Raw genomic sequence first — 71,801 nt, forward strand, 5'->3', positions numbered from 1 at the left:
TTCAAATACTTGGGCGAGAGAAGACAAATCCTAACACAGGCTAACTAATCTACGCATAATCTGGACAGTGGACAACACTTAAGCATTCGTCAACTGCTCAGTTCATCAGTTTGACTGACGAACGGTATTCAAAGAACGCTACCTTGAAGGCTATTTGGTTTCTGTCGCACTTCTGGGCACCCTTAGGATATGCTGTGTGACAGGTGCGGCGCAGGATCGGCTTTATATCGTCCTGGGTTACCTGTCTCCGAAGCTCATTTAACTACGGCCAGCACATTCCAAATATTAGCACAGAGTGGGACAAAACAAATAGAAAACATTAAACAAACTCTAGTAATACCTACCCTTATATCACATTCTATCACAAGCTATTTTGTTATTTTGTTATTCGTGGCGGCTACCACCAGGCTACGATAAACGGTCGCGACCGTTTCGCCATCATGCGAACGTGACTTACCGTCATCAACCTCTACAAGAAAACTTCTCATGTTTATGGATATTCTCTACTTCCGTCGTGCTTCTCGGATTCCACTACACGCTGCGCGATGATGAGCTACCTACTCGTGCCATATAAGACTTCAGCGGTGTGGGACCTGAAGCCAAAGGAGTCCTTTTCTCTTTTTGCCCATCCTCGTTCGGGCCCTTGGCAGAGAAATGATGAAGACTCCTGAAAAGTACTCCCTGAAAAGGAGCAGATTTTTTTGTCGTTAAATTTAGTTTTTTCCTTTGTATTTATAAATTATATCTATACATACATAGGCACTTACGCCGAGCTTCACTTTAGAGTGCGAACGGTGAGGGAAACTCGTAAGGTGATGCATCTGTGCCTGTAAAATATAAAAATTTAAAATTAACACTTGCGCGAACTAAGCTCACATACTTACCTAATTGGAATTATCCATTTAAATCGCCCCTACCACCCCTGAGAGCTCTTTAGGTAGGGTAAGGTATAATTAAGCGATTTAATACAGATCTATATCACCTACCTGTTGCACGACTGATTATCGTTTTTATTGTTTTTATTGTTCCTAAATCGTCGCAACGATTCACAGCAATATTTCATGGCACTTGGTAACTTAAATAATAAAAGGCACTATTTCTGCATTATTTAATATTTGGTATGACCACCCTTATTCTTAATTATTTCAAACATTCGAGTTGATATGGAATCGTAATATTTTTCAATTTCACTCAGTGAAATAGTTGACTAGGCTTTTTTAATCGCTTCAACCAAGGTCGCCGAGTCCACAGCCTTCCACTCCTTGTTCCATGTCATGTAATCCCGCGCGAAGCGAAGTCGCACAAAGTTAGCACTCCGAAGACCTCGTTTTACCGTTGCCAAACTAGCATTTACACCGCATTCATCCCTGATTTTACTGGCAGAGAGATGGGAATTCGAAGCACTTCGAAGGATTAGTAGCCTCTCTGATGCCGTTGTAGCAGAATTTTTTCTTCCTTTCCTTTTTAGGAACAAAGAGAGAAGCATAAATATAAGAAATCAGTATCTTGCTGGAGGGCAAGTTGTTAAGACAAAAAAAAAACAAATAAAAAAAAAAGTGGTTAAGATTAAAAAAAAAAAAGTGACCGACGCGCTCGGATGAGGAATGTGATTCCTCCGACGCCTCCTTAATCTCGGTTGGCTACAACTTCGGTGATATAGCGAATTACACCATGCTCAGTGCCAGTGAATCTGACAACTCACAACTTGACAAACTAAGGACGGCACCCTTGACTGTGCCAGACGCGACTGCTCACGGTGCTACCCGACGACTCTCCAAGGACTCACTTGCTCCAGCCAATCTAAGTCAGGTTGCTGCCCCACCGGCGGCAGCTCCGACTAGTTCAAGCGGTTAGTAAATAGTCTCTCTCCTGTCCCAGTCCGACTCGGACATGTCCACTAAGTCCATCCGCGATCCGATTTCTCATGGACGAGAACATGTTCGATCCCGAGGATGACGCCGTCCTTGCCGAGATTGATGCTCCGCCGAGCCCACTGCAAACGACAGTAATTGAAAACCCAATTTGCCCAAAAATCTGTGAAAAAGATCAAGCAAAGAAAGTGCCGCCAAAACGCGCATTAGACGCCAATAAAACCACAAAAAAAAGGCGCCAATACATATAAAATCATAAAAAAAGCGAAAATCACTAACATAATCAAATGTAAAAGCAACGGCTCTTTTCCCGAAAAAAAAGGGGAAGATAGAGACACAAGAAGAACGACAAGTGCCAACGAAATCAGCACACGCATACAATAGTGTGCAGAACAAATACACACACAGGGCAAAGGAGCTGCTTTACCGACAAGTGCCAACTATTTCGGCACACACATAACGCAGCAAGAACTAAACGCTGCTTTGCAGTCCCCCTCTACCAATACACGCATAAATTCTAAAATAATTGGCACTCAGCAACAACTATTACAGCAACAGCCAATACAGCATCAACAACAAGTTAAACCTTGGAAGCTATTTCTCCAGCAATGGAAAAACAACTCTATCCCTGTGGCAGCAGCAACAGCTACAACAACCAGAAGAAATTTGATGCCATCATTAACAAAATCGCCACCAACACAGACGCTAACGACAACAATAGAAACTACCAGCAATGACAAAGCAACACTGCTACAAAACTGGCTATCAGGTGTGCCACCACTGCTGCCCAGCGAACTACCAAAGCCTCAACTAGCAACGATAAATACCTCCGCCACAACGTGGCGATCACCTCTGAAGAGAAGATGTGTGGATATGGACGAGTCTGACTATGATCCCGCTCTCCAAATACTACCGTTAACGACGCCCATCTTTAAGAGTGGTTTCGCTATCAAGCTTCACCACGAGGCACGCCGCCAACAAATGCTCTAAAGTGAGGCAGAGCAACACGGACATCAGACAGTACAAAGAGGGCAGCAGCCACAGAAATGCCAGCAACTACAACCGCGACAACAACAACAATCGCAACAACATCAGGAAGAGAGTCTGAAGCAGGAATCGAAAGAGAAACAATGGTGCCCGCAATTATCCCACTTCTGGATAAACTGTAAAGCCATCCATGTGTGCGAAAATTCTCGTCAAAGGTAACCTCTGGCAGTGGACTACGTGTCCAATGTGAAGATTCTGACCGCCCTGGCTGAAGAAGGCACTAATCTGCATACGCACCAACTATGCAGCGAAAAGGAATATCGCATAATCTTACGGCATATCCACCACTCCACAACCTGTGAATGGCTAGCGGCCAATCTAGAACAAATGGGCTTTGTCACTCGTTTCATCCGAGTCAAAAAACACCGGTTCACAGGCAGGCCGCTAAATTTGTTTGAAACCGAACTGCAGACCAAAGCGAATGGGAGCCATGAAGGCATCCTCAACCTGAAAGAGCTGGGCAGTCAATCCATCACGGTCGAGCGGCAAGCAAAACCTCGAGATCCAGCGCAGTGCCATCGGTGCCTTTGGTCTTTGGTCACACGAAAAACTATTGCAGGCGGTTCTTCGTCTGCATAAAATGCACAGGCGAGCACATGTCATATATATTTTATTAAATGTCCTTTTGCAATTGCCACTCATTATAAAAACAATAGCACAAATACCAATAATCATGTGTTGTAAAACACAGCTCAACAACAATCAGACAGCAAAACAGTCCAAATGGACTGCTCTATGGAAGCTGCCATCGCCAATGAATCCATCAATTATGTATAGTCATCCACACGGTAGTACCGCCGCTCAATCGACTTTAGCCACTACTTCTTCCGCTGAAAATGTCCGCAGTCCTGCGCCAATCAGTACAGTAAATTCACATCTGACCATCCACAATTGCAGCCAAAATAGCAACCCATTTAAAATTGCTTTCTGGAATGCATGTGGCATAGGCAACAAAATGACGGAACTCGAGCTGTACATGCGACGCGAGTCCATACAAATCATGATGGTCATCGAAACTCGGGTCACGTCCGGCACTAACATACAAAGCGTAGCAGGCTACCACACGTACAGTGTAACCCATGCACGCACGCATTGTAGAGGGGGGGGTCGCTATCTTTGTGCGTAACGATATCAGGCACGCTGCCCTCCAGCCAATTAACGCGAACTTTCTCCAGAGAATGCCTATTGCCCTGTTGCTTGAAAATGAGAATAAAAGGGAAATAATTATAATTGCCCCAATCTATTGCCCACCAGTGTTCAAATGGTCCGTCGAACACTTCACAAAACTATTCAAACATTTTGACAACTTCATCGATCCGGCTCCATCTAACTTTATATTCTGCGGCGATTGGAACGCCCAGCACTCATGGTGGGGCAATCCGCGAGCCTGTCACAGAGGCAAAGCGCTCTTCGAAGCAATTCACACCGGTGGAGCGACGCATTACCCGTACGATAAAAGGAAAAGACCTTCTGCAATTGACCTTGCAGTCCACGGTGGCTTAGATAGCAATCGGCTTCGAATCCACTCCTCAACAGACTTGGACGAAGACCACCTGCCTTAAAGAGTTGATCTGATTACTAACAGAAACCAAAATTTTACAACTCAAACTGATAATCGCAGACTGCTACCTTCTGGGGCCAATACGCATCGATTTCAGGATGTTCTTGACCAGCAAATCCACCTAAACACCGAGATCCGCAGTGGCACGGACATCGACGTTGCAGTGGATATCCTCGTACGCAACATCCAAATAGCTGCAAATGCCGCAGCACACAGGCATCATGGAAACCAACATAGTCACCGGGACCGCCATAGGCACGAACTTGAACTGGACTGAAACAGAGATGCAAACAGATCTTAATGGCGACACGAACTCCAGAGGCAAGACAGCAATACAGGGCTGCACAGCTGAAACACAAGAACATTAATAAAATGCTTGTGGACATTGACACTCATGATCGCTATGCAATGCAAAAGCTATGGCGACTTACCAACAAAATAAAAAAACAGCAGCTGCCAAACTGGTCAATAAAACTGCCACAGGCTAATGCTGGCAACGGAGGCGCGAGGAATGCGTCAAATTCAAACGCAATGTGGAAAAAAACGACTGCCGAAAAAGCGAAGGCCTTCGGCGCTCACCTTGAAGAACGTTTCAGCCCACTTCTCAACTTCTCAAACTCGGATGAGGAGCGTGCAGAAATTCGCGAAGTATGGAGGCAACTGAAGCAGCAGAAGCTTCACCAGCAGCAAACAGACCTGGAGCTACAGCAGACAATCAAGCCAATCACGCTTAACAAGCTTAAGCTGAAAATCAATGCACTAAGCAAACAAAGTCACCTGGAGAAGATAAAATAGATAACAGAATTATCCAACTCTTACCACAAAAAGCACTGTTATACCTACTGCTAATTTACAACTCTAGTCTCGCTAGGGCACTTCCAAAACAAATGGAAACACGCTGGCATAGCTATGATTCCCAAGCCTGGGAAAAACACAGCTGAAGCAACATCTTATCGCCCAATCAGCCTTTTATCGGGCCTATCAAAGATCTTTAAGAAGCTCTTAATGTCAAGGCACTTCGAAGTCCAGGATTTTTCCAAGGCAATGCCCAGCCATCAGTTCGGCTTCAGGCGAGAGCACGGCACTGAGCAGCAACTGGCCAGCGTTATGCAATTTATATTACGCGCATACGAAGAGCGGCAGTTTTGCTCAGCGGTCTATATAGACATCTCAGAAGCCTTTGACCGCGTGTGGCATAACGGCCTACTGAATAAACTGATAAAATTGTTACCATCAAACCTTTATACGATACTCGAAAACTACCTAAATGAGCGCACTATTGTGGTAAACTGCAATGACGGTGTCAAATCCAGAACAGGTCGAATTGCTGCCGGCGTTCCACAGGGCAGTATACTTTGTTGCATTTGACGTTATCGGCAGCACCGAGGGTGTACTTAGTTGGTTGCGTGCGATATTTTCGGCCACGCCGATACTTTTTGTCATATGGTCAGAGTATGCGGAGTGAAGCTGGGCCCACGGTGGAGCCCAAATTTTTGAAGGGTGGCAACGCCAGACTTGCGATCCACGGCGCCAAGAGCGACGATTGCTATTGGCCGCCCGGTTCACTCTTAAAGAGTCATTTGTCATTTGGGCCATTGACCCAAGAAAATGCAGCTGTGCAGATGGGCAGCAACGGTGCCGCCTCGCCAATGTATGCGTGTTCCAAAATTCGGCACCGATGATGTTGCTGCCCAAATGGAGAGGGATTTGATTTGATCAACGGTTAACGGCGGGCGTGCCAGCTCGAAGTGAGCATGAAATTTGTATATTGCATATCGGCTCAAAAGATTCGAATTTATTTTCATCTGGCAAGTTAAGCCAGCGCGTAATAACAAATAACTTAACAGACAAATGAAAATTTTGGTTTTGTTTTTTCTGCAATTTAATAGGTATATGTAAATTAAACCGCTCAAGTCCCAAAATATATATAAAAAATATATATATATAAAATAAAACTTGAAACTTAAGTGCGACGAGAGACGAACCAATAAAAAAATAAAAATTAACGGCTCCGGCCACAAAGGGACCAGTCTCGCAGCAGAGAGGCCCACGAAACATACCAAAGCCCAGTATTCGGCTCAGCGGCGCACACCAGCCATATGCGCGACGCCACCAGCCAAGCGTCGGCGCAACCCTGAAAGCGACGAGACGAGCCACCAACGACCGGGCGACAACAACGAAGAAGCGGCCACAGGCGACACCACACCCACATCCCCCGAGTGAGTCCGTTTCCTTTTTGCCCATCCTCGTTCGGGCCCTTGGCAGAGAATTGATGAAGACTCCTGATCGTACACCCTGAAAAGAAGCAGAATTTTTTTGTCGTTAAATTTAGTTTTTTTTTTTTTTTGTATTTATAAATTATATCTATACATACATAGGCACTTACGCCGAGCTTCACTTTAGAGTGCGAACGGTGAGGGAAACTCCAAAGGTGATCCATCTGCGCCTGTAAAATATAAAAATTTAAAATTAACACTTGCGCGAACTAAGCTCACATACTTACCTAATTGGAATTATCCATTTAAATCGCCCCTTATCACCCCTGAGAGCTCTTTAGGTAGGGTAAGGTAGAATTGAGCGATTTAATACAGATCTATATCACCTACCTGTTGCACGACTGATTATCGTTTTTATTGTTTTTATTGTTCCTAAATCGTCGCAACGATTAGCAATATTAATAGCACGTGCATGAATTCTTATTTATCTGAATGGAGACCTCGTGCAAATTAGAAAGAAATAAAAGAAATATTAATGCCAATAATTATAAGAATACATAAACCATTATACGCACCTGTGAAGTTAACGAAATGTCCACTTGCATGAGATTCTAAATAGCTGCAAAGATAAAAGCCATAAGCGACGATTATAATGTTATAAATTTTAAGAAGACGCAACCAATTATACGCACATACTGAACGAAAGCATGTCCGGCTAAAGTAAATTGTTGGGGAGAGTGGGCATGAGGGTTGGCACGGGCTAATGTAGGCCATTTTGTTTTTTTGTTAATTTATATTGAGTGTCTCACCTTTGTTGTTTACATTTTCATAGTTGTTACAGCTGTTTATTTTGTTCATGAGTTAGCAGATCCGAATATTGGTTATCGATTATGTGGTTTATTTTTGAATAGTGTTGTGTGAGTCTGTTTTGGTACAGAAGTGTAGCTTTGTTGTTGACTGCGCGCCAGGGATGGAACTACACCCGGAGAATCCGATGAGCCCGCCGGCGCGGCCCAATGAGAAACAAGCAGTTCCGTAACAACTGGGCCCGATATTGTATACATTATACTCCTCGGATATGCCCCTTCCCTCACTCATGAGAAGCACATATTATGGAGCCCAAAAAAGCCACATGCTATTATCAATATACGCCAACGATACAGTGATCATGTGTGCCGCTGCGCTGACAACGACAGCTGTTGGAGGGAACCAAACATACCTCTCTCAAGCAAGCTCCTTGACCAGACACGCAAATTCTGAGGCACGAAATCTGCTATGCAAATGGGTGCATTTGAGCCGCAGCGCTTACAGAGGGTCCCCCTACACGCAGCAAATACAACAACACATACGATCGCTGCAGCAACAACATGGGCCTCAACAGCGCCAAGGACAGCCATCTCACATACAACACACCGCTCGGCAAACACAACAGGCACAACAAATGATGCAAGACAGGGAGCAAATTCCAACACTCCTCCGGATTCAAGAAGAAGAGCTGGAGAGGCGAGAAAATGAGAGACTGGCCGAAATCCAGGCCAGGCAAAAGATCCAGCAATCAAATTGGCCGCCTCCTAGAAGATTCGGAGAATCAAGTATAAATTCGTATAGAAGAATGTATAGAAGCGGACAAATCACTCGCGAAGAGCTAGTGGTCCGCATCCAGGGCCAGCCCCCAACGATCCAGCGATTAATCCAACAAGGCTCTGCCAATACAAGCTCCACAGGCTCTATCAACGTAGCCACAACAGCCGCTAACGACATCAACTGAGGAGCCAGCAAACTTGCAATCACTGTCACATCGACAGCAGCCACAACTTCAACAACGCGTTCTGGATGAAGACATGGGAAACGCAAACTCCCAAGATGACCTACTGGGCCAATACTAAACTCGGAGAGACTTGCAGCCATAGCATCGTCCACCTAAAAAAACAAAAAAAAAAAAAATAAAAATAAAATAATATCCTGTACTGCGTCCGGCTTCAGGCCATCAAACTCCTTAAAAGTCGATTAAAAGCGCTGCTATGACTGGCAAAGACTGCTGATCTGCAAGTTGCCAAGTTGCGTGGCGTCTGGGAAACGCCACCAGATGTTCAATACACGACGCTTCCGTGCTGTCCTGCAAATAAGGTCACAAAATTTAATTTTAATTACATGCTCACCAACAAGACGAAATACTCCATGACGGCCTTCTGGGTGATGTATCCATTCTGCAATCCGAGAGACGCCGCTGGATGATCCGATCGTTTACGCTGACGTACTGTACTGCAAACAAAGATGATACGCCCACGACGGTCAAATTGACCAGATATTAAAACTTGAAGAGATCGGCATGAAGGGCCACTCAACTAAGAGGAACCGATATGATGCGTCTCTACGGCGGTTAAAGTCAGCTGACCTGTAATTCCTGGGCAAATACATACTTATCAAGAAGACGATACGCCTACGACGGTCTACTGAGCCACGTATTGAATTTGGGCTCTGTAGTGGGCTCCATCCAGCATCCAGTATCGGCTTCGGCCTGTTAATCAGGCCATCCAACGTTGAGGAGCCGACATGATCCGTTTCTGCGACTGCCAAAGTCACTGACCTCCAAATCCTGCAAGAATGGGGTTGCGTGTGAGAGACACTGCCAGATGTGCCAACCCACGACGTTTCCAAAACCTAATGCTCCACGTCAGCCTACTGGATGATGTGTTCATTTTGGAATGAGCGACCGCTTTGAATCGATTAATACGCTGCTACGACCGCCAAGACAAACTGACCTGAAATTCCTGGATAAGTTGTGTGGCGTGTGAGAGACGCCACTAGATGTATTCCAAACTACGAGGCTGATGTGTCGTTCTGCAAATTAAAAACATAAAATCAAAAGCTCTGCTTAAAAGTTACAGACACATACTCACCAAGAAGACGATACGCCCACGACGGTCTACTGGGCTAAATTTGGGGTGAGCGACGGATTTGGCATCGCCCACCCAAACGAAATATGCAATAGCTCAGCAGCTCTGAGTGGGCTCTATCCAGCATCCTGTATCATCTCCAGCCTGTTAATCTGGCCATCCAGCTCTGTGGAGCCGACATGATGCGTTGTTGCGACTGTCAAGGTCGGCTGACCTGCAAATTCTGGACGAGTGGTGTGGCGTGGAGAGACGCCGCCAGATGTTCCAATCCACGAGGTATCCAAGACGAGATGCTCCAGGTCGGCCTACTGGATGATGTGTCCATTTTGGAATGAGTCGACTAATACGCTGCTACGACCGGCAAAACGATTAATATGCTGCTACGACCGACTTCCAGATCCTGCAAAGTGGGGTAGCGTGTGAGAGACAATGCCAGATGTGCGAATCAACGACGTTTCCAAGACGATATGCTCCACGTCGGCCTACTGGATTATGTGTCCATTTTGGAATAAGCGACCGCTTTCAGTCGATTAATGCGATTCCTGGACGGGTTGTGTGGCGTGTGAGAGACGCCACTGGATGTTTTCCAGACTACGAGGCTAATGCGTTGTTCTGCAAATTGAAACATAAAGTCAAACACTCTGCTTGCAAGTTACAGATTAACACTCACCAAGAATACGATACGCTCAGACGGTCTACTGAGCCACCTATTGAATCTGGGCACTGTAGTGGGCTCCATCCAGCATCCTGTATGGCCTTTGGCCTGTTAATCAGGCCATCCAACACTGAGAAGCCGACATGATGCGTTTTTGCGACCGCTTGAGCCAGCTGACCTGCAAATGGTATGGCGTTTGAGAGGCGCTGCCAGATGCTCCAATCCACGACGCTTCCACGAGGTGCTCTACGACGGCCTGCCGGATGATGTGCTTAACTTGGAATGAGCGACGGCTTTGAGTCGATAATAGCTCGGCAGCTCTGAGAGGGCTCCATCCAGCATTCCTGTATCGTCTCCGGCCTGTTATCCAGGCTATCCAACTCTGATGAGCCAATAAGTTGCGCTTCTTGCGATCGCCAGAGAAACACTCACCAAGAAGATAATACGCCCAGACGGTCCATGAGCCATGTACTGAATCTGGGGTGAGCGACGGCTTCGGCATCGCCCAACCAAGCGGGGTATACAATGGCCCAACAGCTCTGAGTGGGCTCCATCCAGCATCCTGTTATCGCCTACGTGGCATTCAGGCCATCCAATCCTTTGGAGTTGAAATAACGTACAGCTGCGGCCGCCCAATAAAGCGTGCATTCAGGCCGAACGTGATGCGTAGCCTTCTAGAGCCGCCTCAGGAAACGTCGTCATTGATGCCTCTCCTACTAAATTAGGGGGCATAAAAACATAGTTCCCGCGACGGCAATACATGATGGGCAAGCGGTTTGGAAAATGCCCGTGATGCTCCCGAATTCGTAACATTTGCGCCAGACCTGGGAAGCAGAAATGTTCATTGATAGTGAGTTGCCAACCATCGATATAAATAGAAAAAATACCAAAAACGCGTTTAGCCGATAAGTTGCCACACGATAGTTGAGCTGTCAATAAATTTAAATGTTGGCAAATCACAAAATACTGACACGCTGTTAAATGTAATAGGGCTGCAATTTGTTTTTGCCAACAAATTTATAACTTCTGTTGCCATTTAAATTTAAAAATGTTGCTATGTAATGAGTTCATTTGAAAATAAAGACGCCGTCAGTATCTTGCTGGCGGGCAAGTTGTTAAGACAAAAAAACCAGTGCCGCTCAACTGAATAGGTTTGACTTCTTTTTTAGACTTAGAATATAATATCTTCATAACGAGCACTCGGATTTAAACCAAATAAATTTTGTTAAGTAAAACGATCAATTATTTATAAAATACAAAAGTTTTTTGTTTGGTTTGGTTTTTATATGTTTTTTATAATATTTTCAAAAGCATAACTGAAAATCTACATAATTTTTGGCTCAAGTGAACAGGTTTGACCGACAAAACTATAAAAAAAAATTATTCATAGCAATATTTCATGGCACTTGGTAACTTAAATAATAAAAGACACTATTTCTGCATTATTTAATATTTGGTATGACCACCCTTATTCTTAATTATTTCAAACATTCGAGTTGATATGGAATCGTAATATTTTTCAATTTCACTCAGTGAAATAGTTGACCAGGCTTTTTTTATCGCTTCAACCAGGGTCGCCGAGACCTGAAATTGTCTTCCCCTTCATACACTCTCCTGGATAAAATTCCCCAAATGTTCTCGATAATATTTATGTCTGGGGAGTATGGCGGCCACTCGAGCAAGTTGACATTCTGGCCCTTAATCCACTGTTTTGTAACCCGGTCTGTATGGATGGGGGCTTTGTCTTCTTGGTACGTCCATTGAATAGGTCCAAAAATTTCGGAAAACTGAGGAAAAACCTTTTGTGCTCCAGTCTTGTAGACATTTGCATTCATCTTTGAGGAAACAAACTGCCTCTCGCAAGTTCCATAAAACGATATGGCTCCCCAAACTATTACGCCTCCTGTAGAGGAGTGATGACGACTCAAAAAGCATTCCTCATTGCGCATATCGTGAAATAATAGTTGTAGCCATACGGTCCGGCGAGATTAAACTTTTTGTCTTCGGAGAAGACCACAGCCTTCCACTCCTTGTTCCATGTCATGTGATGCCGCGGAAAGCGAAGTCGTGCTTTCTTCCGTGCAGCATTGAGAGGTTTTTTTTTTTATTTTTAATCTCTTTAAGTGTTTAGCACTCCGAAGACCTCGTTTTACCGTTGCCAAACTAGCATTTACACCGCATTCATCCCTGATTTTACTGGCAGAGAGATGGGAATTCGAAGCACTTCGAAGGATTAGTAGCCTCTCTGATGCCGTTGTAGCATAATTTTTTCCTCCTTTCATTTTTAGGAACAAAGAGAGAAGAATAAATATAAGAAATCAGTATCTTGCTGGAGGGCAAGTTGTTAAGACAAAAAACAAAAAAAATAAATAATAAAAAAAAAAAGTGGTTAAGATTAAAAAAACAAAAAAGTTAATGCCGCGCTCGGATGAGGAATGCGATTCCTCCGACGCCTCCTTAATCTCGGTTGGCTACAACCTCGGTGATATAGCGAATTACACCATGCCCAGTGCCAGTGAATCTGACAACTCACAACTTGACAAATTAAGGACGGCACCCTTGACTGTGCCAGACGCGACTGCTCACGGTGCTACCCGACGACTCTCCATGGACTCACTTGCTCCAGCCAATCTAAGTCAGTTTGCTGCCCCACCGGCGGCAGCTCCGACTAGTTCAAGCGGTTAGTACATAGTCCCAGTCCGACTCGGACATGTTCACTAAGTCCATCCGCGATCCGATTTCTCATGGACGAGAACATGTTCGATCCCGAGGATGACGCCGTCCTTGCCGAGATTGATGATCCGCCAAGCCCACTGCAAGCGACAGTAATTGAAAACCCAATTTGCCCAAAAATCTTTGAAAAAGATCAAGCAAAGAAAGTGCCGCCAAAACGCGCATTAGACGCCACTAACACCACAAAAAAAAGGCGCCAATACATATAAAATCATAAAAAAAGCGAAAATCACTAACATAATCAAACGTAAAAGCAACGGCCCTTTTTCCGCCAAAAGAGAAGTAAGAGACACAAGAAGAACGCCAAGTGCCAACGAAATCGGCACAGGCATACTACAATAGTGTGCAGAACAAATACACACACAGGGCAAAGGAACTGCTTTACCGACAAGTGCCAACAATTTCGGCACACACATAACGCAGCAAGAACTAAACGCTGCTTTGCAGTCCTCCTTTACCAATACACTCATAAATTCTAACATAATTGGCACTCAGCAACAACTATTACAGCAACAGCCAATACAGCATCAACAACAAGTTAAACCTTGGAAGCTATTTCTCCAACAACTCTATCCCTGTGGCAGCAGCAACAGCTACAACAACCAGAAGAAATTTGATGCCATCATTAACAAAATCGCCACCAACACAGACGCTAACGACAACAATAGAAACTACCAGCAATGACAAAGCAACACTGCTACAAAACTGGCTATCAGGTGTGCCACCACTGCTGCCCAGCGAACTACCAAAGCCTCAACTAGCAACGATAAATACCTCCGCCACAACGTGGCGATCACCTCTGAAGAGAAGATGTGTGGATATGGACGAGTCTGACTATGATCCCGCTCTCCAAATACTACCGTTAACGACGCCCATCTTTAAGAGTGGTTTCGCTATCAAGCTTCACCACGAGGCACGCCGCCAACAAATGCTCTAAAGTGAGGCAGAGCAACACGGACATCAGACAGCACAAAGAGGGCAGCAGCCACAGAAATGCCAGCAACTGCAACCGCTACAACAACAACAATCGCAACAACATCAGGACGAGAGTCTGAAGCAGGAATCGAAAGAGAAACTTCCCCAGCCAATCCAGCAACAGGCAACACAAGGCAAGAAAGTGCCTGTGCTCTTCTTGCCAATGGTGCCCGCAATTATCTGGATAAACTGAAAAGCAATCCAGGTGTGCGAAAATTCTGGACAAAGGCAACCTCTGGCACTGGACTAAGTGTTCAATGTGAAGATCTAGCCACGCATAAAGCAATTCTATCCGCCCTGGCTGAAGAAGGCACTCATCTGCATACGCACCAACTGCGCAGCGAAAAGGAATATCGCATAATCTTACGGCATATCCACCACTCTACAACCTGTGAATGGTTAGCGGCCAATCTAGAACAAATGGGCTTTGTCACTCGTTTCATCCGAGTCATAAAACACCGGTTCACAGGCAGGCCGCTAAATTTGTTTGAAACCGAACTGCAGACCAAAGCGGATGGGAGCCATGAAGGCATCCTCAACCTGAAAGAGCTGGGCAGCCAATCCATCACGGTCGAGCGGCAAGCAAAACCTCGAGATCCAGTGCAGTGCCATCGGTGCCTTTGGTCTTTGGTCACACGAAAAAATATTGCAGGCGGCCCTTCGTCTGCATGAAATGCACAGGCGAGCACATGTCAACTGCATGTACCAAGCCCAGAAAGGTGGAGCCTAAGTGCGCAACGTACGTAACCCGGCCGAAAGTCATTTGGCCTCCTTCCAGCGGCAACTACGTTTGCAACAGCATCAAAAACAACATCCAAATCTTTCCACGGGGAAACAGCAGCAATCAGCAACAAATAATGTCAGTACACCGAAACCAGCCGAAAGATCCAGCAATATGTCCTATAGCCGGGCTGTACGAGATGGCGGCAATGCCACTGTCCGTGAACGAAACCCAGCCTAAAAGCATTTGAGAGCTCTCCAGCAGCCACTACACAGACGGCAGAAGCAACAACAACAACATCATCTGTACAATTTCAGGAAGCAAGCAACATCAACAAATAGAAGAGAGCTACTCCAGCCAGTGGTGCCTAGTTGACGCACAGCCGTGTCGACGCTGCCTCCTTGCGTAATCCTTTCGGAAGTCAACTGGTAACTCCCCAACGGCATAGATGGGACGAACAACAGCAGCTGGTAGGGCAACAATCAGCAATGTTCAAAAGCAATATAATCCAGACCTTGGAACAAAACATGGCAATGTTCACTCGCATGAAACGAGGAATAGATACTTTATTAAATGTCCTTTTGCAATTGCCACTCATAATAAAAACAATAGCACAAATACCAATAATCATGTGTTGTAAAACACAGCTCAACAACAATCAGACAGCAAAACAGTCCAAATGGACTGCTCTATGGAAGCTGCCATCGCCAATGAATCCATCAATTATGTATAGTCATCCACACGGTAGTACCGCCGCTCAAACGACTTTAGCCACTACTACTTCCGCTGAAAATGTCCGCAGTCCGGCGCCAATCAGTACAGTAAATTCACATCTGACCATCCACAATTGCAGCCAAAATAGCAATCCATTTAAAATTGCTTTCTAGAATGCATGTGGCATAGGCAACAAAATGACGGAACTCGAGATGTACATGCGACGCGAGTCCATACAAATCATGATGGTCATCGAAACTCTGGTCACGACACTAACATACAAAGCGTATCAGGCTACCACACGTACAGTGTAACCCATCCACGCATGCATTGTAGAGGGGGGGTCGCTATCTTTGTGCGTAACGATATCAGGCACGCTGCCCTCCAGCCAATTAACGCGAACTTTCTCCAGAGAATGCCTATTGCCCTGTTGCTTGAAAATGAGAATAAAAGGGAAATAATTATAATTGCCCCAATCTATTGCCCACCAGTGTTCAAATGGTCCGTCGAACACTTCACAAAACTATTCAAACATTTTGACAACTTCATCGATCCGGCTCCATCTAACTTTATTTTCTGCGGCGATTGGAACGCCCAGCACTCATGGTGGGGCAATCCGCGAGCCTGTCACAGAGGCAAAGCGCTCTTCGTAGCAATTCACACACATTGTCGTTATAATGTCCTGGCCACCGGTGGAGCTACGCATTACCCGTACGATAGAAGGAAAATTCCTTCTGCAATTGACTTTGCAGTCCACGGTGGCTTAGATAGCAATCGGCTTCGAATCCACTCCTCAACAGACTTGGACGAAGACCACCTGCCTTAAAGAGTTGATCTGATTACTAACAGAAACCAAAATTTTACAACTCAATCTGATAATCGCAGACTGCTACCTTCTGGGGCCAATACGCATCGATTTCAGGATGTTCTTGACCAGCAAATCCACCTAAACACCGAGATCCGCAGTGGCACGGACATCGACATTGCAGTGGATATCCTCGTACGCAACATCCAAATATCTGCAAATGCCGCAGCACACAGGCATCATGGAAACCAACCTAATCACCGGGGCCACCATAGGCACGAACTTGAACTGGACGAGTCGACCAGAAGACTACTATGGGACAAACAGAGATGCAAACAGATCTTAATGGCGACACGAACTCCAGAGGCAAGACAGCAACACAGGGCTGCACAGCTGAAAAACAAGAACATTAATAAAATACTTGTGGACATTGACACTCATGATCGATATGCAATGCAAAAGCTATGGCGACTTACCAACAAAATAAAAAAAACAGTCACTGCCAAACTGGCCAATAAAACTGCCACAGGCTAATGCTGGCAACGGAGTCGCGAGGAATGCGTCAAATTCAAACGCAATGTGGAAAAAAACAACTGCCAAAAAAGCGAAGGCCTTCGGCGCTCACCTTGAAGAACGTTTCAGCCCACTTCTCAAATTCGGATGAGGAGCGTGCGGAAATTCGCGAAGAATGGAGGCAACTAAAGCAGCAGAAGCTTCAGCAGCAGCAGACAGACCAGGAGCTACAGCAGACAATGAAGCCAATCACGCTTAACAAGCTTAAGCTGAAAATCAATGCACTAAGCAAACAAAGTCATCTGGAGAAGATAAAATAGATAACAGAATTATCCAACTCTTACCACAAAAAGCACTGTTATACCTACTGCTAATTTACAACTCTAGTCTCAGGCTAGGGCACTTCCAAAACAAATGGAAACACGCTGGCATAGCTATGATTCCCAAGCCTGGGAAAAACACAGCTGAAGCAACATCAACAAGGCAATGCCCAGCCATCAGTTCGGCTTCAGGCGAGAGCACGGCACTGAGCAGCAACTGGCCAGCGTTATGCAATTTATATTACGCGCATACGAAGAGCGGCAGTTTTGCTCAGCGGTCTATATAGACATCTCAGAAGCCTTTGACCACGTGTGGCATAACGGCCTACTGAATAAACTGATAAAATTGTTACCATCAAACCTTTATACGATACTCGAAAACTACCTAAATGAGCGCACTATTGTGGTAAACTGCAATGACGGTGTCAAATCCAGAACAGGTCGAATTGCTGCCGGCGTTCCCCAGGGCAGTGTACTTTGTTGCATTTGAAGTTATCGGCAGCACCGAGGGTGTGCTTAGTTGGTTGCGTGCGATATTATCGGCCACGCCGATACTTTTTTTATATGGTCAGAGTATGCGGGGTGAAGCTGGGCCCACGGTGGAGCCCAAATTTTTGAAGGGTGGCAACGCCAGACTTGCGATCCACGGCGCCAAGAGCGACGATTGCTATTGGCCGCCCGGTTCACTCTTAAAGAGTCATTTGTCATTTGGGCCATTGACCCAAGAAAATGCAGCTGTGCAGATGGGCAGCAACGGTGCCGCCTCGCCAATGTATGCGTGTTCCAAAATTCGGCACCGATGATGTTGCTGCCCAAATGGAGAGGGATTTCGATTTGATCAACGGTTAACGGCGGGCGTGCCAGCTCGAAGTGAGCATGAAATTTGTATATTGCATATCGGCTCAAAAGATTCGAATTTATTTTCATCTGGCAAGTTAGGCCAGCGCGTAATAACAAATAACTTAACAGACAAATGAAAATTTTGGTTTTGTTTTTTCTGCAATTTAATAGGTATATGTAAATTAAACCGCTCAAGTCCCAAAATATATATAAAAAATATATATATATAAAATAAAACTTGAAACTTAAGTGCGACGAGAGACGAACCATTAAAAAAATAAAAATTAACGGCCCCGGCCACAAAGGGACCAGTCTCGCAGCAGAGAGGCCCACGAAACATACCAAAGGCCAGTATTCGGCTCAGCGGCGCACACCAGCCATATGCGCGACGCCGCCAGCCAAGCGTCGGCGCAACCCTTAAGGCGACGAGACGAGCCACCAACGACCGGGGGCCAACAACGAAGAAGCGGCCACAGGCGGCACCACACCCACATCCCCCGAGTGAGTCCGTTTCCTTTTTGCCCATCCTCGTTCGGGCCCTTGGGAGAGAATTGATGAAGACTCCTGATCGTACTCCCTGAAAAGAAGCAGAATTTTTTTGTCGTTAAATTTAGTTTTTTTTTTTGTATTTATAAATTATATCTATACATACATAGGCACTTACGCCGAGCTTCACTTTAGAGTGCGAACGGTGAGGGAAACTCCAAAGGTGATCCATCTGCGCCTGTAAAATATAAAAATTTAAAATTAACACTTGCGCGAACTAAGCTCACATACTTACCTAATTGGAATTATCCATTTAAATCGCCCCTTATCACCCCTGAGAGCTCTTTAGGTAGGGTAAGGTAGAATTGAGCGATTTAATACAGATCTATATCAACTACCTGTTGCACGACTGATTATCGTAATATATTCAGCTTTAAGTATTTGTGTGCGCACATTGTTCCTAAATCGTCGCAACGATTGCCTCTAAATTGCCTCCATGCGTGTTTCTTTTGCGGCGACTAGGAAGGACCTCCTTCCACGGGCATTGATACTGCCTCTGCAGGAACTCCAGGCGGAATACGAAGTCCTCGTCCGAATTCATCGCGTCCTCGCCGTCAAACTTGACGTTTCACCGCTCGAGCTTCATGTACGCCATTTCTTGTACATTGGCGTACGCCTCCTCCGGTTGAAAATTATCCGCTCTCCGGTCCTCTACTCGGCAATGGCGGTTATTCGGGTTCCTCGACTGAGCATCTGCAACGTAAACTGGGCACTTCCCGTTCTTTCGGGATGGCGCCTGTTCGTGGTCCCGGCTCGACATGTCTCGGCGGCTTCGGCGCAGTGTTAGTCTCGGCGGTTTGGCTCCCTGGCGGCCTGAGCACATCAATGATGCCCTTCATCATTTCCATGAAGCCAGCTTGCATCTCCTCGCGGATGGACTCGCTGATACCAGATGGCAGAGCATGCCGATACGTTTGGTGGGCCTGAGCGATCGCCGCGTTTGCCGCCAACTTGAGCACTGAGTCTTTCGGGGCTTTTGAGAACTCCAGGTTCCGTAGAGGTTTATCTTGTTGCGCCAATTCTTTCTCCAAGTCTACTAGGTGACCCTCTTCCGGGATCTGTCTCTCTGGAAATCCCCGGAAATTCATTGGCGTTCGCACCAGCCCCCAACCGGTCGCGGCGGTGGCAGAGCCGACGCCCCATCAGCGTCAGAAGCCCAATCAGACACCTGTTTCTCAGCCATACTTATCCCTTCTGAGAACTGTACCCCTCTCTTCTACAAGGCTTACTACCCTTATAAAAATAACTTTACCAATATTCCTAATAAATTAATAAATAAATAAACACCCACTAACAAGCTTACTAATAAATAATAATAAATTAATACACATCGACCACAAAAACACTCACAAAAATAAATTTTTTTCTTTCTAATTAATTTCAAATACTTGGGGGAGAGAAGACAAATCCTAACACAGGCTAACTAATCTACGCATAATCTGGACAGTGGACAACACTTAAGCATTCGTCAACTGCTCAGTTCATCAGTTTGACTGACGAACGGCATTCAAGGAACGCTACCTTGAAGGCTATTTGGTTTCTGTCGCACTTCTGGGCACCCTTAGGATATGCTGTGTGACAGGTGCGGCGCAGGATCGGCTTTATATCGTCCTGGGTTACCTGTCTCCGAAGCTCATTTAACTACGGCAAGCACATTCCAAATATTAGCACAGAGTGGGACAAAACAAATAGAAAACATTAAACAAACTCTAGTAAGACCTACCCTAATATCACATTCTATCACAAGCTATTTTGTTATTTTGTTATTCGTGGCGGCTACCACCAGGCTACGATAAACGGTCGCGACCGTTTCGCCAACATGCGAACGTGACTTACCGTCATCAACCTTTACAAGAAAACTTCTCATGTTTATGGATATTCTCTACTTCCGTCGTGCTTCTCGGATTCCACTACACGCTGCGCGATGATGAGCTACCTACTCGTGCCACATAAGACTTCAACGGTGTGGGCCCTGAAGCCAAAGGAGCCCTTTTCTCTTTTTGCCCATCCTCGTTCTGGCCCTTGGCAGAGAAATGATGAAGACTTCTGAAAAGGAGCAGATTTTTTTTGTCGTTAAATTTAGTTTTTTTTTTTGTATTTATAAATTATATCTATACATACATAGGCACTTACGCCGAGCTTCACTTTAGAGTGCGAACGGTGAGGGAAACTCCAAAGGTGATACATCTGTGCCTGTAAAATATAAAAATTTAAAATTAACACTTGCGCGAACTAAGCTCACATACTTACCTAATTGGAATTATCCATTTAAATCGCCCCTTACCACCCCTGAGAGCGCTTTAGGTAGGGTAAGGTATGATTAAGCGATTTAATACAGATCTATATCACCTACCTGTTGCACTGATTACCGTTTTTATTGTTTTTATTGTTCCTAAATCGTCGAAACGATTGCCTCTAAATTGCCTCCTTGCGTGTTTCTTTTGCGGCGACTAGCAATATCTTTGTAGTATTTCGTCGCCTGTTCCATTTAGTGCTGTTAAAATAAAAAAAAATTAATTGTATAAGATAAGAGAAAAATTCAGGAATTAATACACTTTGTCCACAAGTATAAATATGTGCAACATTAATACGCACCCGGGGAAGAAATGTTCACGTGCATGAATACTTATTTATCTGAATGGAGACCTCGTGCAAATTAGAAAGAAATAAAAGAAATATTAATGCCAATAATTATAAGAATACATAAACCATTATACGCACCTGTGAAGTTAACGAAATATCCACTTGCATGAGATTCTAAATAGCTGCAAAGATAAACGCCATAAGCGACGATTATAATGTTATAAATTTTAAGAAGACGCAACCAATTATACGCACTTATTGAAAGAAAGCATGTCCGGCTAAAGTAAATTGTTGGGGAGAGTGGGCATGAGGGTCGACACTGGCTAATGTAGGCCATTTAGTGGCCAAAATGAGGGAGACGAGTGTAGGTGATCGTCTCATGGTGGAGCGGGTACGCTGGGTCCGGAACCGGGGCCCGATCTGGAAGAGTAAGGTTGATAAATAGCGTTTTTTTGTTAATTTATATTAAGTGTCTCACCTTTGTTGTTTACATTTTCATAGTTGTTACAGCTGTTTATTTTGTTCATGAGTTAGCAGATCCGAATATTGGTTAGTTAGTTGTGTGAGTCTGTTTTGCTACAGAAGTGTAGCTTTGTTGTTATCGATTGTCCGGGATGGAACTACACCCGAAAAATCCGATGAGCCCGCCGGCGCGGCCCACTGAGAAACAAGCAGTTCCGTAACAATATGGCGCCCAATGGTGAAGAAGCACACGGCTTCTTTGAAGTCGGTGTGTAATCAAAGAAAAATAAATACGATATAAATGAAGGTACAGAGAAACGGACTGGGGGCCAGGAATGGGACTACACCCAGAGAATCCGATGAGCCAGCCGGCGCGGCCCACTGAGAAACAAGCAGTTCCGTAACAACTGGGCCCAATATTGTATACATTATACTCCTCGGATATGCCCCTTCCATCACTCATGCGAAGCACATATTATGGAGCCCTAAAAATCCACATGCTATTATCAATATACGCCGACGATACAGTGATCATGTGTGCCGCTGCGCTGCCAACGACAGCTGTTGGAGGGAACCAAACATACCTCTCTCAAGCAAGCTCCTTGACCAGACACGCAAATTCTGAGGCACGAAATCTGCTATGCAAATGGGTGCATTTGAGCCGCAGCGCTTACAGAGGGTCCCGCTACAAGCAGCAAATACAACAACACATACGATCGCTGCAGCAACAACATGGGCCTCAACAGCGCCATGGACAGCCATCTCACATACAACACACCGCTCGGCAAACACAACAGGCACAACAAATGATGCAAGACAGGGAGCAAATTCCAACACTCCTCCGGCTTCAAGAAGAAGAGCTGGAGAGGCGAGAAAATGAGAGACTGGCCGAAATCCAGGCCAGGCAAAAGATCCAGCAATCAAATTGGCCTCCTAGAAGATTCGGAGAATCAAGTATAAATTCGTATAGAAGAATGTAAAGAAGCGGACAAATCACTCGCGAAGAGCTAGTGGTCCGCATCCAGGGCCAGCCCCCAACAATCCAGCGATTAATCCTACCAGGCTATGTGGACGCGAGGCAGCAGGATCAACAAGCACAGCAAGCTCTGCCAATACAAACTCCACAGGCTCTATCAAGGTAGTCACAACAGCCGCTAACGACATCAACTGAGGAGCCAGCAAACTTGCAATCACTGCCACATCGACAGCAGCCACAACTTCAACAAGGCCAGTTAAAAATGGCTGACAGCAATGAAACACTGCTAGATCATGGTCTTCAGAAAGTCTGCGAGTCGCTGGAACGCGTTCTGGATGAAGACATGGAAAACGCAAACTCCCAAGATGACCTACTGGGCCAATACTAAACTCGGAGAGTCTTGCGGCCATAGCATCGTCCACCTAAAAAAAACAAAAATAAAAAATAAAAACAAAATAATATCCTGTATTGCGACCGGCTTCAGGCCATCAAACTCCTTAAAAGTCGATTAAAAGCGCTGCTATGACTGCCAAAAAATGCTGATCTGCAAGTTGCCAAGTTGCGTGGTGTCTGCGGAACGCCACCAGATGTTCAATCCACGACGCTTCCGTGCTGTCCTGCAAATAAGGTCACAAAATTTAATTTTTATTACATGCTCACCAAGAAGACGAAATATTCTATGACGGCCTTCTATATGATGTGTCCATTTTGCAATCATCAATTTCCTGGACGAGTTGTGTGCCGTGTGAGAGACGCCGCTGGATGATCCGACCGTTTACGCTGACGTACTGTACTGCAAAGATGATACGCCCACGACGGTCAAATTGACCAGATATTAAAACTTGGAGAGATCGGCATGAAGGGCCACTCAACTAAGAGGAGCCGATATGATGCGTCTCTACGGCCGTTAGAGTCAGCTGACCTGCAATTCCTGGACAAATACATACTTATCAAGAAGACGATACGCCTACGACGGTCTACTGAGCCACGTATTGAATTTGGGCTCTGTAGTGGGCTCCATCCAGCATCCTGTATCGGCTTCGGCCTGTTAATCAGGCCATCCAACGTTGAGGAGCCGACATGATCCGTTTCTGCGACTGCCAAAGTCGCTGACCTCCAAATCCTGCAAGAATGGGGTTGCGTGTGAGAGACACTGCCAGATGTGCCAACCCACGACGTTTCCAAAACCTAATGCTCCTCGTCAGCCTACCGGATGATGTGTTCATTTTGGAAGGAGCGACTGCTTTGAATCGATTAATACGCTGCTACGACCGCCAAGACAAACTGACCTGAAATTCCTGGATAAGTTGTGTGGCGTGTGAGAGACGCCACTAGATGTATTCCAAACTACGAGGCTGATGTGTCGTTCTGCAAATTAAAAACATAAAATCAAAAGCTCTGCTTAAAAGTTACAGACACATACTCACCAAGAAGACGATACGCCCACGACGGTCTACTGGGCTAAATTTGGGGTGAGCGACGGATTTGGCATCGCCCACCCAAACGAAATATGCAATAGCTCAGCAGCTCTGAGTGGGCTCTATCCAGCATCCTGTATCATCTCCAGCCTGTTAATCTGGCCATCCAGCTCTGTGGAGCCGACATGATGCGTTGTTGCGACTGTCAAGGTCGGCTGACCTGCAAATTCTGGACGAGTGGTGTGGCGTGGAGAGACGCCGCCAGATGTTCCAATCCACGACGCTTCCGTGCTGTCCTGCAAATAAAGTCACTCACTCACCAAAAAATCGAAATGCTCCACGACGGCCTACTGGATGATGTGCCCATTTTGGATTGAGCGATGGTTTTGAGTCGATTAATGCGCTGCTACGATCAACAAAAAAAACTGACTTCCAGATCCGGCAAAGTGGGGTAGCGTGTGAGAGACAATGCCAGATGTGCGAATCTACGACGTTTCCAAGACGAGATGCTCCACGTCGGCCTACTGGATTATGTGTCCATTTGGGAATAAGCGACCGCTTTCAGTCGATTAATGCGATTCCTGGACGGGTTGTGTGGCGTGTGAGAGACGCCACTAGATGTTTTCCAGACTACGAGGCTGATGTGTTGTTCTGCAAATTGAAACATAAAGTCAAACACTCTGCTTGCAAGTTACAGATAAACACTCACCAAGAATACGATACGCCCAGACGGTCTACTGAGCCACCTACTGAATCTGGGCACTGTAGTGGGCTCCATCCAGCATCCTGTATGGCCTTTGGCCTGTTAATCAGGCCATCCAACACTGAGAAGCCGACATCATGTGTTTTTGCGACCGCTTGAGCCAGCTGACCTGCAAATGGTATGGCGTTTGAGAGGCGCTGCCAGATGCTCCAATCCACGACGCTTCCACGAGGTGCTCCACGACGGCCTGCCGGATGATGTGCTTAAGTTGGAATGAGCGACGGCTTTGAGTCGATAATAGCTCGGCAGCTCTGAGAGGGCTCCATCCAGCATTCCATTATTCCATTATTTCAAACATTCGAGTTGATATGGAATCGTAATATTTTTCAATTTCACTCAGTGAAATAGTTGACCAGGCTTTTTTTATCGCTTCAACCAGGCCGAGTCCTGAAATTGTCTTCCCCTTCATACACTCTCCTGGATAAAAGTCCCCAAATGTTCTCGATAATATTTATGTCTGGGGAGTATGGCGGCCACTCGAGCATGTTGACATTCTGGCCCTGAATATTACTGTTTTGTAACCCGGGCTGTATGGATGGGGGCGTTGTCTTGTTTGTCCATTGAATAGGTCCAAAAATTTCGGAAAACTGGGGAAAAACCTTTTGGAGCACAGTCTTGTAGACATTTGCATTCATCTTTGAGGAAACAAACTGCATCTCGCAAGTTCCATAAAACGATATGGCTCCCCAAACCATTACGCCTCCTGTACAGGAGTGATGAGGACTCAAGAAGCATTCCTCATTGCGCATATCGTGAAATAAAAGTTGTAGCCATACGGTCCGGCGAGATTAAACTTTTTGTCTTCGGAGAAGACCACAGCCTTCCACTCCTTGTTGCATGTCATGTGATCCCGCGCAAATCGAAGTAGCGCTTCCTTCCGTGTATCATTGAGAGGAGGTTTTTTATTTTTAATCTCTTTAACTGTTCGAATAACTCGTTTTACCGTTGCCAAACTAACATTTACACCGCATTCATCCCTGATTTTACTGGCAGAGAGGTGGGAATTCGAAGCACTTCGAAGGATTAGTAGCCTCTCTGATGCCGATGTAGCATAATTTTTTCCTGCTTTCATTTTTAGGAACAAAGAGAGAAGAATAAATATAAGAAATCAGTATCTTGCTGGAGGGCAAGTTGTTAAGACAAAAAAATAAAATAAATAATAAAGAAAAAAAGTGGTTAAGATAAAAAAAAAAAAAAATTAATGCCGCGCTCGGATGAGGAATGCGATTCCTCCGACGCCTCCTTAATCTCGGTTGGCTACAACTTCGGTGATATAGCGAATTACACCATGCCCAGTGCCAGTGAATCTGACAACTCACAACTTGAAAAATTAAGGACGGCACTCTTGACTGTGCCAGACGCGACTACTCACGGTGCTACCCGACGACTCTCCAAGGACTCACTTGCTCCAGCCAATCTAAGTCAGGTTGCTGACCCACTGGCGGCAGCTCCGACTAGTTCAAGCTGTGAGTACATAGTCTCTCTCCTGTCCCAGTCCGACTCGGACATGTCCACTAAGTCCATCCGCGATCCGATTTCTCATGGACGAGAACATGTTCGATCCCGAGGATGACGCCGTCCTTGCCGAGATTGATGCTCCGCCGAGCCCACTGCAAACGACAGTAATTGAAAACCCCATTTGCCCAAAAATCTTTGAAAAAGATCAAGCAAAGAAAGTGCCGCCAAAACGCGCATTAGACGCCACTAACACCACAAAAAAAAGGCGCCAATACATATAAAATCATAAAAAAAGCGAAAATCACTAACATAATCAAACGTAAAAGCAACGGCCCTTTTCCCGCCAAAAGAGAAGTAAGAGACACAAGAAGAACGCCAAGTGCCAACGAAATCGGCACAGGCATACTACAATAGTGTGCAGAACAAATACACACACAGGGCAAAGGAACTGCTTTACCGACAAGTGCCAACAATTTCGGCACACACATAACGCAGCAAGAACTAAACGCTGCTTTGCAGTCCTCCTTTACCAATACACTCATAAATTCTAACATAATTGGCACTCAGCAACAACTATTACAGCAACAGCCAATACAGCATCAACAACAAGTTAAACCTTGGAAGCTATTTCTCCAACAACTCTATCCCTGTGGCAGCAGCAACAGCTACAACAACCAGAAGAAATTTGATGCCATCATTAACAAAATCGCCACCAACACAGACGCTAACGACAACAATAGAAACTACCAGCAATGACAAAGCAACACTGCTACAAAACTGGCTATCAGGTGTGCCACCACTGCTGCCCAGCGAACTACCAAAGCCTCAACTAGCAACGATAAATACCTCCGCCACAACGTGGCGATCACCTCTGAAGAGAAGATGTGTGGATATGGACGAGTCTGACTATGATCCCGCTCTCCAAATACTACCGTTAACGACGCCCATCTTTAAGAGTGGTTTCGCTATCAAGCTTCACCACGAGGCACGCCGCCAACAAATGCTCTAAAGTGAGGCAGAGCAACACGGACATCAGACAGCACAAAGAGGGCAGCAGCCACAGAAATGCCAGCAACTGCAACCGCTACAACAACAACAATCGCAACAACATCAGGACGAGAGTCTGAAGCAGGAATCGAAAGAGAAACTTCCCCAGCCAATCCAGCAACAGGCAACACAAGGCAAGAAAGTGCCTGTGCTCTTCTTGCCAATGGTGCCCGCAATTATCTGGATAAACTGAAAAGCAATCCAGGTGTGCGAAAATTCTGGACAAAGGCAACCTCTGGCACTGGACTAAGTGTTCAATGTGAAGATCTAGCCACGCATAAAGCAATTCTATCCGCCCTGGCTGAAGAAGGCACTCATCTGCATACGCACCAACTGCGCAGCGAAAAGGAATATCGCATAATCTTACGGCATATCCACCACTCTACAACCTGTGAATGGTTAGCGGCCAATCTAGAACAAATGGGCTTTGTCACTCGTTTCATCCGAGTCATAAAACACCGGTTCACAGGCAGGCCGCTAAATTTGTTTGAAACCGAACTGCAGACCAAAGCGGATGGGAGCCATGAAGGCATCCTCAACCTGAAAGAGCTGGGCAGCCAATCCATCACGGTCGAGCGGCAAGCAAAACCTCGAGATCCAGTGCAGTGCCATCGGTCACACGAAAAAATATTGCAGGCGGCCCTTCGTCTGCATGAAATGCACAGGCGAGCACATGTCAACTGCATGTACCAAACCCAGAAAGGTGGAGCCTAAGTGCGCAACGTACGTAACCCGGCCTAAAGTCATTTGGCTTCCTTCCAGCGGCAACTACGTTTGCAACAGCATCAAAAACAACATCCAAATCTTTCCACGGGGGAACAGCAGCAATCAGCAACAAATAATGTCAGTACACCGAAACCAGCCGAAAGATCCAGCAATATGTCCTATAGCCGGGTTGTACGAGATGGCGGCAATGCCACTGTCCGTGAACGAAACCCAGCCTAAAAGCATTTGAGAGCTCTCCAGCAGCCACTACACAGACGGCAGAAGCAACAACAACAACATCATCTGTACAATTTCAGGAAGCAAGCAACATCAACAAATAGCAGAGAGCTACTCCAGCCAGTGGTGCCTAGTTGACGCACAGCCGTGTCGACGCTGCCTCCTTGCGTAATCCTTTCGGAAGTCAACTGGTAACTCCCCAACGGCATAAATGGGACGAATAACCGCAGCTGGTAGGGCAACAATCAGCAATGTCCAAAAGCAATATAATCCAGAACTTGGAACAAAACATGGCAATGTTCACTCGCATGAAACGAGGAATATATACTTTATTAAATGTCCTTTTGCAATTGCCACTCATTATAAAAACAATAACACAAATACCAATAATCATGTGTTGTAAAACACAGCTCAACAACAATCAGACAGCAAAACAGTCCAAATGGACTGCTCTATGGAAGCTGCCATCGCCAATGAATCCATCAATTATGTATAGTCATCCACACGGTAGTACCGCCGCTCAATCGACTTTAGCCACTAATACTTCCGCTGAAAATGTCCGCAGTCCGGCGCCAATCAGTACAGTAAATTCACATCTGACCATCCACAATTGCAGCCAAAATAGCAACCCATTTAAAATTGCTTTCTGGAACGCATGTGGCATAGGCAACAAAATGACGGAACTCGAGCTGTACATTCGACGCGAGTCCATACAAATCATGATGGTCATCGAAACTCGGGTCACGTCCGGCACTAACATACAAAGCGTAGCAGGCTACCACACGTACAGTGTAACCCATGCACGCACGCATTGTAGAGGGGGGGTCGCTATCTTTGTGCGTAACGATATCAGGCACGCTGCCCTCCAGCCAATTAACGCGAACTTTCTCCAGAGAATGCCTATTGCCCTGTTGCTTGAAAATGAGAATAAAAGGAAAATAATTATAATTGCCCCAATCTATTGCCCACCAGTGTTCAAATTGTCCGTCGAACACATCACAAAACTATTCAAACATTTTGACAACTTCACCGACCCGGCTCCATCTAACTTTATTTTCTGCGGCGATTGGAACGCCCAGCACTCATGGTGGGGCAATCCGCCTGTCATTGTCGTTATAATGTCTTGGCCACCGGTGGAGCGACGCATTACCCGTACGATAGAAGGAAAAGTCCTTCTGCAATTGACTTTGCAGTCCACGGTGGCTTAGATAGCAATCGGCTTCGAATCCACTCCTCAACAGACTTGGACGAAGACCACCTGCTTTAAAGAGTTGATCTGATTACTAACAGAAACCAAAATTTTACAACTCAAACTGATAATCGCAGACTGCTACCTTCTGGGGCCAATACGCATCGATTTCAGGATGTTCTTGACCAGCAAATCCACCTAAACACCGAGATCCGCAGTGGCACGGACATCGACGTTGCAGTGGATATCCTCGTACGCAACATCTAAATAGCTGCAAATGCCGCAGCACACAGGCATCATGGAAACCAACATAGTCACCGGGGCCGCCATAGGCACGAACTTGAACTGGACTGAAACAGAGATGCAAACAGATCTTAATGGCGACACGAACTCCAGAGGCAAGACAGCAATACAGGGCTGCACAGCTGAAAAACAAGAACATTAATAAAATACTTGTGGACATTGACACTCATGATCGATATGCAATGCAAAAGCTATGGCGACTTACCAACAAAATAAAAAAAACAGCCACTGCCAAACTGGCCAATAAAACTGCCACAGGCTAATGCTGGCAACGGAGTCGCGAGGAATGCGTCAAATTCAAACGCAATGTGGAAAAAAACAACTGCCAAAAAAGCGAAGGCCTTCGGCGCTCACCTTGAAGAACGTTTCAGCCCACTTCTCAACTTCTCAAACTCGGATGAGGAGCGTGCAGAAATTCGCGAAGAATGGAGGCAACTGAAGCAGCAGAAGCTTCAGCAGCAGCAAACAGACCAGGAGCTACAGCAGACAATCAAGCCAATCACGCTTTACAAGCTTAAGCTGAAAATCAATGCACTAAGCAAACAAAGTCACCTGGAGAAGAGAAAATAGATAACAGAATTATCCAACTCTTACCACAAAAAGCACTGTTATACCTACTGCTAATTTACAACTCTAGTCTCAGGCTAGGGCACTTCCAAAACAAATGGAAACACGCTGGCATAGCTATGATTCCCAAGCCTGGGAAAAACACAGGGCCTATCAAAGATCTTTGAGAAGCTCTTAATATCAAGGCACTTCGAAGCCCAGGATTTTTCCAAGGCAATGCCCAGCCATCAGTTCGGCTTCAGGCGAGAGCACGGCACTGAGCAGCAACTGGCCAGCGTTATGCAATTTATATTACGCGCATACGAAGAGCGGCAGTTTTGCTCAGCGGTCTATATAGACATCTCAGAAGCCTTTGACCGCGTGTGGCATAACGGCCTACTGAATAAACTGATAAAATTGTTATCATCAAACCTTTATACGATACTCGAAAACTACCTAAATGAGCGCACTATTATGGTAAACTGCAATGACGGTGTCAAATCCAGAACAGGTCGAATTGCTGCCGGCGTTCCACAGGGCAGTGTACTTTGTTGCATTTGACGTTATCGGCAGCACCGAGGGTGTACTTAGTTGGTTGCGTGCGATATTATCGGCCACGCCGATACTTTTTGTCATATGGTCAGAGTATGCGGAGTGAAGCTGGGCCCACGGTGGAGCCCAAATTTTTGAAGGGTGGCAACGCCAGACTTGCGATCCACGGCGCCAAGAGCGACGATTGCTATTGGCCGCCCGGTTCGCTCTTAAAGAGACTATGAGGAGAGTGGATCGCATGCCCTTGGTTATGCCCTTGGCCGTCATTTGGACCATTGACCCAAAAAACTGCAGCTGTGCAGATGGGCAGCAACGGTGCCGCCTCGCCAATGTATGCGTGTTCCAAAATTCGGCACCGATGATGTTGCTGCCCAAATGGAGAGGGATTTCGATTTGATCAACAGTTAACGGCGGGCGTGCTAGCTCGAAGTGAGCATAAAATTTGTATATTGCATATCGGCTCAAAACATTCGAATTTATTTTCATCTGGCAAGTTAGGCCAGCGCGTAATAACAAATAACTTAACAGACAAATGAAAATTTTGGTTATGTTTTTTCTGCAATTTAATAGGTATAAGTAAATTAAACCGCTCAAGTCACAAAATATATATAAAAAATATATATATATAAAATAAAACTTGAAACTTAAGTGCGACGAGAGACGAACCAATAAAATAATAAAAATTAACGGCTCTGGCAACAAAGGGACCAGTCTCGCAGCAGAGAGGCCCACGAAACATACCAAAGGCCAGTATTCGGCTCAGCGGCGCACACCAGCCATATGCGCGACGCCGCCAGCCAAGCGTCGGCGCAACCCTGAAGGCGACGAGACGAGCCACCAACGACCGGGGGCCAACAACGAAGAAGCGGCCACAGGCGACACCACACCCACATCCCCCGAGTGAGTCCGTTTCCTTTTTGCCCATCCTCGTTCGGGCCCTTGGCTGAGAATTGATGAAGACTCTTGATCGTACTCCCTGAAAAGAAGCAGATTTTTTTTGTCGTTAAATTTAGTTTTCTTTTTTTGTATTTATAAAATATATCTATACATACATAGGCACTTACGCCGAGCTTCACTTTAGAGTGCGAACGGTGAGGGAAACTCCAAAGGTGATCCATCTGCGCCTGTAAAATATAAAAATTTAAAATTAACACTTGCGCGAACTAAGCTCACATACTTACCTAATTTTAATTATCCATTTAAATCGCCCCTTACCACCCCTGAGAGCTCTTTAGGTAGGGTAAGGTAGAATTGAGCGATTTAATACAGATCTATATCACCTACCTGTTGCACGACTGATTATCGTAACATACTCAGCTTTAAGTATTTGTGTGCGCACATTGTTCCTAAATCGTCGCAACGATTGCCTCTTAATTGCCTCCTTGCGTGTTTCTTTTGCGGCGATTAGGAAGGACCTCCTTCCACGGGCATTGAGACTGCCTCTGCAGGAACTCCAGGCGGAATACGAAGTCCTCGTCCGAATTCATCGCGTCCTTGCCGTCAAACTTGACGTTTCACCGCTCGAGCTTCATGTACGCCATTTCTCGTACATTGGCGTACGCCTCCTCCGGTTGAAAATCATCCGCTCTCCGGTCCTCTACTCGGCAATGGCGGTTATTGGCTCGACTGAGCATCTGCAACGTAAACTGGGCACTTCCCGTTCTTTCGGGATGGCGCCTGTTCGTGGTCCCGGCTCGACATGTCTCGGCGGCTTCGGCGCAGTGTTAGTCTCGGCGTTTTGGCTCCCTGGCGGCCTGAGCACATCAATGATGCCCTTCATCATTTCCATGAAGCCAGCTTGCATCTCCTCGCGGATGGACTCGCTGATACCAGATGGCAGAGCATGCCGATACGTTTGGTGGGCCTGAGCGATCGCCGCGTTTGCCGCCAACTTGAGCACTGAGTCTTTCGGGGCTTTTGAGAACTCCAGGTTCCGTGGAGGTTTATCTAGTTGCGCCAATTCTTTCTCCAAGTCTACTAGGTGACCCTCTTCCGGGATCTGTCTCTCTGGAAATCCCCGGAAATTCATTGGCGTTCGCACCAGCCCCCCAACCGGTCGCGGCGGTGGCAGAGCCGACGCCCCATCAGCGTCAGAAGCCCAATCAGACACCTGTTTCTCAGCCATACTTATCCCTTCTGAGAACTGTACCCCTCTCTTCTACAAGGCTTACTACCCTTATAAAAATAACTTTACCAATATTCCTAATAAATTAATAAATAAATAAACACCCACTAACAAGCTTACTAATAAATAATAATAAATTAATACACATCGACCACAAAAACACTCACAAAAATAAATTTTTTTCTTTCTAATTAATTTCAAATACTTGGGGGAGAGAAGACAAATCCTAACACAGGCTAACTAATCTACGCATAATCTGGACAGTGGACAACACTTAAGCATTCGTCAACTGCTCAGTTCATCAGTTTGACTGACGAACGGTATTCAAAGAACGCTACCTTGAAGGCTATTTGGTTTCTGTCGCACTTCTGGGCACCCTTAGGATATGCTGTGTGACAGGTGCGGCGCAGGATCGGCTTTATATCGTCCTGGGTTACCTGTCTCCGAAGTTCATTTAACTACGGCCAGCACATTCCAAATATTAGCACAGAGTGGGACAAAACAAATAGAAAACAATAAACAAACTCTAGTAATACCTACCCTTATATCACATTCTATCACAAGCTATTTTGTTATTTTGTTATTCGTGGCGGCTACCACCAGGCTACGATAAACGGTCGCGACCGTTTCGCCATCATGCGAACGTGACTTACCGTCATCAACCTCTACAAGAAAACTTCTCATGTTTATGGATATTCTCTACTTCCGTCGTGCTTCTCGGATTCCACTACACGCTGCGCGATGATGAGCTACCTACTCGTGCCATATAAGACTTCAGCGGTGTGGGACCTGAAGCCAAAGGAGTCCTTTCCTCTTTTTGCCCATCCTCGTTCGGGCCCTTGGCAGAGAAATGATGAAGACTCCTGAAAAGTACTCCCTGAAAAGGAGCAGATTTTTTTTGTCGTTAAATTTAGTTCTTTCCTTTGTATTTATAAATTATATCTATACATACATAGGCACTTACGCCGAGCTTCACTTTAGAGTGCGAACGGTGAGGGAAACTCCAAAGGTGATGCATCTGTGCCTGTAAAATATAAAAATTTAAAATTAACACTTGCGTGAACTAAGCTCACATACTTACCTAATTGGAATTATCCATTTAAATCGCCCCTACCACCCCTGAGAGCTCTTTAGGTAGGGTAAGGTATAATTAAGCGATTTAATACAGATCTATATCACCTACCTGTTGCACGACTGATTATCGTTTTTATTGTTTTTATTGTTCCTAAATCGTCGCAACGATTGCCTCTAAATTGCCTCCTTGCGTGTTTCTTTTGCGGCGACTAGCAATATCTTTGTAGTATTTCGTCGCCTGTTCCATTTAGTGGTGTTAAAATAAAAAAAAAATTAATTCTATAAGATAAGAGAAAAATTTAGGAATTTATACACTTTGTCCATAAGTATAAATATGTGCAACATTAATACGCACCCGGGGAAGAAATGTTCACGTGCATGAATACTTATTTATCTGAATGGAGACCTCGTGCAAATTAGAAAGAAATAAAAGAAATATTAATGCCAATAATTATAAGAATACATAAACCATTATACGCACCTGTGAAGTTAACGAAATATCCACTTGCATGAGATTCTAAATAGCTGCAAAGATAAACGCCATAAGCGACGATTAAAATGTTATAAATTTTAAGAAGACGCAACCAATTATACGCACTTATTGAAAGAAAGCATGTCCGGCTAAAGTAAATTGTTGGGGAGAGTGGGCATGAGGGTCGACACTGGCTAATGTAGGCCATTTAGTGGCCAAAATGAGGGAGACGAGTGTAGGTGATCGTCTCATGGTGGAGCGGGTACGCTGGGTCCGGAACCGGGGCCCGATCTGGAAGAGTAAGGTTGATAAATAGTGTTTTTTTGTTAATTTATATTAAATGTCTCACCTTTGTTGTTTACATTTTCATAGTTGTTACAGCTGTTTATTTTGTTCATGAGTTAGCAGATCCGAATATTGGTTAGTTAGTTGTGTGAGTCTGTTTTGCTACAGAAGTGTAGCTTTGTTGTTATCGATTGTCCGGACTGCGCGCCAGGGATGGAACTACACCCGAAAAATCCGATGAGCCCGCCGGCGCGGCCCACTGAGAAACAAGCAGTTCCGTAACAATATGGCGCCCAATGGTGAAGAAGCACTCGGCTTCTTTGAAGTCGGTGTGTAATCAAAGAAAAATAAATACGATATAAATGAAGGTACAGAGAAACGGACTGCGGGCCAGGGATGGGACTACACCCAGAGAATCCGATGAGCCAGCCGGCGCGGCCCACTGAGAAACAAGCAGTTCCGTAACAACTGGGCCCAATATTGTATACATTATACTCCTCGGATATGCCCCTTCCATCACTCATGCGAAGCACATATTATGGAGCCCAAAAAATCCACATGCTATTATCAATATACGCCGACGATACAGTGATCATGTGTGCCGCTGCGTTGCCAACGACAGCTGTTGGAGGGAACCAAACATACCTCTCTCAAGCAAGCTCCTTGACCAGACACGCAAATTCTGAGGCACGAAATCTGCTATCGCACCCATTTGAGCCGCAGCGCTTACAGAGGGTCCCCCTACACGCAGCAAATACAACAACACATACGATCGCTGCAGCAACGACATGGGCCTCAACAGCGCCAAGGACAGCCATCTCACATACAACACACCGCTCGGCAAACACAACAGGTACAACAAATGATGCAAGACAGGGAGCAAATTCCAACACTTCTCCGGCTTCAAGAAGAAGAGCTTGAGAGGCGAGAAAATGAGAGACTGGCCAAAATCCAGGCCAGGCAAAGGGTCCAGCAATCAAATTGGCCGCCTCCTAGAAGATACGGAGAATCAAGTATAAATTCGTATAGAAGAATGTATAGAAGCGGACAAATCACTCGCGAAGAGCTAGTGGTCCGCATCCAGGGCCAGCCCCCACTCCAGCGATTAATCCTACCAGGCTATGTGGACGCGAGGCAGCAGGATCAACAAGCACAGCAAGCTCTGCCAATACAAACTCCACAGGCTCTATCAAGGTAGTCACAACAGCCGCTAACGACATCAACTGAGGAGCCAGCAAACTTGCAATCACTGCCACATCGACAGCAGCCACAACTTCAACAAGGCCAGTTAAAAATGGCCGACAGCAATGAAACACTGCTAGATCATGGTCTTCAGAAAGTCTGCGAGTCGCTGGAACGCGTTCTGGATGAAGACATGGAAAACGCAAACACCCAAGATAACCTACTGGGCCAATACTAAACTCGGAGAGACTTGCGGCCATAGCATCGTCCACCTAAAAAAAATAAAATAAAAATAATATCGTGTATTGCGTCCGGTTTCAGGCCATCAAACTCCTAAAATGTCGATTAAAAGCGCTGCTATGACTGCCAAAGACTGCTGATCTGCAAGTTGCCAAGTTGCGTGGCGTCTGGGAAACGCCACCAGATGTTCAATCCACGACGCTTCCGTGCTGTCCTGCAAATAAAGTCACAAAATTTAATTTTTATTTCATGCTCACCAAGAAGACGAAATACTCCATGACGGCCTTCTGGATGATGTGTCCATTTTGCAATCCTCAATTTCCTGGACGAGTTGTGTGCCGTGTGAGAGACGCAGCTGGATGATCCGATCGTTAACGCTGACGTACTGTACTGCAAACAAAGATGATACGTCCACGACGGTCAAATTGACCAGATATTAAAACATGGAGAGATCGGCACGAAGGGCCACTCAACTAAGAGGAGCCGATATAATGCGTCTCTACGGCCGTTAAAGTCAGCTGACCTGCAATTCCTGGACAAATACATATGTACTTATCAAGAAGACGATACGCCTACGACGGTCTACTGAGCCACGTATTGAATTTGGGCTCTGTAGTGGGCTCCATCCAGCATCCAGTATCGGCTTCGGCCTGTTAATCAGGCCATCCAACGTTGAGGAGCCGACATGATCCGTTTCTGCGACTGCCAAAGTCACTGACCTCCAAATCCTGCAAGAATGGGGTTGCGTGTGAGAGACACTGCCAGATGTGCCAACCCACGACGTTTCCAAAACCTAATGCTCCACGTCAGCCTACTGGATGATGTGTTCATTTTGGAATGAGCGACCGCTTTGAATCGATTAATACGCTGCTACGACCGCCAAGACAAACTGACCTTAAATTCCTGGATAAGTTGTGTGGCGTGTGAGAGACGCCACTACATGTATTCCAAACTACGAGGCTGATGTGTTGTTCTGCAAATTAAAAACATAAAATCAAAAGCTCTGCTTAAAAGTTACAGACACATACTCACCAAGAAGACGATACGCCCACGACGGTCTACTGGGCTAAATTTGCGGTGAGCGACGGATTTGGCATCGCCCACCCAAACAAAATATGCAATAGCTCAGCAGCTCTGAGTGGGCTCTATCCAGCATCCTGTATCATCTCCAGCCTGTTAATCTGGCCATCCAGCTCTGTGGAGCCGACATGATGCGTTGTTGCGACTGTCAAGGTCGGCTGACCTGCAAATTCTGGACGAGTGGTGTGGCGTGGAGAGACGCCACCAGATGTTCCAATCCACGACGCTTCCGTGCTGTCCTGCAAATAAAGTCACTCACTCACCAAAAAGACGAAATGCTCCACGACGGCCTACTGGATGATGTGCCCATTTTGGGATGAGCGATGGATTTGAGTCGATTAATGCGCTGCTACGACCGCCAAAACGAACTGACTTCCAGATCCGGCAAAGTGGGGTTGCGTGTGAGAGACGCTGCCAGATGTGCGAATCCACGAAGTTTCAAAGACGAGATGCTCCAGGTCGGCCTACTGGATGATGTATCCATTTTGGAATTAGCGACAGCTTTCAGTCGATTAATGCGATTCCTGCACGGGTTGTGTGGCGTGTGAGGGACGCCACTGGATGTTTTCCAGACTACGAGGCTGATGTGTTGTTCTGCAAATTGAAACATAAAGTCAAACACTCTGCTTGCAAGTTACAGATAAACACTCACCAAGAATACGATACGCTCAGACGGTTTACTGAGCCACCTACTGAATCTGGGCACTGTAGTGGGCTCCATCCAGCATCCTGTATGGCCTTTGGCCTGTTAATCAGGCCATCCAACACTGAGAAGCCGACATGATGCGTTTTTGCGACCGCTTGAGCCAGCTGACCTGCAAATGGTATGGCGTTTGAGAGGCGCTGCCAGATGCTCCAATCCACGACGCTTCCACGTGGTGCTCCACGACGGCCTGCCGTATGATGTGCTTAACTTGGAATGAGCGACGGCTTTGAGTCGATAATAGCTCGGCAGCTCTGAGAGGGCTCCATCCAGCATTTCTGTATCGTCTCCGGCCTGTTATCCAGGCTATCCAACTCTGAGGAGCCAATAAGATGCGTTTCTTGCGATCGCCAGAGAAACACTCACCAAGAAGATAATACGCCCAGACGGTCCATGAGCCATGTACTAAATCTGGGGTGAGCGACGGCATCGGCATCGCCCAACCAAGCGGGGTATACAATGGCCCAACAGCTCTGAGTGGGCTCCATCCAGCATGCTGTTATCGCCTCCGTGGCATTCAGGCCATCCAATCCTATGGAGTTGAAATATCGTACAGCTGCGGCCGCCCAATAAAGCGTGCATGCAGGCCGAACGTGATGCGTAGCCTTCGAGAGATGCCTCTCCTACTAAATTATGGGGCATAAAAACATAGTTCCCGCGACGGCAATACTGACCATGATGAGCAAGCGGTTTGGAAGATGCCCGTGATGCTCCCGAATTCGTAACATTTGCGCCAGACCTGGGAAGCGGAAATGTTCATTAATAGTGAGTTGCCAACCATCGATATAAATAGAAAAAATACCAAAAACGCGTTTAGCCGATAAGTTGCCACATGATAGTTGAGCTGTCAATAAATTTAAATGTTAGCAAATAACAAAATACTGACATGCTGTTAAATGTAATAGGGCTGCAATATGTTTTTGCCAACAAATTTATAACTTCTGTTGCCATTTAAATTTAAAAAAGGTTGCTATGTAATGAGTTAAATTGAAAATAAAGACGCCGTCAGTATCTTGCTGGCGGGCAAGTTGTTTAGACAAAAAAACCAGTGCCGCTCAACTGAATAGGTTTGACTTCTTTTTTAGACTTAGAACATAATATCTTCATAACGAGCACTCGGATTTAAACCAAATAAATTTTGTTAAGTAAAACGATCAATTATTTATAAAATACAAAAGTTTTTTGTTTGGTTTGGTTTTTATATTTTTTTTATTATATTTTCAAAAGCATAACTGAAAATCTACATAATTTTTGGCTCAAGTGAACAGGTTTGACCGACTAAACTATAAAAAAAATTATTCATAGCAATATTTCATGGCACTTGGTAACTTAAATAATAAAAGACCACCATTATTCTTAATTATTTCAAACATTTGAGTTGATATGGAATAGTAATATTTTTCGATTTCACTCAGTGAAATAGTTGACCAGGCTTTGTTTATCGCTTCAACCAGGGTCGCCGAGACCTGAAATTGTCTTCCCCTTCATACACTCTCCTGGATAAAAGTCCCCAAATGTTCTCAATAATATTTATGTCTGGGGAGTATGGCGGCCACTCGAGCAAGTTGACATTCTGGCCCTTAATCCACTGTTTTGTAACCCGGTCTGTATGGATGGGGGCTTTGTCTTCTTGGTACGTCCATTGAATAGGTCCAAAAATTTCGGAAAACTGAGAAAAAAATTACACCTACATCAGCTGACCTGCAATTCCTGGACAAATACATACTTATCAAGAAGACGATACGCCTACGACGGTCTACTGAGCCACGTATTGAATTTGGGCTCTGTAGTGGGCTCCATGCAGCATCCTGTATCGGCTTCGGCCTGTTAATCAGGCCATCCAACGTTGAGGAGCCGACATGATCCGTTTCTGCGACTGCCAAAGTCACTGACCTCCAAATCCTGCAAGAATGGGGTTGCGTGTGAGAGACAATTCCAGATGTGCGAATCAACGACGTTTCCAAGACGAGATGCTCCACGTCGGCCTACTGGATTATGTGTCCATTTTGGAATTAGCGACCGCTTTCAGTGGATTAATGCGATTCCTGCACGGGTTGTGTGGCGTGTGAGGGACGCCACTGGATGTTTTCCAGACTACGAGGCTGATGTGTTGTTCTGCAAATTGAAACATAAAGTCAAACACTCTGCTTGCAAGTTACAGATAAACACTCACCAAGAATACGATACGCTCAGACGGTTTACTGAGCCACCTACTGAATCTGGGCACTGTAGTGGGCTCCATCCAGCATCCTGTATGGCCTTTGGCCTGTTAATCAGGCCATCCAACACTGAGAAGCCGACATGATGCGTTTTTGCGACCGCTTGAGCCAGCTGACCTGCAAATTATATGGCGTTTGAGAGGCGCTGCCAGATGCTCCAATCCACGACGCTTCCACGTGGTGCTCCACGACGGCCTGCCGGATGATGTGCTTAACTTGGAATGAGCGACGGCTTTGAGTCGATAATAGATCGGCAGCTCTGAGAGGGCTCCATCCAGCATTCCTGTATCGTCTCCGGCCTGTTATCCAGGCTATCCAACTCTGAGGAGCCAATAAGATGCGTTTCTTGCGATCGCCAGAGAAACACTCACCAAGAAGATAATACGCCCAGACGGTCCATGAGCCATGTACTAAATCTGGGGTGAGCGACGGCTTCGGCATCGCCCAACCAAGCGGGGTATATAATGGCCCAACAGCTCTGAGTGGGCTCCATCCAGCATGCTGTTATCGCCTACGTGGCATTCAGGCCATCCAATCCTATGGAGTTTAAATAACGTACAGCTGCGGCCGCCCAATAAAGCGTGCATACAGGCCGAACGTGATGCGTAGCCTTCGAGAGCCGCCTCAGGAAACGTCGTCATTGATGCCTCTCCTACTAAATTAGGGGGCATAAAAACATAGTTCCCGCGACGGCAATACTGACCATGATGAGCAAGCGGTTTGGAAGATGCCCGTGATGCTCCCGAATTCGTAACATTTGCGCCAGACCTGGGAAGCGGAAATGTTCATTAATAGTGAGTTGCCAACCATCGATATAAATAGAAAAAATACCAAAAACGCGTTTAGCCGATAAGTTGCCACACGATAGTTGAGCTGTCAATAAATTTAAATGTTGGCAAATAACAAAATACTGACACGCTGTTAAATGTGATAGGGCTGCAATATGTTTTTGCCAACAAATTTATAACTTCTGTTGCCATTTAAATTTAAAAAAAGTTGCTATGTAATGAGTTAAATTGAAAATAAAGACGCCGTCAGTATCTTGCTGGCGGGCAAGTTGTTAAGACAAAAACACCAGTGCCGCTCAACTGAATAGGTTTGACTTCTTTTTTAGACTTAGAACGTAATATCTTCATAACGAGCACTCGGATTTAAACCAAATAAATTTTGTTAAGTAAAACGATCAATTATTTATAAAATACAAAAGTTTTTTGTTTGGTTTGGTTTTTATATTTTTTTTATTATATTTTCAAAAGCATAACTGAAAATCTACATAATTTTTGGCTCAAGTGAACGGGTTTGACCGACTAAACTATAAAAAAAATTATTCATAGCAATATTTCATGGCACTTGGTAACTTAAATAATAAAAGACACTATTTCTGCATTATTTAATATTTGGTATGACCACCCTTATTCTTAATTATTTCAAACATTCGAGTTGATATGGAATCGTAATATTTTTCAATTTCACTCAGTGAAATAGTCGACCAGGCTTTTTTTATCGCTTCAACCAGGGTCGCCGAGACCTGAAATTGTCTTCCCCTTCATACACTCTCCTGGATAAAAGTCCCCAAATGTTCTCGATAATATTTATGTCTGGGGAGTATGGCGGTCACTCGAGCAAGTTGACATTCTGGCCCTTAATCCACTGTTTTGTAACCCGGTCTGTATGGATGGGGGCTTTGTCTTCTTGGTACGTCCATTGAATAGGTCCAAAAATTTCGGAAAACTGAGAAAAAACCTTTCGGCGCACAGTCCTGTAGACATTTGCATTCATCTTTGAGGAAACAAACTGCATCTCGCAAGTTCCATAAAACGATATGGCTCCCCAAACCATTACGCCTCCTGTAGAGGAGTGATGACGACTCAAAAAGCATTCCTCATTGCAAATATCGTGAAATAATAGTTGTAGCCATACGGTCCGGCGAGATTAAACTTTTTGTCTTCGGAGAAGACCACAGCCTTCCACTCCTTGTTGCATGTCATGTGATCCCGCGCAAATCGAAGTAGCGCTTCCTTCCGTGTATCATTGAGAGGAGGTTTTTTATTTTTAATCTCTTTAACTGTTCGAATAACTCGTTTTACCGTTGCCAAACTAGCATTTACACCGCATTCATTCCTGATTTTACTGGCAGAGAGCTGGGAATTCGAAGCAGTTCAAAGGATTAGTCGCCTCTCTGATTCCGTTGTAGCAGATTTTTTTCCTTCTATTTTTTTTCCCATAATCGGCTTCATTACGAAGAAAATTGTTTATCACGTTTTGGCTTCGACCAATTTTAGAAGCTATATGTCAAGTTTGGTGACTCTAGCTCTTATTATTTACCAAAATTCCCCAAAAAACAGGATATCGATATCGATTTTTATTGATTGCATGGAATCGGACTAAGTTATCGATTATCGGAAGCAAACTCGATCTGCACTGAGGGCACCTACATCTAAAATTTGAAGTCTATAGCTCTTATATGTTCTGATATACTTGCGTTCATACATACGGTCGGACGGACGGACAGACAGACGGACATGGCTAGATCGACTCGGCTATTGATGCTGATATTTTATGGGGTCGGAGAAGCTTCCTTCTGCCTGTTACATACATTTGGATACCCATTTTTAATGGGTTCAGGGTATAAAAAGGAACTTCAATAGTATTACAGAAAAAAGTCGCAATAACCATGCTGTTAAAATGCGAAGCAGACGCGCATGAATGTGTGTTTGTACATGCATACAGAAATTCTTAAAGAAGGTGTTCTATTCAATTGCGCAGTTGCATATAACTTTGGTTTTTCTTAAGCGATCTTTATGAAATCTTCTACATTATATCTTATTGTATCATAGAATATTTGTGTATACTGAAATAGTCATTATCAAATAAAATCTGGCTCAAATTGGTTGGCAATAAAAGTTGGGTTAATAACTTGATTTATAGCTCTGGGGTGGTAGCGGAAAGGTGGCGATAGGTATAAAATGAAAGATACCTGACAAATATATAATATTTTAGAAGCAACATATCAGGTTTCGTGACTCTAGCTCTTATTATTTACCAAAATTGCCCATCAAACAGGATATTGATATTGATTTTTATCGATTGCTTGGAAACGGAGTAATTTATCAATTATCGGAAACAAACTCGATCTGCGCTGGCACTAGGAGCACCTACATCTAAAATTTCAAGTCTATAGCTCTTATATTTTCTGATATCCTTGCGTTCATACATACGGACGTACGGACGGACGGACGGACAGATAGACGGACATGGCTAGATCGACTCGGCTATTGATGCTGGTCAAGAAAATATATACCTTATGGGGTCGGAGACGCTTCCTACTGGCTGTTACATACATTTGGATTTTGCACAACTACAAAATACCCTTGTAACCATTTTAATGGTTTATCCTCTAGTTTTGTATTTTTAATCTCTTTAAGTGTTTAGCACTCCGAATAACTCGTTTGACCGTTGCCAAACTAGCATTTACACCGCATTCATCCCTGATTCTACTGGCAGAGAGGTGGGAATTCGAAGCAGTTCGAAGGATTAGTCTCATATCTGATGCCGTTGTAGCAGATTTTTTTCCTCTTTTCATTTTTTTCCCGTAATCGGATTCATTACGAAGAAAATTGCTTACCACGTTTTGGCTTCGACCAATCTTCTTTGCTATTTCATTAGGTTTTAGGCCAGATTCAATATAGCCTTTAATTTGACCTTTTTCAAAATCGGTTAAAGATTTTCCCCGACCCATATTTAAAAATGGTAGCAATTACTTTAAATTTAAGTAGACCAAAGAAATTAGATGTTTTCCAACACGCAGTCAATCAAAAAGTGAAGTCAAAGTTGTCAAACCTAATCAGATGAGCCAAAAATAGACCACACATTTTGCAAATTTCACGATGAATGCAAAATTCTGATTTACCGTTGCATAGAACCCGTTACATTTTTTTTTGTCATATTATGACTAAACAAATGAATGTTCAAAACAAAAAAGAAAGAAGGAAAAATAGCCATAGGAATAAAGAGAGAAGCAAAAATAGAAGAAATATTTTTCAAACCTGGTGCCGCTCAACTGAATAGGTTTGCCTTCTTTTTATTCCCTGAACCCATTAAAAATGGGTATAAGGGTATATTGTATTTGTGCAAAATCCAAATGTATGTAACAGGCAGAAGGAAGCATCTCCGACCCCATAAAGTATCAGCATCAATAGCCGAGTCGATCTAGCCATGTCCGTCCGTCCGTATGTATGTATGAAGGTAAGTATCTCAGAACATATAAGAGCCATAGACTTCAAATTTTACATGTAGGTGCTCCTAGTGCCCGCGCAGATCGAGTTCGATAATCGATAACTTACTCCGTTTCCAAGCAATCTATAAAAATCGAATCGATATTCTGTTTTCTTGGCCAATTTTGTAAATAATAAGAGTCACCAAACTTGACATATAGCTTCTAAAATAATATATATATCCGCTAGTCGGGAGCTCCCGACTAGAACCTCTTACTTGTTCAATTTCATTCAGTGAACTAGTTGACCAGACTTTTTTAATCGCTTCTGACAATGATGACCATGATGAGCAAGCGGTTTGGAAGATGCCCGTGATGCTCCCGAATTCGTAACATTTGCGCAAGACCTGGGAAGCGGAAATGTTCATTAATAGTGAGTTGCCAACCATCGATATAAATAGAAAAAATACCAAAAACGCGTTTAGCCGATAAGTTGCCACACGATAGTTGAGCTGTCAATAAATTTAAATGTTGGCAAATAACAAAATACTGACATGCTGTTAAATGTAATAGGGCTGCAATATGTTTTTGCCAACGAATTTATAACTTCTGTTGCCATTTAAATTTAAAAGAGGTTGTTATGTAATGAGTTAAATTGAAAATAAAGACGACGTCAGTATCTTGCTGGCGGGCAAGTTGTTTAGACAAAAAAACCAGTGCCGCTCAACTGAATAGGTTTGACTTCTTTTTTAGACTTAGAACATAATATCTTCATAACGAGCACTCGGATTTAAACCAAATAAATTTTGTTAAGTAAAACGATCAATTATTTATAAAATACAAAAGTTTTTTGTTTGGTTTGGTTTTTATATGTTTTTTATAATATTTTCAAAAGCATAACTGAAAATCTACATAATTTTTGGCTCAAGTGAACAGGTTTGACCGACAAAACTATAAAAAAAAATTATTCATAGCAATATTTCATGGCACTTGGTAACTTAAATAATAAAAGACACTATTTCTGCATTATTTAATATTTGGTATGACCACCCTTATTCTTAATTATTTCAAACATTCGAGTTGATATGGAATCGTAATATTTTTCAATTTCACTCAGTGAAATAGTTGACCAGGCTTTTTTTATCGCTTCAACCAGGGTCGGGGGACATTTGCATTCATCTTTGAGGAAACAAACTGCCTCTCGCAAGTTCCATAAAACGATATGGCTCCCCAAACCATTACGCCTCCTGTAGAGGAGTGATGACGACTCAAAAAGCATTCCTCATTGCGCATATCGTGAAATAATAGTTGTAGCCATACGGTCCGGCGAGATTAAACTTTTTGTCTTCGGAGAAGACCACAGCCTTCCACTCCTTGTTCCATGTCATGTGATTCCGCGCAAATCGAAGTAGCGCTTCCTTCCGTGTATCATTGAGAGGAGGTTTTTTATTTTTAATCTCTTTAACTGTTCGAATAACTCGTTTTACCGTTGCCAAACTAGCATTTACACCGCATTCATTCCTGATTTTACAGGCAGAGAGCTGGGAATTCGAAGCAGTTCGAAGGATTAGTCGCCTCTCTGATTCCGTTGTAGCAGATTTTTTTCCTTTCATTTTTTTCCCATAATCGGCTTCATTACGAAGAAAATTGCTTACCACATTTTGGCTTCGACCAATTTTAGAAGCTATATGTCAAGTTTGGTGACCCTAGCTCTTATTATTTACCAAAATTCCCCAAAAAACAGGATATCGATATCGATTTTTATTGATTGCATGGAATCGGACTAAGTTATCGATTATCGGAAGCAAACTCGATCTGCACTAGGGGTACCTACATCTAAAATTTGAAGTCTATAGCTCTTATATGTTCTGATATACTTGCGTTCATACATACGGTCAGACGGACGGACAGACAGACGGACATGGCTAGATCGACTCGGCTATTGATGCTGATATTTTATGGGGTCGGAGATGCTTCCTTCTGCCTGTTACATACATTTGGATACCCATTTTTAATGGGTTCAGGGTATAAAAAGGAACTTCAATAGTATTACAGAAAAAAGTCGCAATAACCATGCTGTTAAAATGCGAAGCAGACGCGCATGAATGTGTGTTTGTACATGCATACAGAAATTCTTAAAGAAGGTGTTCTATTCAATTGCGCAGTTGCATATAACTTTGGTTTTTCTTAAGCGATCTTTACGAAATCTTCTACATTATATCTTATTGTATCATAGAATATTTGTGTATACTGAAATAGTCATTATCAAATAAAATCTGGCTCAAATTGGTTGGCAATAAAAGTTGGGTTAATAACTTGATTTATAGCTCTGGGGTGGTAGCGGAAAGGTGGCGATAGGTATAAAATGAAAGATACCTGACAAATATATAATATTTTAGAAGCAACATATCAGGTTTCGTGACTCTAGCTCTTATTATTTACCAAAATTGCCCATCAAACAGGATATTGATATTGATTTTTATCGATTGCTTGGAAACGGAGTAATTTATCAATTATCGGAAACAAACTCGATGTGCGCTGGCACTAGGAGCACCTACATCAGCTGACCTGCAACTCCTGGACAAATACATACTTATCAAGAAGACGATACGCCTACGACGGTCTACTGAGCCACGTATTGAATTTGGGCTCTGTAGTGGGCTCCATCCAGCATCCTGTATCGGCTTCGGCCTGTTAATCAGGCCATCCAACGTTGAGGAGCCGACATGATCCGTTTCTGCGACTGCCAAAGTCACTGACCTCCAAATCCTGCAAGAATGGGGTTGCGTGTGAGAGACACTGCCAGATGTGCCAACCCACGACGTTTCCAAAACCTAATGCTCCTCGTCAGCCTACCGGATGATGTGTTCATTTTGGAATGAGCGACCGCTTTGAATCGATTAATACGCTGCTACGACCGCCAAGACAAACTGACCTGAAATTCCTGGATAAGTTGTGTGGCGTGTGAGAGACGCCACTGGATGTATTCCAAACTACGAGGCTGATGTGTTGTTCTGCAAATTAAAAACATAAAATCAAAAGCTCTGCTTAAAAGTTACAGACACATACTCACCAAGAAGACGATACGCCCACGACGGTCTACTGGGCTAAACTTTGGGTGAGCGACGGATTTGGCATCGCCCACCCAAACAAAATATGCAATAGCTCAGCAGCTCTGAGTGGGCTCTATCCAGCATCCTGTATCATCTCCAGCCTGTTAATCTGGCCATCCAGCTCTGTGGAGCCGACATGATGCGTTGTTGCGACTGTCAAGGTCGGCTGACCTGCAAATTCTGGACGAGTGGTATGGCGTGGAGAGACGCCGCCAGATGTTCCAATCCACGACGCTTCCGTGCTGTCCTGCAAATAAAGTCACTCACTCACCAAAAAGTCGAAATGCTCCACGACGGCCTACTGGATGATGTGCCCATTTTGGAATGAGCGATGGTTTTGAGTCGATTAATGCGCTGCTACGACCGCCAAAACGAACTGACTTCCAGATCCGGCAAAGTGGGGTTGCGTGTGAGAGACGCTGCCAGATGTGCGAATCCACGAAGTTTCAAAGACGAGATGCTCCAGGTCGGCCTACTGGATGATGTGTCCATTTTGGAATGAGCGACCGCTTTGAGTCGATAAATACGCTGCTACGACCGGCAAAACGAGCTGACTTCCAGATCCTGCAAAGTGGGGAAGCGTGTGAGAGACAATTCCAGATGTGCGAATCAACGACGTTTCCAAGACGAGATGCTCCAGGTCGGCCTACTGGATTATGTGTCCATTTTGGAATTAGCGACCGCTTTCAGTGGATTAATGCGATTCCTGCACGTGTTGTTTGGCGTGTGAGGGACGCCACTGGATGTTTTCCAGACTACGAGGCTGATGTGTTGTTCTGCAAATTGAAACATAAAGTCAAACACTCTGCTTGCAAGTTACAGATAAACACTCACCAAGAATACGATACGCTCAGACGGTTTACTGAGCCACCTACTGAATCTGGGCACTGTAGTGGGCTCCATCCAGCATCCTGTATGGCCTTTGGCCTGTTAATTAGGCCATCCAACACTGAGAAGCCGACATGATGCGTTTTTGCGACCGCTTGAGCCAGCTGACCTGCAAATTGTATGGCGTTTGAGAGGCGCTGCCAGATGCTCCAATCCACGACGCTTCCACGTGGTGCTCCACGACGGCCTGCCGGATGATGTGCTTAACTTGGAATGAGCGACGGCTTTGAGTCGATAATAGCTCGGCAGCTCTGAGAGGGCTCCATCCAGCATTCCTGTATCGTCTCCGGCCTGTTATCCAGGCTATCCAACTCTGAGGAGCCAATAAGATGCGTTTCTTGCGATCGCCAGAGAAACACTCACCAAGAAGATAATACGCCCAGACGGTCCATGAGCCATATACTAAATCTGGGGTGAGCGACGGCTTCGGCATCGCCCAACCAAGCGGGGTATACAATGGCCCAACAGTTCTGAGTGGGCTCCATCCAGCATGCTGTTATCGCCTACGTGGCATTCAGGCCATCCAATCCTATGGAGTTTAAATAACGTACAGCTGCGGCCGCCCAATAAAGCGTGCATACAGGCCGAACGTGATGCGTAGCCTTCGAGAGCCGCCTCAGGAAACGTCGTCATTGATGCCTCTCCTACTAAATTAGGGGGCATAAAAACATAGTTCCCGCGACGGCAATACTGACCATGATGAGCAAGCGGTTTGGAAGATGCCCGTGATGCTCCCGAATTCGTAACATTTGCGTCAGACCTGGGAAGCGGAAATGTTCATTAATAGTGAGTTGCCAACGATATAAATAGAAAAAATACCAAAAACGCGTTTAGCCGATAAGTTGCCACACGATAGTTGAGCTGTCAATAAATTTAAATGTTAGCAAATAACAAAATACTGACACGCTGTTAAATGTGATAGGGCTGCAATATGTTTTTGCCAACAAATTTATAACTTCTGTTGCCATTTAAATTTAAAAAAGGTTGCTATGTAATGAGCTAAATTGAAAATAAAGACGCCGTCAGTATCTTGCTGGCGGGCAAGTTGTTAAGACAAAAAAACCAGTGCCGCTCAACTGAATAGGTTTGACTTCTTTTTTAGACTTAGAACATAATATCTTCATAACGAGCACTCGGATTTAAACCAAATAAATTTTGTTAAGTAAAACGATCAATTATTTATAAAATACAAAAGTTTTTTGTTTGGTTTGGTTTTTATATTTTTTTTTATTATATTTTCAAAAACATAACTGAAAATCTACATAATTTTTGGCTCAAGTGAACAGGTTTGACCGACAAAACTATAAAAAAAAATTATTCATAGCAATATTTCATGGCACTTGGTAACTTAAATAATAAAAGACACTATTTCTGCATTATTTAATATTTGGTATGACCACCCTTATTCTTAATTATTTCAAACATTCGAGTTGATATGGAATCGTAATATTTTTCAATTTCACTCAGTGAAATAGTTGACCAGGCTTTTTTTATCGCTTCAACCAGGGTCGGGGGACATTTGCATTCATCTTTGAGGAAACAAACTGCCTCTCGCAAGTTCCATAAAACGATATGGCTCCCCAAACCATTACGCCTCCTGTAGAGGAGTGATGACGACTCAAAAAGCATTCCTCATTGCGCATATCGTGAAATAATAGTTGTAGCCATACGGTCCGGCGAGATTAAACTTTTTGTCTTCGGAGAAGACCACAGCCTTCCACTCCTTGTTCCATGTCATGTGATTCCGCGCAAATCGAAGTAGCGCTTCCTTCCGTGTATCATTGAGAGGAGGTTTTTTATTTTTAATCTCTTTAACTGTTCGAATAACTCGTTTTACCGTTGCCAAACTAGCATTTACACCGCATTCATTCCTGATTTTACTGGCAGAGAGTTGGGAATTCGAAGCAGTTCGAAGGATTAGTCGCCTCTCTGATTCCGTTGTAGCAGATTTTTATCCTTTCATTTTTTTCCCATAATCGGCTTCATTACGAAGAAAATTGCTTACCACGTTTTGGCTTCGACCAATTTTAGAAGCTATATGTCAAGTTTGGTGACTCTAGCTCTTATTATTTACCAAAATTCCCCAAAAAACAGGATATCGATATCGATTCTTATCGATTGCATGGAATCGGAGTAAGTTATCGATTATCGGAAGCAAACTCGATTTGCACTAGGGGCACCTACATCTAAAATTTGAAGTCTATAGCTCTTATATGTTCTGATATACTTGCGTTCATACATACGGTCAAACGGACGGACAGACAGACGGACATGGCTAGATCGACTCGGCTATTGATGCTGATATTTTATGGGGTCGGAGATGCTTCCTTCTGCCTGTTACATACATTTGGATACCCATTTTTAATGGGTTCAGGGTATAAAAAGGAACTTAAATAGTATTACAGAAAAAAGTCGCAATAACCATGCTGTTAAAATGCGAAGCAGACGCGCATGAATGTGTGTTTGTACATGCATACAGAAATTCTTAAGGAAGGTGTTCTATTCAATTGCGCAGTTGCATATAACTTTGGTTTTTCTTAAGCGATCTTTATGAAATCTTCTACATTATATCTTATTGTATCATAGAATATTTGTGTATACTGAAATAGTCATTATCAAATAAAATTTGGCTCAAATTGGTTGGCAATAAAAGTTGGGTTAATAACTTGATTTATAGCTCTGGGGTGGTAGCGGAAAGGTGGCGATAGGTATAAAATGAAAGATACCTGACAAATATATAATATTTTAGAAGCAACATATCAGGTTTCGTGACTCTAGCTCTTATTATTTACCAAAATTGCCCATCAAACAGGATATTGATATTGATTTTTATCGATTGCTTGGAAACGGAGTAATTTATCAATTATCGGAAACAAACTCGATCTGCGCTGGCACTAGGAGCACCTACATCTAAAATTTCAAGTCTATAGCTCTTATATTTTCTGATATCCTTGCGTTCATACATACGGACGTACGGACGGACGGACGGACAGATAGACGGACATGGCTAGATCGACTCGGCTATTGATGCTGGTCAAGAAAATATATACCTTATGGGGTCGGAGACGCTTCCTACTGGCTGTTACATACATTTGGATTTTGCACAACTACAAAATACCCTTGTAACCATTTTAATGGTTTATCCTCTAGTTTTGTATTTTTAATCTCTTTAAGTGTTTAGCACTCCGAATAACTCGTTTGACCGTTGCCAAACTAGCATTTACACCGCATTCATCCCTGATTCTACTGGCAGAGAGGTGGGAATTCGAAGCAGTTCGAAGGATTAGTCTCATATCTGATGCCGTTGTAGCAGATTTTTTTCCTCTTTTCATTTTTTTCCCGTAATCGGATTCATTACGAAGAAAATTGCTTACCACGTTTTGGCTTCGACCAATCTTCTTTGCTATTTCATTAGGTTTTAGGCCAGATTCAATATAGCCTTTAATTTGACCTTTTTCAAAATCGGTTAAAGATTTTCCCCGACCCATATTTAAAAATGGTAGCAATTACTTTAAATTTAAGTAGACCAAAGAAATTAGATGTTTTCCAACACGCAGTCAATCAAAAAGTGAAGTCAAAGTTGTCAAACCTAATCAGATGAGCCAAAAATAGACCACACATTTTGCAAATTTCACGATGAATGCAAAATTCTGATTTACCGTTGCATAGAACCCGTTACATTTTTTTTTGTCATATTATGACTAAACAAATGAATGTTCAAAACAAAAAAGAAAGAAGGAAAAATAGCCATAGGAATAAAGAGAGAAGCAAAAATAGAAGAAATATTTTTCAAACCTGGTGCCGCTCAACTGAATAGGTTTGCCTTCTTTTTATTCCCTGAACCCATTAAAAATGGGTATAAGGGTATATTGTATTTGTGCAAAATCCAAATGTATGTAACAGGCAGAAGGAAGCATCTCCGACCCCATAAAGTATCAGCATCAATAGCCGAGTCGATCTAGCCATGTCCGTCCGTCCGTATGTATGTATGAAGGTAAGTATCTCAGAACATATAAGAGCCATAGACTTCAAATTTTACATGTAGGTGCTCCTAGTGCCCGCGCAGATCGAGTTCGATAATCGATAACTTACTCCGTTTCCAAGCAATCTATAAAAATCGAATCGATATTCTGTTTTCTTGGCCAATTTTGGTAAATAAAAAGAGTCACCAAACTTGACATATAGCTTCTAAAATAAAATATATATATGCATTTAATGTTGATGGAAGAGGGTTCAGGGTATCCGCTAGTCGGGAGCTCCCGACTAGAACCTCTTGTTCAATTTCATTCAGTGAACTAGTTGACCAGACTTTTTTAATCGCTTCAACCAGGGTCGCCGAGTCCTGAAATTGTCTTCCCCCTTCATACACTCTTCTGGATTAAAGTCCCCAAATATTCTCGATAATATTTATGTCTGGGGAGTATGGCGGCCACTCGAGGAGGTTGACATTCTGGTCTTTAATCCACTGTTTCTTAACCCGGGCTGTATGGATGGGGGCGTTGTCTTGTTGGTACGTCCATTGAATAGGTTGAAAATGTCGGAAAACTGGGCAAAAGCCTTTTGGAGCACAGTCTTGTAGACATTTGAATTCATCTTTGAGGAAACAAACTGCAGCTCGCAAGTTGCATAAAACGATTTGGCTCCCCAAACCATTAGGCCTCCTGTACAAGAGGGATGACGACTTAAAAAGCATTCCTCTTTTCGCATATCGAAAATAAATAGATGAAGCCATCCGGTCCGTTGTGATTGTACTTTTTTCGTCGGAGAACACCACAGTCTTTCACTCCTTGTTCCATGTCATGTGATCCTGCGCAAATTGAAGTCGCGTTTCCTTCCGTGCATCACTGAGAGGAAGTTTTTTTTAATTTTTAATCTCTTTAAGTGTTAAGCACTCCAAATAACTCGTTTTAACGTTGCCACACTAGCATTTACACCGCATTCATCCCTGATTCTACTGGCAGAGAGGTGGGAATTCAAAGCAGTTCGAAGGATTAGTCTCATATCTGATGCCGTTGTAGCAGATTTTTTTCCTCTTTTCATTTTTTTCCCGTAATCGGATTCATTACGAAAAAAATTGCTTACCACGTTTTGGCTTCGACCAATCTTCTTTGCTATTTCATTAGGTTTTAGGCCAGATTCAATATAGCCTTTAATTTGACCTTTTTCAAAATCGGTTAAAGATTTTCCCCCACCCATATTTAAAAAAAATGGTAGCAATTACTTTAAATTTAAGTAGACCAAAGAAATTATATGTTTTCAATCACGCAGTCAATCAAAAAGTGAAGTCAAAGTTGTCAAACCTAATCAGATGAGCCAAAAATAGACCACACATTTAGCGAATTTCACGATGAAAGCAAAATTCTGATTTACCGTTGCATAGAACCCGTTACATTATTTTGTCATATTATGAGTAAAAAAATGAATGTTCAAAAAAAAAGAAGGATTAAAAAAAAGCCATAGGAATAAAGAGAGAAGCAAAAATAGAAGAAATATTTTTCAAACCTGGTGCCGCTCAACTGAATAGGTTTGCCTTCTTTTTATTCCCTGAACCCATTAAAAATGGGTATAAGGGTATATTGTATTTGTGCAAAATCCAAATGTATGTAACAGGCAGAAGGAAGCATCTCCGACCCCATAAAGTATTAGCATCAATAGCCGAGTCGATCTAGCCATGTCCGTCCGTCCGTATGTATGTATGAAGGTAAGTATCTCAGAACATATAAGAGCCATAGACTTCAAATTTTACATGTAGGTGCTCCTAGTGCCCGCGCAGATCGAGTTCGATAATCGATAACTTACTCCGTTTCCAAGCAATCTATAAAAATCGAATCGATATTCTGTTTTCTTGGCCAATTTTGGTAAATAAAAAGAGTCACCAAACTTGACATATAGCTTCTAAAATAAAATATATATATGCATTTAATGTTGATGGAAGAGGGTTCAGGGTATCCGTTAGTCGGGAGCTCCCGACTAGACCCTCTTGTTCAATTTCATTCAGTGAACTAGTTGACCAGACTTTTTTAATCGCTTCAACCAGGGTCGCCGAGTCCTGAAATTGTCTTCCCCCTTCATACACTCTTCTGGATTAAAGTCCCCAAATATTCTCGATAATATTTATGTCTGGGGAGTATGGCGGCCACTCGAGGAGGTTGACATTCTGGTCTTTAATCCACTGTTTCTTAACCCGGGCTGTATGGATGGGGGCGTTGTCTTGTTGGTACGTCCATTGAATAGGTTGAAAATGTCGGAAAACTGGGCAAAAGCCTTTTGGAGCACAGTCTTGTAGACATTTGAATTCATCTTTGAGGAAACAAACTGCAGCTCGCAAGTTCCATAAAACGATTTGGCTCCCCAAACCATTAGGCCTCCTGTACAAGAGGGATGACGACTTAAAAAGCATTCCTCTTTTCGCATATCGAAAATAAATAGATGAAGCCATCCGGTCCGTTGTGATTGTACTTTTTTCGTCGGAGAACACCACAGTCTTTCACTCCTTGTTCCATGTCATGTGATCCTGCGCAAATTGAAGTCGCGTTTCCTTCCGTGCATCACTGAGAGGAAGTTTTTTTTAATTTTTAATATCTTTAAGTGTTAAGCACTCCAAATAACTCGTTTTACCGTTGCCACACTAGCATTTACACCGCATTCATCCCTGATTCTACTGGCAGAGAGGTGGGAATTCAAAGCAGTTCGAAGGATTAGTCTCATATCTGATGCCGTTGTAGCAGATTTTTTTCCTCTTTTCATTTTTTTCCCGTAATCGGATTCATTACGAAAAAAATTGCTTACCACGTTTTGGCTTCGACCAATCTTCTTTGCTATTTCATTAGGTTTTAGGCCAGATTCAATATAGCCTTTAATTTGACCTTTTTCAAAATCGGTTAAAGATTTTCCCCCACCCATATTTAAAAAAAATGGTAGCAATTACTTTAAATTTAAGTAGACCAAAGAAATTATATGTTTTCAATCACGCAGTCAATCAAAAAGTGAAGTCAAAGTTGTCAAACCTAATCAGATGAGCCAAAAATAGACCACACATTTAGCGAATTTCACGATGAAAGCAAAATTCTGATTTACCGTTGCATAGAACCCGTTACATTATTTTGTCATATTATGAGTAAAAAAATGAATGTTCAAAAAAAAAGAAGGATTAACAAAAAGCCATAGGAATAAAGAGAGAAGAAAAAATAGAAGAAATATTTTTCAAGCCTGGTGCCGCTCAACTGAATAGGTTTGACTTCTGTTTATACCCTGAACCCATTAAAAATGGGTATAAGGGTATATTGCATTAGTGCGAAATCCAAATGTATGTAACAGGCAGAAGGAAGCATCTCCGACCCCATAATTTAAATATATATTCTTGATCAGCACCAATAGCCGAATCGATCTAGTTATGTCCGTCTGTCTCTCCGTCCGTCCGTCCGTCAGTATGTATGAACGCAAGGATCTTAGAACATATAAGAGCTATAGACTTGAAATTTTATTTGTAGGTGCTCCCAGTGCCTGCGCAGATCGAGTTTGTTTCCTATAATCGATAACTTACTCCGTTTCCAAACAATCGATAAAAATCGATATCGATATCATGTTTTTTGGGCAATTTCGGTAAATAATAAGAGTTAGAGTCACGAAACATGATATGTTGCTTCTAAAATATTATATATTTGTCAAGTATCTTTCATTTTATACCTATCACCACCTCTACGCTACCACCCCAGACCTATAAATCAAGTTAATAACCCAACTTTTATAGCCAACGAATTTAAGTCAAAATTGATTTGCAAATGACTTTTTCAGTATACACAAATATTTTATGATACAATAAGATATACTGCAGAAGATTTCATAAAGATGGGTAAAAAAAAAAACCAAAGTTATATGCAACTGAGCAATTGAATAGAGCAGCATCCTTACGAATTTCTGTATACATGTACAAACACACATTCATGCGCGACTGCTTCGCATTTTAATAGCATGGTTATTGCGACTTTTTTCTGTAATGCTATTTAAGTTCCTTTTTTTGCTTCATAAGTGCGTAATTCAATGTCTCATTTTAAAATGTTATACCTTTATGAATGCGAAGGGATCCCTACCATCAATTGGCATTCAAGCAAATTGGACATCGTTTTGTTAAAAAAATGTGTTGTAGACAAAAAACCGATTCGTTCGTAAATTCAACCTTTGTGCAAAATCAAAAGTATGTAACAAGCGGAAAGAAGCATCTCCGACCCCATAAAGTATATATATTCTTGATCAGCATCAATAGCCGAGTCGATCTAGCCATGTCCGTCTGTCTGTCCGTCCGTCCGTCCGTGTGTATGAACGCAAAGATCTCAGAACATATATAAGCTATAGACTTGAAATTTTAGATGTAGGTGCTCCTAGTGACTGCGCAGATCGTTTCCTAAAATCGATAGCTTACTCCGTTTCCAAGTAATAGATAAAAATCAATATCTATATCATGTTTTTTGGCCATTTTTGGTAAATAATAAGAGTAACAGTCACGAAACATGATATCTTGCTTCAAAAATATTATATATTTGTCAAGTATCTTTCATTTTATACCTATCGCCACCTTTCCGCTACCACCCCAGAGCTATAAATCAAGTTAATAACCCAACTTTTATTGCCAACCATTTTAAGCCAAAATTTATTTGGAAATGACATTTTCAGTATACACAAATATTCTATGATACAATAAGATATACTGTAGAAGACTTTATAAAGATCGGTTAAAAAAAAAAAAACAAAGTTATATGCAACTGAGCAATTGAATAGAGCAGCATCTTTACGAATTTCTGTATACATGTACAAACACATATTCATGCGCGTCTGCTTCGCATTATAACAGCGTGGTTATTGCGACTTTTTTTTGTAATGCTATTTAAGTTCCCTTTTATATCCTGAACACGTTAAAAATGGGTATAAGGGTATATTGTATTTGTGCAAAATCCAAATGTATGTAACAGGAAGCATCTCCTACCCCATAAAGTATATATATATTCTTGGTCAGCATCAATAGCCGAGTCGATCTAGTTATGTCCGTCTGTCTGTCCGTCCGTCCGTCCGTTCGTATGTATGAACGCAAGGATCTCAGAACATATAAGATCTATAGACTTTAAATTTTAGATGTAGGTGCTCTTGGTGCCTGCGCAGATCGAGTTTGTTTCCTATAATCGATAACTTACTCCGTTTCCAAGCAATCGATAAAAATCGATATCGATATCCTGTTTTTTGGGAAATTTTGGTAAATAATAAGAGCCATAGTCACGAAACTTGACATATAGCTAATTAAATAGAATAAATATATGTGATGTAGTAGGGCGTCCGCAGGGCTTCCAGATTAACTTTACGAATTTCTGTGTCGTTGGGAGAGCGTTTCTGCTCTGCACAAATTTACTTAAGAAGGTTTGAAAAAAAACTCGTTTGTTCGCTTGCAGGTTATTTTTTCTTCCCTTCTATATTGTCAGAGTACATTACAATGTATTAGTGTAAGTGAGGTGAATTTCATGTTCCATGTGCTGGTTCCGGAGTTACATGGCGGTTGGATGGCGACTGCCAGATACACTTCTTGTGTGAACATGCCGCCCGCCTTGCAGTATTGCAAAAAGAAAAAGGGAGAGGGAAGTGGCTCTGTTCCTACTGGTGAGCGCAGGAGCCGGACAGTATCCACCCGAAGACCGTGTTTTGGGCCAGTGGTGCGCCGCCTTGGCTCGGTAGGACGCCTTGGAGAATTAAGTCTGGGTAGATATCCGAGTCCAAAACCAGATTGGAGATTTCCGGCTGGAACCAGTGATCGTCTGCCAATCGAACGTTGTTCAGTTTCTTGCTGACGAGCTTCGTTGGAGTTCGATACCGAGGATTTGGCATCACCTGCAGGATGAACTCTCGCTGGAAGCTAGAGGTCCTGGAACTTATAATGGCCGAGCAAGCGTTGTCTTTACCGACGCGGGTGACGGATAGCCCGGAGGCCTTTGCCAAGGATGCGTCGATAAGACTTACCGGACAGCACGAGTCTAAAAGGGTCCGAGTGTAGCGGGTCGGCTTGCTGTTTCCAAGTCGGATGAGTGCTCTCGGGAGCACGGTTGTCCTTTTGTGTTCCATTAAAGTCGACAAGGAGTTGGAACCAGCGGATGAAGGCGGCGCGGAGCGACGCGCTTGGGCCTTGGTGCTGCGCATTGTTTGGGATCGCTCTGGAGATCGCGATGGCATGCGACGCGCTTCTTGGAAATGAAGCAAGGTGTGATGGTCGCCTGGCACTTGCGGCACTTGTCCTTGCGGCGACAGGACTCCCCGGAATGTTGGTGTGCCAGGCAGTTTGGGCAGTATTTGTTGACCAGATCGGCCTTGCTGTTGGCGTGGAGACATCGTGCTGTTACCTCAAGAGGTTAAAAAAAAAACATAATAGATATTACTGATGCGGCTTTATACGGATGGTCCGCAGACCTATGGATCTAGGATTCTAGTCTTTACTGGAGATTCTACTGGATGGAGAATGGAGACTAGATTCTATCGGGAGCAGGATCAGCTTAGAGATAGGTCTCTTGGAGACACCTCGGGCTGTTAACACGTCGACCACTCTGACTCTTTGGTCGTTGCCAGGATAGGGCGTTTGGATTCGACCTAGACGCCAGTCATTAACTGGAAGATTATCTTCTATAATAATGACTAGATCGTCCCGTTGTAAGTCTCGCATTGGAGTTTGCCATTTTTTTCTTTTGTGTAACTCTAAAAGATACTCATGTTTCCAACGGACACAGAACTGTTGTTGCGAAGCCTTCAAGCGCTGCCAGCGGCTGATGATGGACCCGGCGTTTTCCTTGATTTCTTGCTCTGTGGCGGAAAGTAGAGGACCGCCGACCAGAAAATGACCGGGAGTCAGAGCTAAGAGATCAGTAGAATCTTCCAACATTGGAGATATCGGTCTTGAACTTTGGATAGGAGCGTGGAAAGCTCTTCCAAGGTGTATTTTGAGGTCGATGTAGACTTATAAAATAGATTTTTGAAACTCTTTACACCTGCCTCCCACAGGCCACCCATATGCGGTGCATTAGGAGGGTTGAAGTGCCAGGACAGTTTCTGAAGACTGTAAGTGGCCTGAAGTTTAGTCTAACAAAATCGCGCGAGAGGACTTTGGCCGCTCCGACGAAGGTTTTGCCGTTGTCGGAATGCATATGACTTGGGCACCCTCGTCGTGCCACAAATCTCGCAAATGCCGCTAGGAATTTTTCTGTGGTTAGGTCAGATGTAGCTTGTAGGTGGATGGCTTTGGCGCTGAAGCACACAAAGACGCACACGTAGCCCTTTGTAATAAGACAGGTTCGACCTGAGTAATTTTTCACATCGAAGGGGCCTGCAAAATCGACTCCTGTGTGAGTGAGAATTCCGAGAGAATGTGACTCTCTCCACAGGCAAGTCGCCCATGAGCTGCGTTTGCAATTTCTTTTTTCGAATGACGCAGATTTTCAAGGAATGGGTTGTGGATTTGACCAACACCTTCAGCTTTGGAATCCAGTACTGTGATCGTATTAAACGCATAATGGGTAAAAGCGGTCAAGAGACGCGAATATGCACATATGTATGGCAGTATGATTGGATGCCGCTCATCGTAGCCGAGTGCTTCCCCCGCTCTTACACGACCACATGATCGAATAATTCCTTTACCATCTAGAAAGGGGTTCAAATTAAGGAGTTTGCTGGAAGTGAGCTATTTCGTCGTGCTCAAGCAAGTGTACTCTGACGAGTATGCTTGTCTCTGGGTCAGGAGAATGAGTCTTTCTTGTGCAGAAACGATAGATGTATGCTAACACTGGCAGGGCTCGATCGAAATTGGAGAAGCGCTCGAGGAAAGAAAATGAGGGAGCCGTGTTTGCGAGGTTTACTTCACTCGTACGTTGCTCTATTGTCGTATCTGGGAGGGGATCTGAAGGAATGGGCTATAGGTTCTGAGGTAGGTGTAACCATTCTGGCCCGTGCCACCACAGCTCATTTCTGTTTGCTACAAAGGTAGTCCAGGCGCATGGTGGCTTATGAAGCCAAGCTAGCACAATTATGGAATCTGTCCAATAGAGCCAGTCGCCGCCAGCGGAAGGTAACTGGGGACTGAGTGCAGCTGTTAGCTCGGACAGAAGTGCGGCTCCGCACAGCTCTAGTCGTGGCAAGGATACCGTCTTGACCTGGGCGACACTCGTTTTCGCTGTTAGGAGATGTACTGAGATGCGATCTTATATCTCAGTGCGCACGTAAATGGCGGCCCCATATGCACGCTGCGAAGCGTCACAAAACCCGTGGTATTGAATAGTCCCCTGTGGGCGGAATTCGACCCATTTAGGGTTGCGAATCGCACTGTGGCCCGGATACTCTTGCAGAAATAAATTCCACTTATTGAGAAGACTCTCAGGTAGCGAATCGTCCCGGCCCAGTTCTTGGAGCCAGATCTCCCGCATGAATCATTTTGCCTGACTGGACCCAGCCAACCTGCCAACCAGCCAACCAGCCAACTCAACGGTGTCAGCTTTCCATCTGATTCCGAGAGTCTTTGCCGAACAGGCTTCTTCGATCTCTAAGAAGTCGGAGCGAAGCAAGTGGTCCTTGGGAATCGCTTTAAGCAAGTCCTTTTCATTGGATGTCCATTTTCGCAAGGGGACCCCGGCAGATTCAAGGGCTTTGCGGAGCTCTGCAATTGCTTGATCTGCCGTTGATTTGGAATGGGCTCCCGCTAGTACATCGTCGACATACATATTGCTTGCGATAATGTGACTTGCTAAGGGATAGAGCGATCGAACGTCATCAGATAACTGATGTAGTACCCAGATTGCCAAAAAGGGAGCACAGTTAACTCCAAACGTGACTGTGCTGAGTTCGAAGTCACGAAGCTCGTTGTCCTTTGTTCGGAACAGAATTCTCTGATAGGGTGTGCGTTTGGGATGCACAAGTATCTGCCGATACATTTTCGTGATATCGGCATTGTAGACATATAGGAAGAAGCGCCATCTTAGAATTTGAATGGTTAAGTCGGATTGCAGAACGGGCCCTGCATGTAGCACATCGTTCAGACCTTTACCATTCGATGACGGGTGGGAGGCGTTAAATACTACGCGGAGCTTGGTCGTAATAGGTAAAAGTTATCCGAACAATTGCTTGGAGGGACTTGTCGCATGTGACCTAAGTCCAGATATTCCTGGATCACCGCATCATACTGCTCCTTAAGGGGAGCATTTTTTGCCAGCTAGTGCGATGGACCTTGAATGGCCTAACTGGATGTAATCGGAATTCTTGAATGAATCCAAGTTTTAGTGTTCTTTTGGAAATTGCGCTCACAAAATAGGTCGGATTCCTTTTCCAGCTTTACTGGAATATCCTCCACCTCCCAAAATTTTGTGAGCAGTTTATCCAAGCTCGCATTTGGATTCAGTGAGACTTGAGTCGAAAAGGCTGCGACCGATTTGGCACTGGTCTTAGAAACGGGGCCTGTAAGGATCCAGCCGCAAATCGTTGTTGGGATAGGAGCCACCTAACAATATCGATGGGAGGATATCGGCGCCGAGAAGCACGTCTATCTGTGAGCTCCTATAGAAAGAAGGATCGGCCAAGTGTTATTTTGGAAGTTCTTCCAAAGCGGTTTGGGGGATGGTGTAGGAGGGCAAATTGCCTGCTAGCTTTGAAAGAACATAAGCCGACGTTTCAATATAAGCCCTGGGCGGAGAGCCAATATTAAAATGGCAAAGTTTTTCAGGTTAAGCCGAAATAGCTTGTTTGAAACCGGAGACCTGTGCGTCGACGGGTTGATATAGAAGTTTAACCCTTTTGAACAATCGCTCTGCAATAAAGGTCGCTTCAGACCCATAGTCGATTAATGCCCGAGCTGTATACTTTGTGCCCAAATGACACACTTGGATGACAGCCGCGCCGAGGAGAACAACATGTGAGTTTGCGGAAAAGTAGTTTTGAACGGTAGCTTGGGTCGAAGTAGAAGTGGACTGTATAGACGAAGGAGGGTTCAAAACTATTGGTGTTGTGGAAGCAGGGCACCTGGGGTCTGTCACGGTGGAGCAGCGTGTTGTGACGTCCCTTGCACTTGAAACAACTATGTGCGCTGGTGCAGTCTTTCAACTGGTGCTGTCTGGCGAAGCAGTTTAAGCACAACTTTTGTTGCTTAATGACGGAAACTCTCTCGGGTATGTACATTTGTAGAAAACGTGGGCATAGACGCATGGGATGGTTTTCCTTCTGACACAATTTGCAGTGTTGTGACTTTGTAGTCACTGTTGCTTCGAAGGTTCTCAGGTGGTTGGACTTTTTTCTTCTGGGTTTAGACTGGGGTGGCGTATGTGCGGTAGGTCCTACATCCTCTATCGCCTCCAAGGTGCGATATCGGTCGATCAGAAATGAATTCATCTCGGACCACTGAGGTATCTCTGCCTTATCGTGGAGCGATTGTTCCCATAACGACAGCGTGAACTTAGGCAATTTAGAGGACCACAAGAAAATAAGCAGACAATCCCAATTTTCGGTGCTCACCCCGGACAAGTCGAGAGCCGTTAAACATCCCTGGATTGTGCCCTAAAGCTCTCAGCGCCTCCAGACTCTTGTGTTGTTGAGCGGAGATTGAAAAGAATTTTTAATTGACTATTGACTAAAAGTCACTTATTCTCAAATCTCTCCGTCAGGCTCGCCCACGCTGACTGAAAGCCGTCATTCGTGAGCAGGGACTTGGAGACAATTGCCCTAGTCTCGCCGCTGGTTTTGGAATTTAGATGGAACAATTTTTCCACCGGCGTCAATCTTGGATTGTTAATATAAACTGCTGTAAACAAGTCTCGGAAAGTAGGCCAGCGTAGGTAATCCCCACTGAAAACTTCAGTGTCGCATGGCGGGAGACATCAACCCCTGGACATGGAGAAGTTGGAGAGTGGTTTCTCAGCTTGTCTATTTAAAGCCGTCTCTCTTTCTATTTTTTCACTTAGTTGAGCCGCACATCGGTCGTAAACGGAGTACGAGTAATCATATTTAGCTTGCACCACCAGGTCACTGATGCTGCAAGCGCCTTGGTTAAGAGCTTTGGAACATAACTCGTACTCGCGTTCTACCTTTTCACATAAAGTCTTAGTCTGAACTCGTCGGACTTGGAGAGTGGACAGTGACAGTGGGGTAATATCTTTTGTTGGAATCGGGCTCACAGTCTTGCGGACGGTTGTGCTGGTACTCTTGACCTTGAGTTTCCCCAAAACTGCTCTAGGTAAGGTTAAAGGTCGCTTTGACTCCTTAACGGACGGTGCTGTGAGTCGTTTGTGGCTGTTTTGATCACCACCGATTGGAATACTAGGGTCTTCACAGATCCAAAAATTGTAATAACCAGGTGAAATGTGATCGAATACAAATAATTTGAATCAGCCAAGCGAAAACGGAATAAGAAATGGCACAGGAACGATGGAATTAAGATATCAGAATAAAATGGAATGACCGAAATGGTGTCCAACGAAATCGGAAAATTTTGTTAAATTAATTATTTTACTAATAATTTACTAAATTGATGCTTATTTAGCTTCCTTTACTTGGGAAAAATTCTTATTATTTCTTTATTGAAACACCAGAGAAAAGGATTAATTCTCTTTTGACAAGGCGGCCATGTAGTGGAAACGGATCGCGCAAAAAATTTATGCTTATTGCTTATTAATTGTTGAGCTCAAGAAGAAGTACGTTTTTTCTAAACGCAGCTCAATGGAAGGTTTTGTCATAGAATTATTTGTATAAATTGTTATTTTTAAGAAAAATCGCACGGATATTCGATTTATTACGCAACTTGGAAACGTCTTAACTTATAATTATGATTTATAAATGTTTATAAGAATAAGAAAAAGTAATGCATATGCTTGTATTTTATTAAGTAAACGCAGCTCAATGGCAAAGTGGAAACATACAAAAATATAAAAGTTATTCAGAATCAGATTATCGAAAACCGATCTTGATATTTAAAACCCTGATGTTTGTTTACCTTTTGCACTTGCCAATTAATTGGTTAAAATAAATATATTAATTGATCTTGAAGCTGCTGTGAAGGAAAAATAGCAAACGATACACATATAATATGATGTGCGTGTGTGTGTATACATGCAGGTGAATTTGCACAGTGTTGTTTTCATTAACTAAATACCAATCAGAATTGTGTGTTTTAGGTATGTTATTATTCTGTGAAGGTTAGAATGGAGAAGCGCATACACTTGTTGTACAACGGAGCGAAAGCCTATGTGTGCAGATATGTCTTGATGTACTTGCGTACATCAATATGGCGATCGGTTAAATTTTGGGTATACACTTGTACATATATGTATAAATTAGGTTTTAAATAATAAGTCCTCGCGGATTATTTTGATAGAACTTTATTTTAATAATGATTTATAAAACACTAGGCCGACACGCCGTAGTGAGTGAGTTAAATTATATACAAAGTCGCTGGGCCGATGTGCCGCAGTGAAAGTCGAATTAAAAACTAAATTTACAAAAGATTGATCAAAAATACCTAAGCTATTGTGTGTTTTCACAACGGCCGCTAGAATGCTTAGCTTGCGCCTCGTGCGCTGCCATCGTGCAAGAACATCCGGCCCAGAGCTATGTCAGCATCTGCGGCTGGTGTTATGTTGCATTTTGCTGACCCCTGTTAGCTCGTAAGAACATCCGGCTCAGTGCTATATCAGCATCTGGAGCTGGTGTCGTTGGCCTTGTTAACTGCTCCCCTTTTAAGTTAAGGCCGCCCTCGGCCGTTCCTATCTCGGCGATCACCTTCTTAATCTCCTTGGCCGATGCCATGTTTTTGGTGAACCGACGGTAGGTGACTCCGACGCAAATTATGGTGCAACGCACAGCACTCAACAAGAAGGCTATTACCACGCTGTCGACGCTTCTAATTTCGTCCTTAACTTCCATGATGATCTCCAGGTTACGTTCATTCAGGCGATGAAGGTAGGGGAGACTCAACTCGTCTTGGTGGCCGGTGACGTTCAGAAGGGGAGATGCCGCGATGCCGGGGAACTTACTCAGGACGTTGTTGCGATTCAAGTACTTAGTTTCGTTGATCAGAACCCAATTATTGAACGTGATTAGATTCGTTCCGTGAACCCAAGTCTCAGTACCATTGTCAACGCAAACTTTAGCAGGCCGGTTATTGATGATCAGAATTCCGTCATCGACCCAAGTAATCGGGTCTAAGTGACTCGGCTGCATTTGGCAGTTTGCCAAGCCACCAGCATGCAGCTCTCTGGCATAAGAGCTGGTCGGTGAAAGTTGACAAAAGGTTCCTCCCGGCATGGAAGTGCAATTCTTAAGGGCAAGCACTTGATCTCCGCACTCAGCTATAATGTTGTCGTCAATTTGTAGCACAGCATTCTCATGTGCAACTGGATACAGCATCACCTTTCTGCAAGCCATTTTGATTTTCGGGAACTTAATGATAAAGTGAAGGGCATTAACAGATTGTAATACTTTCACGCACGCAACGGACATAAGGTCAGCTATTGAAGTACCTGTGGGTTCATCGACCCAAACAGATTTCAAATCTGCGTGATCTAACATATTTGGGCTTATGATATTAATTTTTGCAAGGGTAACAGCGAGCATCAAATTCTACATTTCCATCAGCAACATTCTGTTCCGAGCTAAAAGAGTTTCGTATAAATGCCCGGAATCTACCTGATTCTTTTTTGCAGCTTTTAGTAATGTGTTGACACTTGTAGTGAGTTGATTGATTTGTTCCTGAACTTTTGTGTTGATAGCTACCTGTCGGTTGTTAGAGTTCACCAACTGTAACTCAGTGAATTTGATCTTCTCGAAGTCACTGGGGTCAGGTGTTCCCGCAACTACTTTGAGGGCTGTGCCCAAGAAATCTAAACTCCTGTTGTGCACGCCAAGATTTGCTAACAGATCTCTGAGGTGGGACGCATCTACGCTTAGAAGCTTTCTCATGTGTGACTGCGGAAACATTTCACATAGCTCCATTGTTTCGTTTACCATTTTCTCGTACTCAGAGATGTTTGCTGTGTGCCTGACGAAATTGAATTCCACCCAGACCAGAACTTGTCCCTCAACAATGGGAATATACTTGGCGTGTGAGTAATTAGTCACACGCGCTGCCGCATTTGCAAAAAATAGAAATAGCAGAAACCCGAACCTGCGAAAGACAGACAAAACGGACCAAACTATTACAACGTGTCTTCCTAAAGGAAATGCCAAGTGGCGTAAATATTAAAACTTAAAGGTGAAGCCTACACAAATGTTGAAACTTATAGTTAAATTCAAGATGCATTTAATCGATTTTTATTTCAGCTCTCGCCCTACTTGAGGTTGTCCTTGTGGACCACCCTCCCTCCAATGAGAACGGTCGAATTAAAGTCTGCCTCTACGATCCGTTCTTCACATAAGGGCGTGAGTTTATTGCCGAACCTGCGGTTTCTTTTTACTAGAACTTTTTCGCCTACTTCAAAGACTCTATTCTGTCGCTGGTCGTTCAACCTAGCACGGAGCGCATCTTGTGCACTTCTTAACTTTGCTGATATTTCCCTTTCGGGTTCGCCGGAGGGCACATGGAGGGCATCAACAGGTCTCTTGTTGATGACCGAATGTATTGTCTTGTTATACTCAGTCGTGGCTAGCATTATGACTTCGACTGAGTCACTGATGTTTCTTTCCAGCTTGAGACAAGGTGCCAGCTCGGCTAGCGTGCTATGGAAGCGCTTGTTGGTGGCGTAATTCACCTTCGGGGGTTTCAATGCTCTGGAAATCATTGAGATGGGGCGACCCTCTTGAGAAAGCACTACCCCTATGCCGTAAGCTGAAGCGTCTGTCGTTAGATCAAATGGCGTCTTAAAGTCAGGGTATCTGAGCATGACGTTTTCTGACGACAAAATGTTGCGTAGCTTTTGGAATGCGTGACGCTGAATCACAGAGAATTCTACCGGCATGTTTCGCGATCTATGTTTACTTACTGACCCATTCTCGCCCTTTAGAAGATCAGAAATGGGTTTTGCTATTGAGGCAAAGTCTTTGATGAAACACCTATAGTAACTAGCCAGTCCTAAAAATGATCTGATCTCGAATATACTCTTTGGTTCTGGGAACTCCTGAATCGCTTTGACTTTTTCGGGGTCCGTTGTAGCTTCATTACTGGTTGCCACGTAACCAAGAAAACCTACGCTTTTCTTAAAAAAACGCGATTTTTCCTTGGCTCTTTAAGACCCATTTTACATGTTGGACATGAGAGCTTTCGTCTTTTGAGAAGACGATGACATCGTCAACGTAGACATAGCAAGATTTGCCAATTTGCTCACGCTGTACGTCGTCAACAGTTCTTTGATGCTAGCAGATGCTAGCCGCATTCTTTAACCCAAAGGGAAGTCGACAAAATTCGTACTTCCCCCCGTTAACTGCAAAGGCTGTATTTTCACGGTCACGCTCTGCTAGCGTGATCTGGTGATTTTAGGTCCAATGTCGAAAAGTATTTAGCTTTGCCAAGATTCCCCAAAATCATTGGAATGTTAGGCAAAGGGTATCTGTCTGCGATGGTTTTCTCGTTTAGTTTGCGAAAATCCATTACTAGGCGCATATTCTTGTTACCAAACTCGTCCGTCCCCTTCTTGTCCACCACCCAATTGGGGTTGTTGTAGGGGGAGACAGATTTTTTGATGATACCACTCTTCAGAAGGCTTTGAATCTCTTTATTAACTGCTCCCATGGGGTAGGGGTACAGTCGGACATAAACTGGTTGTTCATCAGTAGTCCTGATGGTTGCCACCACTGATGTGTTATAGGGAAGTGCTTCTTCCGGATCTGCGAAGGCCTTATGTTTGCTTTTTAGCATCTTTAGAAATGCATCTTTTACAGCATCGGGCGCGTCGGCGCAGTCAACATTGGTAAAGTTAACATCCGCGCACCTGTGGAATTCGATTTGTTCATTTTCTGCGCCACATTTGAGTTGGCCAGAAGAAAGACAAAGCGAAACTCCTGTTTGTGTGAGCAAGTCGAGGCCTCAATTCCATCAAATGTGGACAGGTTCGGGAGTAAGAAAAATGTGGCAGTTTTGACGAACAGAGATATAAGGCACTTATGAGTGATTTTCGTGGTGCCGTGTATAGAATGGGTAGAGAAGGGAGAATTTACTGGGCACACACCTGTTAGATATTTATGTGGTTTGATATAATTCTTGGAAGCGCCCGTGTCGATGAGAAACCTCATCTGGATCCCTGCTACTCTTCTACTGATGTAGGGCAGCAGGGAGCTTCCCCTAAAAAATTGAGAGTGTCTGAGTCATAACCGCTACCATTGTCGTCGGCAATTTGCTGTTCTGCTGCTGTTGCAAAGCTAGCTTACAAACCTGCATCTTGATCCGGCTCGTGAGCTGTGTGATTGACTCTCTGCCTCCTCTGTCCGCTTAAACGCCCAGACGTGGCCGATCTTTTGAAGGCTTGAGGAGCGCTAGAGTTAACGTAGGCTGGTGCTTGCGATGGTTGTAGAATTTTAGACACAGATGGATCGATGTCCATTGGTTCCGGTGACCCGCCATCTTTGTTCCACCTGCCACTCTGTTGCTCAAATTGACTTTGTTGCTGTTTCTGTTGTTTAGTGAACTGAGGATTTTTGGAACCACTGGGTTGCGGATCCCCCTGCTGTTGACCCCTATCTTGCTGACGGACCTGCGGCCTCGGGGTCACTTTTCGTTCCCTATCTTCTTGTCCTTTAGTGAAGCTAGCGGCAAAGGCGTTCCTCTCATGGTTTGCCTCTACCTCTTGCGCTAGCGCTAGGGCCGACGGTAAGTCACGCTACGCTTTAGGCCTGAGACAAAAACACGCAACGCATCATCTCTAAACTTTGTACAGAGCCCTTGTGCCATGTTTGGTTTATAAGACATGAGGACCTTATTGGTGAGAAGAGTTAGCTTTTTCTCAACCTCGTCAGAGTATTGTAAAATTGTTAACGAGCCCTTTCTTAGGGTGCCCATCTCTTGCTCTATGACGTGAATGCCTCTCTTATCCCTGTATGTGAAATCGAGACGGTTTATTATGGCATCAAAATTGATTACTGTGCCAAACTGACCCAAAACGCCGTCAGCTGCCCCTCTAATTTTGCTCGTTATAATAATGACCGCCTGGTAGTGGCGTGAGCTGCCGTCGTATGGCTTGTAAATTTTATATGCCGCCATCGCAGCTTGTCTCCAAGAGGCGTACGTCTCTGGCACCCCCGTAAATTCTGGTAAGCATTTAACGGCGTCCAATGGTTCATTACATTGGACGTCGTTTCTGATTTCCACCGGCTCAAATGCCTGGACCGGCGGTGTTTCTACACCACTGGTAGATATTCTGCCTACCAATTCTTGTATCTGAACGTCTAAGGAAGCCCTCAGCTCTGCATCTCTTTGCCTCAATATTGCGCTCTGTGCTTCTAAAGCGGAGGCCACTGCGGCCTGCACCAAGGCCCTAGGCTGCTCAGGCTCCATTTCTATTTTACACCTGTTGTCAGCGATTTTTTGCGGGACGGCTTCCCTATCTAAGGTGGTGGAGTCGTCTGACTCAGATCCCCTCGCATAGCGGTCTGTGTACCTGAGAAACGAGCTGTTCATGGACTATACTTGTCAACAATAATAACAACACAATTTCAAGGGCAAATCAACAACGGTAAATTAAATGAATGCTGACAGAGGAGAGTTTATTGAAAATTGCTGATGGACGCAAAATTGTGTTACTCAAAGTTAGTTGGGAACACAATTACTCCAATTTTAATATTTCTACTTATACTTTTATACGATTTTATTTTAAATAAATCACGCAAATTGAAAAAAGTTTGTGCCAAATGATGGCCACTTACATTTTATTTGCTCCTAGAAAGCTTGTATGATCTACTTTTAAAATTCCCACGCTGCAGTCGCGAATGCTTTTTTTTTTTTTATCCCTCGCTGAAGTCTGTGGTGTTGGTTTACGTCGCTGCCCAAACCCGCTTGCGCGCTGGTTTGGTGGTGACAAGTCACTGGCCGAAGAGCTCCAGCGGCCTCGGTGTATCAAATGGTTTTTATTGTGCTTGTGCCGCTGACGTAAGTTGATGTAGATCAGGCACAGCTTTTATTGTTTGCACTGGTAGTTAGGTAGTTAGGTTAGTTCTTTACACTGCACAGCACACAAAATAATTATGGAACAAAATGGTCCGAAAAAGTTGGGCGCCAATTAGGTTTTAAATAATAAGTCCTCGCGGATTATTTTAATAGAACTTTATTTAAATAATGATTTATAAAACACTAGGGCGACACGCCGTAGTGAGTGAGTTAAATTATACACGAAGTCGCTGGGCCGATGTGCCGCAGTGAAAGTCGAATTAAATAGTTTTTACGAAAGATTGATCAAAAATACCTAAGCTATTGTGTGCTTATACAACGGCCGCTAGAATGCTTAGCTTGCGCCTCGTGCGCTGCCCTCGTGCAAGATCATCCGGCCCAGAGCTATGTCAGCATCTGCGGCTGGTGTTATGTTGCATTTTGCTGACCCCTGTTAGCTCGTAAGGACATCCGGCTCAGTGCTATATCAGCATCTGGGGCTGGTGTCGTTGGCCTCTGTTAACTTATACACATGGCGACCTTATCGGAGTCACTTTCCGTTTTATTTGTTTTTGTCACTTTGTAGGTGCCCTTATGGCCAGGAGCAATATATTATATGCGGTTTGTCTTTTTAATTTTTTAAATGCAATTGCCACTCGCTTTAACCACGGACAATGTGAAGCGAAAAAATATCTTCAGACACTCAAATATGAATTAATCGGACTGGAGTTGCCGGAAAATTGGCAATGGACGAGTTGAGGTAGGTGCACTGCTACTTATCTTGTTTGAATTCGTAGCTGTTCCTGGAACCTTTTATTGCAGATCCATCAATGCTTGCTGGGGCGAACTGGATATGCCAAATGTTGATGAGATTTCCGGCTCGAGAATCAAATGATGTAGTAGGGTGTCCGCAGGGCTTCCAGATGAACTTTACGAATTTCTGTGTCGTTGGGGGAGCGTTTCTGCTCTGCACAAATTTACTTAAGAAGGTTTGAAAAAAAAAACACGTTTGTTCGCTTGCTGGGTTTTTTTTGTTCCCTTTTATATTGTCAGAGTACATTACAATGTATTAATGTAAGTGAGGTGAATTTCATGTTCCATGTGCTGGCTCCGGAGTTACATGGCGGTTGGATGGCGACTGCCGGATACACTTCTTGTGTGAACAATATGTATTTGATCTTGGAAGAAGAGGGTTCAGGGTATCCTCTAGTCGGGAGTTCCCGACTAGAACCTCTTACTCACTCAGTGAAATAGTTGACCAGGCTTTTTTAATCGCTTCAACCAGGGTCGCCGAGTCCTGAAATTGTCTTCCCCCTTCATACACTCTCCTGGATAAAAGTCCCCAAATGTTCTCGATAATATTATGTCTGGGGAATATGGCGGCCACTTTGGCAAGTTGACATTCTGGTCCTTAATCCACTGTTTTGTAACTCGGACTGTATGGATGGGCTCGTTGTCTTGTTTGTCCATTGAATAGGTCCAAAAATT

The 71,801-nt window shown here is 44.0% G+C and overlaps 1 protein-coding gene and 6 long non-coding RNA genes across 19 annotated transcripts; all 7 read right to left on the bottom strand.

Annotated features, from left to right (window-relative positions):
• Nucleotides 1–6,321: 6,321 nt before the first annotated feature.
• Nucleotides 6,322–9,063, bottom strand: LOC116650041 (uncharacterized). The gene is made up of 3 exons (XR_004303030.2): nt 6,983–9,063; nt 6,854–6,925; nt 6,322–6,774 (listed from the first exon to the last, which is right to left on the bottom strand). It is a non-coding gene; the product is annotated as an uncharacterized lncRNA (long non-coding RNA).
• A 513-nt stretch (nt 9,064–9,576) lies between these two features.
• LOC116650047 (uncharacterized) lies at nt 9,577–11,126 on the bottom strand. Its single transcript, XR_004303034.2, has 3 exons — nt 10,680–11,126; nt 10,263–10,629; nt 9,577–10,204 (listed from the first exon to the last, which is right to left on the bottom strand). It is a non-coding gene; the product is annotated as an uncharacterized lncRNA (long non-coding RNA).
• A 7,248-nt stretch (nt 11,127–18,374) lies between these two features.
• LOC138910937 (uncharacterized) lies at nt 18,375–19,160 on the bottom strand. Its single transcript, XR_011416152.1, has 3 exons — nt 18,650–19,160; nt 18,521–18,592; nt 18,375–18,445 (listed from the first exon to the last, which is right to left on the bottom strand). It is a non-coding gene; the product is annotated as an uncharacterized lncRNA (long non-coding RNA).
• A 1,848-nt stretch (nt 19,161–21,008) lies between these two features.
• Nucleotides 21,009–21,627, bottom strand: LOC116650036 (uncharacterized). The gene is made up of 4 exons (XR_004303025.2): nt 21,476–21,627; nt 21,253–21,417; nt 21,136–21,179; nt 21,009–21,048 (listed from the first exon to the last, which is right to left on the bottom strand). It is a non-coding gene; the product is annotated as an uncharacterized lncRNA (long non-coding RNA).
• A 9,587-nt stretch (nt 21,628–31,214) lies between these two features.
• LOC116650045 (uncharacterized) lies at nt 31,215–38,787 on the bottom strand. Of its 7 annotated transcripts, none has more exons than XR_011416173.1 (12): nt 38,617–38,787; nt 38,181–38,553; nt 37,764–38,130; nt 37,064–37,705; nt 34,674–37,004; nt 34,451–34,615; nt 34,208–34,377; nt 33,962–34,131; nt 33,860–33,906; nt 33,731–33,802; nt 31,706–33,655; nt 31,215–31,629 (listed from the first exon to the last, which is right to left on the bottom strand). XR_011416173.1 is itself a non-coding variant. In XM_032433362.2 (11 exons), exon 10 carries the CDS (start codon nt 32,776–32,778, stop codon nt 32,251–32,253), a length of 528 nt encoding a protein of 175 aa, XP_032289253.1. In that variant the 5' UTR covers nt 32,779–33,655; nt 33,731–33,802; nt 33,860–33,906; nt 33,962–34,131; nt 34,208–34,377; nt 34,451–34,615; nt 34,674–37,004; nt 37,064–37,705; nt 37,764–38,553; nt 38,617–38,761; the 3' UTR covers nt 31,215–31,629; nt 31,706–32,250. The 7 variants fall into 7 exon arrangements, 1 of the variants encoding a protein (XP_032289253.1); XR_011416177.1 differs by having other exon boundaries at nt 34,674–35,601; nt 35,725–37,004; nt 37,764–38,553; XR_011416175.1 differs by having other exon boundaries at nt 34,208–34,246; nt 34,334–34,377; nt 37,764–38,553.
• Nucleotides 38,788–39,052: 265 nt separating this feature from the next.
• On the bottom strand, nt 39,053–40,875 carry LOC116650046 (uncharacterized). 2 transcript variants are annotated; one of them, XR_011416245.1, is made up of 4 exons: nt 40,405–40,875; nt 39,988–40,354; nt 39,541–39,929; nt 39,053–39,483 (listed from the first exon to the last, which is right to left on the bottom strand). It is a non-coding gene; the product is annotated as an uncharacterized lncRNA (long non-coding RNA). The 2 variants fall into 2 exon arrangements; XR_011416244.1 differs by having other exon boundaries at nt 39,988–40,875.
• A 4,239-nt stretch (nt 40,876–45,114) lies between these two features.
• On the bottom strand, nt 45,115–49,021 carry LOC116650044 (uncharacterized). Of its 6 annotated transcripts, none has more exons than XR_011416191.1 (4): nt 48,611–49,021; nt 48,194–48,560; nt 47,320–48,135; nt 45,115–47,260 (listed from the first exon to the last, which is right to left on the bottom strand). It is a non-coding gene; the product is annotated as an uncharacterized lncRNA (long non-coding RNA). The 6 variants fall into 6 exon arrangements; XR_011416193.1 differs by having other exon boundaries at nt 45,115–47,098; nt 47,182–47,260; nt 48,194–49,021; XR_011416194.1 differs by having other exon boundaries at nt 45,115–45,664; nt 45,734–47,260; nt 48,194–49,021.
• Between the last annotated feature and the right edge of the window lie 22,780 nt (nt 49,022–71,801).

Source organism: Drosophila virilis, chromosome 2 (genome assembly GCF_030788295.1).
Source record: "Drosophila virilis strain 15010-1051.87 chromosome 2, Dvir_AGI_RSII-ME, whole genome shotgun sequence".
Taxonomy (NCBI): Eukaryota; Metazoa; Arthropoda; class Insecta; order Diptera; family Drosophilidae; genus Drosophila; species Drosophila virilis.

Coding starts and splice junctions, on each gene's coding strand:
- LOC116650045 (XM_032433362.2), bottom strand. CDS start 32,778: ATGGCTGAGAAACAGGTGTCTGATTGGGCTTCTGACGCTGATGGGGCG.